We start from the raw sequence: 70,938 nt of genomic DNA on the forward strand, positions 1-70,938 counted from the left end.
ACGTGGTCATTCCCAGGAGGCAGGGCAGTCACGGTATGTTTGTTCACCGTTGTGTCCTCGTCACAAGCACAGCGGACACACAGTAGGCGCTCACAAATGTTTGTTGAGTAAATCAGTGACAAACGACAAAGACAAGCTGTGTTTTCTCCCGAAGGCACAGACATGCTCTCTGGCCTCTTCCTTCCAATGTGCCCAGACCTCTCTCCCTGACCACGCCACCAACGGTCATGTCTGACCGGCCGTGTCTTCAGCCTCTTCTCTTAAATGCTATCTTTTTATGTTGGTTTCTCTTTATTCTGGGAGGAGTAGAGAGTGGTTTATGATTTTTCTGACTCAAATGAAAATGCCAGTGTTAAAAAAAGCGTTTATGAGTAATCTATAAATTGAATAGGTAAATCAGCCACAAAATAGAAATCTTCACAGTTTCATTTATCCCTTCTTTCCTCATCCAAACAATGCACAGATGATTCAAAACGTTGTGGTCAAATCTTCTTGATGCAAAAGGCCAAGCATGGTCTTAGATAAATAAAGGAGGTCCCCCGTGAAGATACATCTATGCAATATATAAAAACCGCATTTAATGTCAGGCAGTATCTCACTGAAAAAATCTGGAATACAGACCACACAGTGTGATCTCCCATGGACCCACTTTCAGGATCAGGCAGGGTGATCAGCGAGGGAGTCCCTGGAAGTCTGCGGGCTGACACCCCCGACAGGAATGCACGCCTTTCTTCAAGAGCTCGTAGGAACATTACTCAGATAATGACTAATACTTTATACATGAACGACACTGAAGCCATTAAAACACTGTAATCTCTAGAGCTAGTAAATTATTTTATAATTTTATTATAGGTGTGCCATTATAAACATTTCCCCCTGTATGCCTAGCTGGTTTGGCTCAGTGGATAGAGCGTTGGCCTGTGGACTGAAGGGTCCTGGGTTTGATTCTGGTCAAGGGCACATGCCTGGGTTGCGGGCTCAATCCCCAGTAGGGATGTGCAGGAGACAGCCAGTCAATGATTTTCTCTCATCATTGATGTTTCTCTCTCTCTCTTCCTTCCTCTCTGAAATCAATAAAAATATATTTTAAAAAAATTGTCAAAATTGTAGTGTCTCCGATGTTCCACCAGAACATTCCACCACTGCAGGGAGGTTGCTCACAGACACAGGGCCATGTACAGTCACAGGGATCACCGGCCACTGGCCGCTCTCTGGAGCGTCGGCAGCATTGCTCCCAGCATCCTCTGATGGCACCCCAGCAGGCTGAGCGTGGCCTGCTTGGCTCCAGGCCTCGGGTCATTGCTGGCGCTAGTCTTACCTTAGTGTTAGCCCGTCACATGGGTCACCGGCCAGTGTCTATCCTGTGAGCTCCTTGAGGACCCAGATGTGCTTTGCACTTGAATTCCCAGCATCCCCATGGCAGGAATCAGCCAGTGGCCCCTGCGTGAATACACTCGCAGGACTGGCAGGGAATGCCCACAGCAGCCTGGCTTAAACTTGAACAGAGCTATTGTATGAAGCTCACCTCCTCTCATTGCTTCCTATATTCTTCTGACCCCTCGGTACGCAGGCACATGGACACTTTATGAGCAATGGCTGCCCAATGACCAGCACTTGCTCGCTTTCCCATAGCAACCTCGTTTTCATGCCTTGCCCAGGACTTCCGTTTTTCCTCACTTTCTGGTATTGTCATTGGTTTTTGTAAGTGCACATTTCGGATGTTACTAAAAACATTCCTTTCGAAAGCACTTTTATCAGTGAAGTTAACCAGTACCTTGCCTTTGTTCATTACCTTTTTGGGTAAAGCTAAGTTACTCAGTGCTTTACAGGTAAATTTATAAACTGCTACTTGGTTAATTTCTTTGTTCTCAGCAACACAGTCACGCGGCATGATGGTGAGTGGGCCCCGTTCATGCGGTGCAGACACGTAAGCCGAGTATTTAAGGAGAAACAGGAGTTTGTTAAGTAGGCAGATGGTGTGTCCGTGGCGGGGGTGGTTACAGGCAAGCAGGACAACAGGTGCACAAGCAGGGACGTCAAAAGAGGAAGTGAAGACCAGGACCCTGTCAGTGATTGATTTGGTGAGATCAAAGGGTGTGAGAGTCCTGGGCAACGAGCCGGGACAGACAGGAAGGGCCCCGGGCACGGAGGGCCCTCTGTCCTGAGAAGGTGCTTGGACTTTCTACTTCGTGCGTAATGGCAGGACGGCGTTTCCCGGGGCTCTCCGGGGTGAGTGGCACGGCCAGATCTAAGCTCGGATGGGCTGCTGTGGCAGAAGCGAGGCAGACAGCTGCAGCGATCAAGAGCAAAAGGATGAGGGGACCCTGCTGAGCTGATGACTGCACGTGGGATTATGCCAGAGACCCCAAAGCCACAGGATGGGGAGCCACAGACAGAGGAGCCTGGGTCCCTGACTTAGTATCTGGGAGGGAGCTGCTCGGGAGTCACCCTCAGGGACATCTGAACTGCGTTTTGCATAGAGTAATACAGAGTTCTCCAGTGTTTAAACCACTGAGACCTTTTGCTTTGTTTTTAAGTATTTCCCGTGTTTAGCCTATACTGTGGTACAGGGGTAAAGAGATCGATGGTGGTACTATGTGTCCAATATATCGGGGACAGAAAGGAATCGATTCAGCAGGCGATGACGCATTTGGTTCAACCACACGCTGAACTTAAGAGGCCAGTGGGATAGCAAAACCAACTTGTCGAGAAACAGTTCTCTTGAGTTTCTGCACGTCTTAAGAGCAAGCACTGACTGCCCTTCCTCTCAGACGGTCTTGCAGGGATGTCTGTGTAGCCAGCCACCTTCGAAGGAAATCCAAACAACGTTCGAAGAAAAAAGACAGCGCCTCCCTCTGGAGAAAGGACAGGCTTCTGCGCGCTGTGAGATTCGAGTTTGCTAAGCTCGGGGTCCCTCTTCCGTGGGGCACCCCACCGCACGGGCATGTTTCACCTGACCTTCGTTTGACCTTGTGGGAACTAGGGTTCAGGGAACCAGCATAAAACTGCTGATACTCTGGTGCTGTTATTGCTGTGAGTAATCCACTGCCTTTTATCTCCACTTAGAAGGCTTGTCTTGTACCAGCATCCTTGAAGCTCTGGCAGGGTAACTTGCTAACTTGGAGGCAGAGAAAAATCTCATATTCTTTACAGTCTGGCCAGAGCTGTCCAGAGATGGTTAGAGATACAGATTTGGGGCCCAGGATGGAGGTCTCATCAGAGTACAGGTGTGTTGAAGTCATAGGGTTGGTGAAGTAGTCATGCTAGGTGAGAGATGAGAAAGTAGAGAACCTTGAAGAACACAGAGAGAGGGAGGGAGGGAGGGAGGTGGAAGGGAAGGAGGGAGGGAGGGAGGGAGGGAGGGAGAGAGAGAGAGAGAGAGAGAGAGAGAGAGAGAGAGAGAGAGAGAGAGAGAGAAGAGCATATGGAGTCGACCAAGACAGAAAGACCTGAGAAATAAGAATCTGAGCTTCAAACAGGAGTGGTTAGGAATGTTAATTACTTGGAAGTCAACAAGATAAGCACGCTGGATTTGAAACTTGAGAAATCCCTGGAGACGTCAGTGTGACTAGCTTCCAGGGAATGAAGACAAAGTTCAGAGTGCCATGGACTAAAAACCCCGTAGGAGGTGAGAATGGGAGGACAGTGCAATCCATGTTTCAAGAAGTGGGTGGAAAGGAGAGAGGATTATAACTAGGGAGGGGTCTAGGGTTCTGGAAAGTGTTCTAGAATCATGCACACACAGCTATATCTCATCCTTGTCTACAAGCTTTCCCAATCGGACAACGATTTACTTTTCTAAACCAATTTCACACCAGTTTCCATCATGAAGTACTAATATACGTCTAATAGATTTACTAACTCCATGCTTCTTCTCCAGAACATTTTGCTTATTTCTACTTAATGCCCAGACGAACCCCCACCACCAGGCAAGGTCCTATGAAAACCGCCCTTGCTTCATTCAGGGTTTCCCTGCGGTCCACAGGCATCTCTCCTCCTGCTCACAATGTAGGCTCCTGTTGTCCCTCTCTCTTTCCTGGCACTTTTTAAGGTTTCCCAGCTGTGCTTTAGCTCTTACAGTCCAAACACACTGGCTCTGCCAGAGGCAGTGTAGTATGAGTGGCTGAGAGCCTGAGCTTGAGGAGCAGACAGGACTGGAACCAGGCACCGGCTCTGCTATGAATGACCAGAGCAGACACAGGCAAGTCCCCTAAGTCCGCAGTCTCCATTTCCTCTGATGCAGACGGAGAGTCTCACCTTACAGGACTAGTGGGATGTTTACATTGGTGCATACAAAAGGCTTGATATGGTGCCTGGCTCGAGTAGGTATGCAACTTTGTCCTCAAACATTTGCTGGGTAAATAAAACATTTAACTTTTGATTATCAAGAACAAGTTTTATAATTTTTTTGCTTTAAACAGCTTTATGACTTGGAAGAATTTAAAAGGAGAAAAAGCAGAGAGAAGAAAGCCATCTTTTGCATGTCTCCAGACATTTATCCTTTCTCATTCTCTTTATTAGTTTTTGGGGATCCGACTTTCTAGCTGGTGTCATTTACCTTCAGCCCAAAGAACTTTCTTTAGCATTTCTTGTAATGTGGGTTTCTTGATGGTAAATTCTTGTTTTTTCTTTTCTCAAAATGTCTTTGTTTCACCTTCCTTCTTGATGGACAGAATTCCAGGTCCATTGTTTCTTTCATACTTCCAAGATATTGGTCTGTTCTCTTTTGGCAGGAATAGTTTCTGATCTCAACTCATCTGTTAGTCAAATCATTGTTTCCCAGTGTGTAATCTGTCCTTTTTCTCTTACTGCCCTCAAGATTTGCTATATATATTGGGCTTTCCACAGATTGACTATGGCATGTCCTGCTGAGAGATTTTTTTCTGTTTACTCTGCTTCCTGTTCATTGATGATCGTACAGTTTTCACTTTTTCCTGTTCTTCACACTGGATAATTGTTACTGATTGCTCTTCAAGTATACTTACTTATTACTCTCATTTCCATTCACCTGATACATCTATCCAATAATTTAAAATTTTCAGATATATTTTTCAGTTCTGGAATTTTTTTTCTTCGATCATTTCTATTTCTCTCCTGAGATTTCTTAATTTTTACTTATTGAAAGCACATTTTATTTAACTTAATTGAGTGTTGTAATAGCTGTTTAATATCCTCCTCCGCTAGGCGCAGTATCTGGAACACTGGGGCAATGGACTTAGTGGATTTTCTTTTCTTTTGAGAATGTGTTCCATTTCCTTGGTTTGTTATGCGCTGGGTAGTTTATTATTATATCCTGGATATTATGAATGTTAAATTGTGGACATTATGGATTCTGTTATTTTTCTCTCATGATTATTATTCCTTTTGTTAAAGCAGGTAATTACCTTGTCTGTGCTTGAATTGCAAACTCTGTTTCTGGGTGACAGTCCACGCTCAGTTCAGATATCCTCTCTCTCTTTGCTCTCCTTATGGGACTCCCATTATGTTTCTGTTAGTCTGTTTGTGATACCCCACTTGTCTCTGAGGCTCTGTAAATTTATCTTCATTTTTCTTTCTGTTCCTCTGAGTGGATAATTTCCATTGACAACTTTAGTATCATAAATTCTTTCTTCTACCAGTTCAAATCTTGTTACTGAGGCCCTGAAGTAAAATTTTCATTTGTTATTATACTTTTATTTCTCTTTAGTTCTTTTTTATGATTTCTATCCCTTGATATTCACAATTTGGTGAGACATCATTCTCATACTTTAATTCTTTAGACATGTTTTTTTTTTTTTTTAGTTCTTTGGACATATTTATAATAGCTGATTAATGTCTTTAGTAAGGTCAGAATCTGGGTTTCCTCAGGAACAGTTTCTATTGACAGCTTTTTTTCTTTTGCATGGCCCATTCTTCCCGATTTTCACACGTGTTCCAGTGTTTTGGTTTAAATTTTAATACTTTAATGAGTTAAAATGTAGTAACTCTGACATAAGATTCTTGCTCCACCCCTCCAATCTGAGTGGTTGTTGCTGTTTTTCTGTGTAATGGCCTTCCTGACCAAATTCTGTGAATTCTGTATTTTTTGTTGTGTGCTGCCAGATTAAGTCTCCGCTCAGTTAGCTTAGTCACCAGCTAACGATTAGACAGATTTCCTTAAGTGCCCAGAACCGGTAAGCCTCTCCCCTTGGCTGATGGGCTCTAGATGTGTTGGGACATGCCTTCAGGATTTCAACAGTTTACAACTCTGACTTAGCTTTTAATTCTTGCTCACGCAGAACCTCAAGGTGAGCCAGAGGTGAGTCTTCTCGGGGCTTTCTGGGCATGCACACAGCCCGACAAGGCACCCTACACATGTACACATCCCCAGGAACGTAGTGAAGCCCTTCAAAGCGCCCAATGAACATCTCAGTTCCCAGATTTCTCAAGGTTTGTGGCCAGCCTCTTGTCTGCCTCAGGCAGCTGTGCTATTAAACAAGTGCTGCTCTTTTCTCTTTCTTTAAATTTTATAAATGCTCTAGTGTTAAAACTTTCCTCACTGAGCAAGCTCTGAGTCAGTCAAATAAAGATAAGCCCTGTGAATGCACTTTTCCAGGGAGCTGCCAGACAGGTCAAATAGTGACAAATTTCTAGGAATGTGGCTTTTGGGGGAATCTAAGCCTGTTCTGCTTCCTCCAGGCTGCTGGTTTTCTCGGTTCTGAGTCTGTTGGTTTTCAAAGTTAACATAGAGCTGGGAAGAACGAGGGCAAGTTAAAATGCCACAAAACTTACTGTTCTTACCAATTTTTAGCCATTTTTCTTGAATAAGTGCTCTTCATTGATGCAAATCTTTGATTAATTTCCTAAGTTCTGAAGATGTTGATTTTCTTTAAATGAGAGGGAGAGATAGAAACATCAATGATGAGAGAGAATCATCAATCGACTGCCTCCTGCACCCCCCACACTAACATCCCTACAGAGCTGGCAGATGACTGTTGGGCAAGATAAGGCATTCAGTGCTGCTTCTGAAAAAATTAAAAAATGAGCAATAAAATGGCAATAAATACATATGTATCAACAATTGAACCTAAAAACAAAATAAATGAACAAGCGGAACAGAAACAGACTCATTGATACGGAAAACATTTTGAAGGCTGCCAGATGGTAGGGGGGGTTGAGGGGGTAGGCAAAAAAAAAAAAAAAAAGAACGGATTAAGAAGTACAAATTGGTTGTTACAGAATAATCATGGGGATGTAAAGTACAACATAGGAAATATCACCAATAATATTCCAATAACAATATATGGTGTCAGATGGGTGCAAGATTGATTAGGATGACCACTTATAAGTTGTGCAATGTCTAATCACTGGGGTGTACACCTGAAACAATTATATAATGATGCATGTCAACTGTAATTGAAAATAAAAAATGATATTTAACAAAAGATATTCCATGTGAATCTAGAGACTCCAAGGAATACAATCTATTTTTGAACTCTGTCCACTAAGGTCTCTTGATGTTCATTAAATTATGTATGAAGTTGGAGGCAAGTTAATTTTATTTTAGGATTTTACTGACACCTAGTGGTAAGTATGGATGTCAATTTTATATATATAAAAGACCAGTAGGTATGATGCACATTGACCACCAGGGGGCAGACGCTCAATTCAGGATCTGCCGAGCAACAGCAACTTTGCAGAGTGCCCTCTCACATCGGGACCCCTCGGGGGATGTCGGACTGCCATTTCGGCCAGATCCCTGCAGGCCAGGCCGAGGGACCCCACCTGCAGGAGGGACCCCGCTCACTCCGCAGATGCCCTTTGAGCCCCGGCACCGCCCCAGGTGGGGCAGACCGGGGAGGGACTGTGGGAGGTTGGCTCCAGGGTGTGTCCGGCCTGTCTCACCCAGTCCCACCCCGCTGGCCACCTTCTAATTAATTTCCTTTCAATGTGCACGAATCCGTGCACCAGGCCTCTAGGATAATATAAAATCTTAGATGATAATATATACAACTATTACAAAAATAAAAATATTCAGTATTTATAAAAATTATAAGTGTACATAGTGATAAAAATATATTCATGTTTTTAAAAAAGATTTTTAAATGATTTTTTTTTAGAGAGAGAGGAAGGGATAGGGAGAAAGAGGAACATCAATGTGAGAGTAGAACATGCCCCCTGCCTGGGATTGAACTGCAATCCGAGCATGTGCCCTGACCAGGAATCGAACCTGCAACCTTTCAGTGCATGGAATAACACCCATCCAACTGAGCCACACCATGTTTTAAACTCTATTTCTGAATGGATTGAAAATTGCTTAAATGTTATCTTTAAGGTATTTTTATCCTAAACTTGTAAGTATCTTGATTGATTTTATTTATAAGTAACTTACAATACCATTACTGTATCTTTTAACTCATATATTTCAGTTAAAGTATTTTCATAATTAGGAAAAATAAAAAATATCATCTAAACTATCAATTTATTAAATTTTAATTTGTAAGTTAACTGCAATCACTAAAATGCAAAGGTAAATATGCCCTACTTCAAAGTGAGAATTATAGATACCAAACTAATACAATTAAGAATACTTTTTAGTGATCGTGACATGCTATTTGTAACATTCTTGTTTGTATTCCTGACTGTGAACAAGTTTGTCAAGATTGGTTTTGATCAGACCTAGGAACTATGACTAAGAAACAATAGGTGCTAATTGGTCTATGGGGCAATTCAACCCATGTGGAGCCTTTCAGAATGCCTTCATCCTAAATAAACTGAGGTAAATGGCTATGACTGCTGAGCTAGGGAATACAGACACAAGCCACGATGCCTACCTACACTAGAGAAAATTACTTCTACCTCACTGATCTATTTTAGTGATCTGAGAATTTATGTCAGGGATAACAATCTCTATAAATTTAACACATACCATCCATTTTATTACTATTTAGCTTCTGTTAGCTTAGTGTTAGTTGAAAGAACAGAAAGGAACAGAACTCATAAGAAGAGTATTAGCAAATGTGGGTAAAGCCAATGCAAATTTGAAGATTTTTATGCATTGAATCCATTTGCAGAGTTGCTTACAGTTACAAAAACCTAGACATATGGAACCTAAGCATATTGCCTTATGATTTACCATTAAATATTTCAGGTGTTTGAAGAATTTCTTCAAAAACTTTGAGGAAATTTAAAGTTTCCATTCAATATTTTTTTCTCCAGATAATATATAACATATTTCTCTGTTGTTTTTTTTTTTCCACAGGGACAATTCCCTAACATCTAAATTACTTTTGTTTCTCTCTAGGATCGAACAGGATGGCAGTTAGGGTTAACCAATTTCAGAGTGGGGTCTACAGATCTCTCTCTCTCTCTCTCTCTCTCTCTCTCTCTCTCTCTCTCTATATATATATATATATATATATATATATTTTTTTTTTTAAATCCTCACCTGAGGATATTTTTCCCATTGATCTCTTCAGAGTGTGTGGAGCAGAGGGAGGAGGGGAGAGAGAGAAACATTGATATGAGAGAGACCCAATGACTGACTGCCCCCTGCACGTACCCCAACAAGGGTCGGGGATTGATCCTGCAACCCGAGTACATGTCCTTGACTGGGAATCAAACCCGAGACCCTTTGGTCTGCAGGCCGATGCTCTAACCACTGACTAAAACGGGCTAGGGCAGATTTCTGTATATTTTAATAAACTTGAGTTAACTTATGGAATTATATAGCACAAGTCTGAATGTTTTAGCAAAGCGCCTGAGAAGTGCTTAGTGGACTGGATTATTGTAAAAAAGGAATGGAATTTGTAAAAGATCATCTCAGCTCCATTTTGAAAGCATTCTTAAGATTGTAGGTATTTTAAAGTCAATAATAATAATAATGATCAGCAACAACCCTAATTAAAAAATATTTTGGTCTTCTTGCCGAAATCAATCTTATACATTTTAGCGTGATTATGAAGACTGTTCAACAACATGGAACTAACCCAGCAATGGATAACAGGTGCAACTCTGATTTTAAAAATGCTGCTAATACAATAATTCACTTAAAGGTATTCTTTGTAACCCACAGGACTCAAGGCTGTTTAGAAGAAAGCCCACTAGATGAGAAGAAAGAAGATCTGGGTCCAGCTCTCATCCCCTCACCTAGTAGGCTTGTCACTTAAATCCCCGCGCTGGGGTTTCCTTACTCGCAGCCCTAATTCCATGTATCTCCACTGCTAGGCGGTGCCGCAGGCCCGCATGGAGCCTGGCACACAGCAGGCACGCAGTGAGTGTTCGCTGGCTTAACCGCACTAATGACGAGGCTGAAAATGACATGCTGTCATAGTGCTTTCAGAAGGGGCGCTAGGAGGTGTGAGTGACACAGCGATGGGTGGGAAAATGGGTGGAGAACCTTACACGGCTACGTAGTCATACAGTCAAGTCCTTTTTATAACTGGAGGAAGATATTCTTCCCCGTTGTTAAAATATGGGCACATTTTTGGTACCTAATTTAAGAAGAAATTGAGGTAAATGTGTCAATAACTGCAAGTTATTTCAAACCACTACAGCTTATATACCTATAAATATTCTGAGAGAAATAGGCTACATCTACCCAAAAGCTCAGAAGACTTCAGTGACTGCCGAAGAGTAACATGAGCCCTAGCCAGTTTGGCTCAGTGGATAGAGTGTTGGCCCAAAGACTGAAGGGTTCTGGGTTCAATTCTGGTCAAGGGCACATACCTTGGTTGCAGGTTTCTTGGCCTGGTCAGGGTGCATGCAGGCAGCAACCAATCGATGTATCGCTCTCACATCGATGTTTCTCTCTGTCTCTCCTGGTCCTTTCCATTCTCTCTAAAAATCAATGGAAACATATCCTTGAGTGAGGATTAACCCCCCCCCCCAAAAAAAAAAAGAGTAACTTGACTTTAGAGATAAAATATCTGACTTTCAATAGTGCCACTAAATCTCCAAACAAGTTCAGATTAAAAAGTTAATCTATACTGTAGCAGTCATAATTCATAATATCTTACCATATTTTAATAGGAGTTGAAAGGTCTGCCCTGGCCCGGTGGCTCAGTTGGTTGGAGCATCGTCCCGCACACCAAAAAAGGCTGCAGGTTTGATTCCTGGTCAGGGCACATACCTAGGTTTTAGGTTCAGTCCTCCGTCCCGGTACATACAAGAGGCAACCGATTGACGGTTCTCCTTCACATTGATGATTCTCCCTCTCCCGTACCCCTCTCTCTAAAATGAATTAAAAAGAAATCTTGCAGCACACTGGTGTGCCTCGGCATACCAGATGAAAATAGCTGCTACAGAGAAGGAAAGCTCGATGGCCGACATCACTGATGTCTAACATTACAGATCATATTTACTAAAAAGACCCCAAACCCACAAATTAGAAAGATTAAGGAAAAATATGTTAGTTATATATAGTGATAATGGGAAGCTTGTAAATAAGCATAATTCTCATTAGTTATCACGTCCTGATATTCTACTATTAAATAAATGAAGTATTTAAATTTTACTTATTATTAGTTTTATTTCAACATATTCTATTTGCGCAGTCCATCAGAGAAAAAGTCACGTTGACTAAATTCAACATAATTTGCATAGCCTGAGGGCCCCCCGTCATTACCTGGTTGCTTGCAATGCTGGTGGGCTGTAGGTTGGTTTCACCCCTCCCAGGATTCCCTGCCTTGTAACTGTTCTCCCCTCCCCAAGGACTTCCTCAGTCCTATCGGATCTTCTTCCTCCTCTTCTTCCTCCATTAGCTTATCATATGGGGCATCTGTGCTTGGGAGCGGCCTCTGCTCCTGGAAGTCATAACCCATCGTGGGGTCTCTCATGGATCCAGGACCACCAGGCCCCTCCTCGGGTTTCAGAAACGGATGCTTGTCCTCCTTTCGCTCATACGTGGTCAGCCTCCTCTCAACCACCTCACGAATCAACACTGAAAAATTGCATGGACAGAAGTCACTGTGGTTTTTTGTATTTTAGTGGTGATAATGCTGACTTGTGGATGCACATAAAACATTTACCAGACCTCATCCCTTCCCCATGTCAACGTCTTTTATAGTCAGTGCTCGTCCTTTCTGAGCCACTTAATGATCGAATATGAGTTATATTCAATGCCTTCTTAATAAGATATCACTTATAAAGTAACGACAAAAGAGATTAATTCTGATCAAAGTATAGAACAGTGGTTGGCAAACTGCAGCTCTCGAGCCACATGTGGCTCTTTGGCCCCTTGAGTTTTTAGCAAAGGCCAGCTTAGAAGTACCCTAATTAAGTTAATAACAATGTACCTACCTATATAGTTTAAGTTTAAAAAATTTGGCTCTCAAAAGAAATTTCAATCGTTGTACTGTTGATATTTGGCTCTGTTGACTAATGAGTTTGCCGACCACTGGTATAGAGGAATAAAAAATAATATTGAGGGTAAAAATTTGCATGTTGGTTAATTAATAGAACTAATGTACTGAAAAATTAAGAACTAAAACTGTAAAGTTAACATCTTTCTTCTATTTATTCTTTCTACTAAAAAATTTGAGAGATGACTTCTAAATAAAATAACTTACTGTCAAGAACTGTCCTTCCCACCATGCTGTGCTCCATGGTTTTGTCAACTTCGTTCATTAGCCATGGAAGGAATCCGAGCTCAATATCTATGATAAAAAAATTAATTATCATCATTAAGTAATTTTTATGAATCATTATAGGTAAGAAGAATCTGCTTTCCCCCCAAAGTTACGTCAATATTGTCAAAATTGTTTACTTAATACAAAATGTCAAATAGGCTCACACAACATTAGTTTTGCCATATTCTCGCTGTATATGCTGGCCCATTTCCTGTCTATTGCAGTAGAAATAGTATTTTCAAAACTATGAGGCCTTCCTTCAGAGTTGACTTTACAGGTGCATTGAGATGGAGTAAGGAGGTGGGGGTGGGGGTGTGGACTTGGGAGAAGAGCAATCTACATGCAGTGCCAACCTGGGATTGAGCAACGCCTGGAAAATCACGCCCCCACCTTAGCCTGGGGCCAATGGCAGCTGATCAAGGCTCGGAGGGTATAGGTCAGAGGGCATCTGAGAAGAAGGCCTCTAGACACTGGGGGTTTCCATAGTGATAAAGCTGTTCAAACTGAAACGGAACTCCACTACGGTGTAAGCCTTTTATTCATTTTTATTGTTTTAAATATATTTTTATTGATTTCAGATGGGAAGGGAGAGGGAGAGAGATAGAAACATTAATAATGAGAATCATTGATCAGTTGCCTCCTGCATGCCCCCCACTGGGGATGGAGCCCACAACCTGGGCATGTGCCCTTGACCAGAATCGAACCCGGGACCCTTCAGTCTGCAGGCTGATGCTCTATCCACTGAGCAAAACCAGCTAGGGCTGTGTAAGCCTTTTTAAAATATGGTCCAGCTCTAACCGGTTTGGCTCAGTGGATAGAGTGTTGGCCTAGGGACTGAAGGATCTCAGGTTCGATTCCAGTCAAGGGCATGTACCTTGGTTGTGGGAACATCCCCAATAGGGGGTGTGCAGGAGGCAGCTGATCAATGTTTCTCTCTCATTGATGTTTCTAACTCTCTATCCCTCTCCCTTCCTCTCTGTAAAAAATCAATAAAATATATTTAAAAAAATTGGTCCATTCTAATATACATTTTAATGTTCAAAAACAATTTTTTTTAGGGTAGGAATCAAATTTTTATTTTTCAATTGGATGACAACAGTGTGATAGAATATTATATTCACTACTATAAATAATTTCAAGCTAGGCATGAATCTCTGTATAAGCCTTTAAGGGACCTATATGGACTTTTTCAGAACCTCATGCTAACCCAGCAAGGTGGAGGCAGGCAGCGAGGAGAGCTCTGGGCCTGCAGTGGAGGGTCTGGCCGGTCTGAGCCTCCCGCCTCCTGGGGGAGTGGTCAGGAGCAAGGCCATGGGAATTAATGGGAATTAACTTGCCCTATCCACCCCACAGAGTTACTGGGAGGGTCACGTGGTATCATGTATGAAAAACACGGTATAAATTAGAAAGCACAATATAAATGTAAACTAATAATATTTGTGTGCAATCTGACCTCTGCGTATTGAATTGATATGGAATCAGTGAGAATGCACGTTACTAACATGCGCCCCCAAATACTACTAGCCATTTGAAACAGGACCTGTACACCCAGCATTGTGGATTTAAGCACTTCTGAGCCTGAGGAAGGAGGGTGGCAGTGAGAAATGGCAGCCCTGACACGCCATTGGCCAGATGAGCTGAGGGGAGGGGCTCCGGGGATGCTGACAGTTTGGGTCTTCAAGGCAGAGACGGGTCAGTCGCCTTTTTTTTTTTTTTTAAATTTCTTTATTGATTAAGGTGTCACATATTTGTCCTCATCCCCCCATTCCCATCCCACACCCCTCCCCACGGATGCCCCAACCCCCTGTTGAACTTAACCATTGGTTAGGCTCATATGCATGCACACAAGTCCTTCGGTTGATCTCTACCCCTCCCCCCACCCTCCCCCATCCACCCTCTGAGGCCCGATAGTATCGATGCCTCCTTGTTTCTGGTTCTGTTCCTGTTCTATGTTGTTCATCATTTCCCCTAGATGAGCGAGATCATATGTCACTAGAGATATACCTACAAGAACTGAATGTGAGACGAGCAATAATAGTTATGCTGACAGGCAAATGAATCAGTCTGCAGTGAGTTTCTTTCTGGACCAACAGTTCTTCTGAGACCCAATATCAATGTCTACCAGTTCCTTATGTGTACATGTCGGCACTGACCCCTCAGCTCTGGATGGTGGACAAATGGTGGTAATGCAGGTCCGACTCCCTCTGGTTTGGTCTCGGCCGGACCCAGGGGCACGGCTTCACCCGGACTCAGGAGCACGTGGCCTCACCTGGACCCAGGTGCGCGTGGCCTCTCCCAGGCCCGGGACCCAGCCTCACCCGGATCCAGGGGCACACGGCCTCACCCGGACACGGGATCTAGCTTCACCCGGACCCAGGGGCGCGTGACCTCGCCCGGACCCAGGGGCGCTTGGCCTCACCCGGACCTAGGTGCGCGCGGCCTCACCCGGACCCGGGACCCAGCCTCACCCGGATCCAGGGGCACACGGCCTCACCCGGACCCGGGATCCAGCTTCACCCGGACCCAGGGGTGCATGGCCTCTCCCAGACCCAGGGGCGCGTGGCCTCACCTGGACCTAGGTGCACGCGGCCTCACCCGGACCCGGGACCCAGCCTCACCCGGATGCCTTTTTATCTCTAATACCTAATACAGTGCCTGGGACGGTGCCGGCACCTAACTCAATAAATTAGTGACCTTACTCGCTGCCCTGAAAAGTTTTTTTTAAAATTGATTTCAGAGACAGGAAGGGAGAGGGATAGAAACATCAATGATGAGAGAATCATTGATCAGCTGTCTCTTGCTTGCCTCCTACTGGGGATGCAGCCCGCAATCCGGGCATGTGCACTTGACCAGAATCGAACTGGCTCCTGGGTTGACATTCAACCACTGAGCACACAGCTGGGCCAGGGGTTTTTGATTAGAATAGTAAGTCAGCTGAGAAAAAGTTAATAACAACAACTTACATACACAGTACTTGATAGCTTACAAAATTCTGTATGGATTATGACATTTAACTCCTAAGTAATCCTCATTTCACAGTAAGGAAACTGAAGGTCATAAAGCTATTTAAGGATGAGGCTGGGTCCCAAACCCAAACTTTTTCACATCAAGTCCATATTTCTTCCTACTATCCAATGCTGCTTCTGAATAAAGGCAAACTGGCACCCTAAAATCAAGAGCTTTATAATACACTCATTAGTAACACCTTTTACCTACAACAACTACAATTGACTTTTACATCTGCATCAGAGATAGGAAGATTCCATCTGCACTAATAAAAGAGAAACATGCAAATTAACCATCACTCTGCTACACCCACCAGCCAATCAGAGTGAGCATGCAAATCAACCCAACAAAGATGGCGGTTAATTTGCATAGGCAGATGGGGAGTGAAGACTAAAGACAGCAGAGAAGGAAGAGGGAGGGAAGCGGAAAGCGAGGCAGCAGTGGCGGAGGGAGGGAAAGCACGGAGGCGGGGAGTGCGGGGCGGTGGTGGCAGGAGGGAAGGGAAAGCACTGGGTGGCAGCGGGAGGGAAAGCGCGGGGGCGAGAGGGGTGGTGGTGGTGGGAGGGAAGCCCGCCGGAAGCCCTGTTCTTGCAGGAATCTTCCTGCAACAGGCCTTTAGTTTGGAAATAAAAGCGGGCAGGAGATAAATCTGAACTGTTAAGAAGACGCTTATTGTGACAGGGTTAAGCTAACAGAAACCCCCACAAACCTCTTTCAATGGGATCAAAGAAGTAGCCCCCGTCCTTGAGGCTGTCGAACACGGAGGGGAGCAGGTCGGACAGGTAGCGCTGCGAGAAGGCACGGGCGGCGATCTTCTGCGACGTCTCCTTGTGCTTGTGCATCACCTCCCACTGCTGCTGCTTCCGGCGCTCCTGCAGGACACACCCAGCATTCATGGCGACTCAGTGGCCACGGCCTCCCCGAAGCGAGTTCGAGGAAGAATTGGACTTATATTTGTATCAAAAGAATGGACAGCAAGATGTCTATTAACCTTTTGCACTTGGATGTCGAGTGTGACTCCACACGGTTAGCATCGGTAGCAGGAATTGAGAAAAAAGCAAGCGAGTGCAAAGGGTTAAAGGTTTCTAGTTTCCATCAAGATGGTAATGAATTTCAACAGCTAGTAGGTACGGAACTCAGAGATGGAGCTTAAGGTAAAATTCATCTCCTGGTCCATTTTCAAGTAAAATAACTTTAAGATATATATGTTTGTATGGATATCAAAGGGTTATAATAGTTATATGTATTTTTACATAGCAGTATAAGTATTGCTGATATGAAAATTATAGTTGCTTAGATGTCTTCAGTAAAGAACTTGGGCCAATGAATTGTCTCAGTTGTAATGATTTTTTGAAGTCATAAAGTTCCAAAAATGATAAAACCTCTTTTTTGTTGCTGCTGCTTCTTGTGGACCATACGATCCCTATAAAGGTAATGGGCCATATTCTCTACTCCCATGCACAAGTGGGTGCATGATATATTTTCTAATTACGTCTGTTTCAAGGTTTAAGCAAATGCAAATAGAGATGATTTGTATTTTTCATAATATATTTCCTAATTGTAAATAAACTAAAAAATAAGTACTCTGATAAATTTCACTGATTATTTCAACAAAGCTCATTCTGTCAGTGTTCATTGTATATTTGTAATCAAATAGCGTTGCGTTTGCACAGTCTTAACCATAAGCCGTATGCTCCTCCCACTGGGGAGGGAGCTGAAAGTCCACTTGATCAGGCACCGAGTAGACTATCCCAACAACTCAGGCTTTCTGCGCAGCACGGGGGGCTCTGTGGGAAGCTGTGTGAGCTGTGCTAGGTCCCGGCGCTCCTTCATCATTCCTCCCGCCGGTGTGAGCCAGGGCGGCAGGAACTGCCAGACACACCGAGCCCAGTGTCTCCTAGCTGGAGGTTAGTGGCATATTTTAGAAATTGGATTCTACAAGTTTCCTCATGAAAGGTTGTAAAGACCTGTAATTTTAAAGATGTTCTCTAAGGACCCAAGTGGTTCTGGTGTATCCCTAAGGATATGAGAGGGTCTAGCCGCTGAGAGAGACCAGAACTCTACACAGACGCTGTGTCCTATCGCCCACCCATTCAGATACACTTACCTTTCCCGTCCACCTTTCCTGCCGCTAACTGTCGGCAAATCGATCTGTTCTTTCACTGGGGCTCTTGCTAGTTAAGAGTGCCTTGCAGTTGGGACACATGTAACTTAAATAACTTAGGAGTTGTTGGTACTCCATTTAGGTACAGTTACATATGCTGGGATTTAAAAACATGACTCAGCTCTCAAAGGATCTGTGATCCGAGAACAGGAGAGACCTAAACAAATACTATTCGTCTTTTCTAGCACATTTCCGGAGACCTTTCGCTCTGTAACAGACCACGTGTCATTGTGAACACGCTTCGCTGCACAGCCAAGGGCTGTCTAAGAAGGAAACGGAACCCTACTTTTTCCTCTTGGTGTCGCCGCTCTTGCTCTTCCAGCCTCTGGACCTCAGCCAGCTCCACGTTGCGCAGCTCTTCATACGCGTACTGAGTGGCCCGCAGGTCGGCCAGCTCCTCCTCTTCCATCACCTCCAGCAGAGCCTGCTCAATGGTCTTTCCCACCAGGACTTCCAGCATCGGTTTCACTTCCAGATCAAAGTCAAAGAGCTTAAATGCACAGAACAAAGCAAACGTCACATTTTAATCATGAACCAAATGCTCAATGACAAAACACCCAGAACGGCAGCAGTAACCCCATCCTATGTCTGAGGGTCTCTGTGCGCCAGACCTGTGCCGGGGCTTTGTCTACGGTTCCGTCCTCACAGCAGCCCGGCAGGCACACAGAGGAGCATTCTGTTTACAGGCAAAATTAAGTCAGAGTTACAGAAAGATCCACGCAGTCTTCAAAATAAATCCCGATACTCAACAACTTTAAGGTCAGACTCTAAAACCCAAGAGAAATATCCTTTTCTTTCTTATTCCCTGCCTTTTCTACTAAGTTTTTACTGGTTGTTTTTGATAACAGTTGAAAAACCAAGGAACAAGAATAATGGGCATTATGGCGATTCATCTGTAGGATTTAAAGGCAAAATATACTCTTCTATGCAGATTATGAAGACTTATTTGATTTATCAATTTCAATGACGGTTCTTTCAAGTTCCTTCAAGTCTTAACCTCATTTAAGTCGTTATGCATAGAAGCATTGCCTTCTCTTCTTATATTTCAGAACATATTTCACATTGATGTGAAAATATAATTGTTTTAGAACTTTTTGACATAGATTATCTTCATAAAAGTTATGTAATTTATAAGCAACCAATAGAATTTTTTATCTCAGAGATATTATTTTTCCTTATTTGGTACAAGTCTACTTATACTCGTACATTAAGCAAGAATGCAGACACATAAAAGCAAAAAACATCGCTAACAATTTTTATCTCTGATCAGCAAAGAGGGGAAATCAGAACATGGCATTTAAAAATATTTCTGGGTACTTCAGCATAAAACTATTAGAGATAAATTTGGAAAGAAATCCAGTGAGTAGAATCTTTCTGATTGTGCAGTGGTTTGTACTCCTATTAAGATTTTAACTAAACCTAACTTTACCTATTTATAATGAAGACAGAAGGAAGTCTGAATAATGTACTATACCTCTCCTTCTTCGATTTGGGTGGCCACATCTTGGCCAGTTTTGGCAGGAATAAAGAGTGGTGTTGGTGGTTTGTCCAAAAACGCATCTGTCTGGCATTCCATATCAGCTTCTATTATGCGGTCAGCAATTTCTTCAAGGTATAATTCTAAGAGAATACCATATACATTGAGTTTGACATTCTGGTCTATTTCAAGCATATATCTGTATCTGAAACTTCAGCTCCTTCAAAATAGAATTAAATGGATAAGAAAATAAGTCTTAGAAAGTGCTCAAATGGGGTATTCAATTGACATGTTGTACTAAGCATTTTTATATATTTGGAAGACCAGAGAGTCACTCAGGCTAGAATATACTGAACGTCAAGAAAGCACTGAGCTTTATATTTGAAAATGAAACTAACACCAATAGACGTATATAAGATGCAAAGCATAATATGACATGGAAAGTTAATAATCCTATAAAATTGAGTCCTAAGATAGTAAACATATAAAGATTTGAAAATTCCTGTATATTTAAAAGTGTTATGCCCTATGTATAGTCTCTGAGATATAGAAAATACTCAACAAAAGGTAGCTACTGTTGTATCACCTAATATTCTGATGATATAAACGTTAAAATGAATCTGTCACAGAATGACAACTATATTGGCTAATCACATTTACTCATTCTAGACTTGGCCTCAAGGTAGGGAAAAAGCATAATGGTTCTCCTCCTTTTGCCCTTACCACCCGGAAACAGCTCTGACGAACACACTCACCATCGTGGCCGGGTGCAAGGTGCCCCTTGAGTGGTTACGTGGCCGTCCATGGAAGCACCAAGTACTGGCTGATTGTCAAGATTCTGTCAACCACACGGCTAGACCCATAGGCCCAGGAAGCCCTCCAGCTGAGAACAGTCAGACCGGCAGGAAAGGCCCGGCACTAGCCGGCGGAGGCCACGTGGCCCGGAGCAGGCGAGTGAAAGGAGAGCAGCGGGAGGACAGACCAGGCCGTGTGAGAGGCGGAGGGCTCAGCGCTGGAAGGGCTTACCCCTCTCAGGGGGCAAATAAAATGCCCAAACTGAACTACAACGTTCTCCTCTCCTGTGAGTCCAACAGTGATTCATGTTGGACTATAAAAAAAGTGAGAAATAATCCCAGTTTGAAAATATATACGTAAAAAGGGCTAAGAGAGAATTAATCTGGTCATAAAATTCTTTAAAAAAAATCTCACATTGCCATGTGTAGCCAACATAATAATAATATGTAATCGAGGAATTTTTTAAACGAATTGCTTTCTACTAAGTGGCTGGGGAAGTACTGGGGAGCATAACAGATACCTAAATAACAGGAAGGCCAAATAACAAGAACTGGCAGGAAACTGAGCACGCAAGGAGCCAGTGGCCACGGCCCCGCCACCCACCTGTCTGCACGTCCACGTGCTTCCTGCCCTCCACGGGCTCCGGCGTGCGCGGGCGGAGCTGCTCCTGGGCGCGTTTTTTGGCAGCCGCCCTCTTCTTCGTCTCCTGGAGCTTCTGAGCATGCTCGTCAATGGCCTGCCCGCGCTGAGAGTGACGGAAAAGGGCCTACAGTTTAGAAACCATTTCTCAAAGCAAACAGAAGCGCATTGCAAAAGTGACTCCTGGGGAGAAGCAAAGCGCCCGGCATCGTGGCTCCTGAGCGGCAGGACCTGGGGACGGAAATGTCATTTGCACTTGGCCAGGTGACTGCCAAGGCGTCTGACAAAGCACAAAAGCAGCTTGAAAGTACGGCTGTTAAGTGGAATAAATCGTGCAGAACCTTATCTAAGAAATCGTTTTCCTCATTCAAGTATTTGTAGCAGGATTTCCTCTCGTGCCTAGTAACCGAGTAGCCTATCTAATGAAAGAGTAATATGCAAATTGACCGTACCCCCGCTACACCCACCAGCCACACCCACCAGCCAATCAGGAGCAAATATGCAAATAAACCCAACCAAGATGGCTGTGGCCACAGAGAGCAGGAGGGAGGCTTGGGTTTCACCGGCAATGGAGGAAGCCAAGCTTTCCACCTGCCCTTACCGGCCTAGGCCTCCACTCAAGGCTACAAAGTTTCAATTATAGAAGGTAAACAAATCCAAACAGAAATGGCGGCAGCCACAGAGCTGGAAGAGTAGGAGGCTAGGGTTGCCCCCAGCGATGGAGGAAGCCAAGCTTCTGCAGCCCTGGCTGGCCTAGGCCTCCACTCCAGGCTACATAGTTTCAATTATAGAAGATACATCAATCCCAGATACCAGGGCCTCCGCTTGGGTCACCAGGGGGCGTGGCCGGCCTGCAAACCACCACAGGCCCCTCGCCCAGGCCACCCCATGCCCCAAGGGAACATCCACCCTGATCCAGGACACCCTTCAGGACAAACCAGCCGGCCCCCACCCATACACCAGGCCTCTAATTCTATCTAATAAAAGAGTAATATGCAGATTGACCATCACTCCAACACACAAGATGGCTGCCCCCATGTGGTCAAAGATCCTGACCCCATATGGACACAAGATGGCCACCACAAGATGGCCAGCAGGGGAGGGCAGTTGGGAGGGACCAGGCCTGCAAGGGAGGGCAGTTGTGGGCGATCAGGCCAGCAGGGGAGGACAGTTGGGAAGGACCAGGCCTGCAAGGGAGGGCAGTTGGGGGTGATCAAGCCCGCAGGGGAGGGCAGTTAGGGGTGAGCAGGCTGGCAGAGGAGGGAAGTTGGGGGTGACCGGGCCTGCAGGGAAGGGCAGTTGGGCGGGAGCCAGGCCTGCAGGGGAGGAAGAGCAGTTGGGAGGGACCAGGCCTGCAGGGGAGGGCAGTTAGGGGTGACCAGGCCTGAAGGGGAGTGCAGTTAGGGGCAATGAGACTGGCAGGGGAGCAGTTAGGCATCAATCAGGCTGGCAGGGGAGTGGTTAGGGGGTGATCGGGCTGGCAGGCAGAAGCAGTTAGGGGCAATCAGGGAGGCAGGCAGGCGAGCAGTTGGGAGCCAGCAGTCCTGGATTGTGAGAGGGCAGTTGGACATCCCTCGAGGGGTCCCAGATTGGAGAGGGTGCAGGCTGGGCTGAGGGACATCCTCCCCGCCCTGTGCACGAATTTCGTGCACTGGGCCTCTAGTACTGATATAACCATCCAGGCATAATAAATTTTAATATACAGTTAAGAAATTGAAAAGCACTACGATTATTTTTATTTTTCAATTACAGTTGACAATAATATTTTATATTAGTTCCAGGTGTACATCATAGTGGTTAGCTATTCATATCTTTGATTTGGGTATCAGGGCAACGTTGGCCTCATAAAATAAGTTGGGAAGTACTCCCTCCTCTTTTATTTTCCAGAAGAGACTGTGTAGAATTGATGAAAAATCTTTTTCACATGTTTGGTATAATTCTCCAGTGAAACCATCTGGGCCTGGAGATTTCTTTTGGAAAACGTTTAAATTAGAAATTCAATTTCCTTTATAGTTAATAGGACTATTCATTTTTCTAGTAATCCATTTTTATTTTATTTTATACATGTTTTAGTCTGCAACAGATTAGAAATGAAAACAAACAAACAAACTGGCCCTTCACTTTACTCGAATCTCCTCACCTGCAGTTCTGGATGTAGAGCGTAAGTGTTGCCGCGGACCACCCTTCTGTCATACATGATGTTTCCGAATGGCAGAGGCTCGTCAGTCCTGTGAGAGAGCAAATTCTGAATAACTGCTGGTACCTATGAGGCCAACTCGTCTTTTATAAGACTTAGACTAAGATGGGAATATTTCGAGGAAACAGGTTTTTGTTTGAGCACAGTCCAAAAAATAACGGACAAATGGCTGCCACTTAGGGAATGCTGATGATATGCCCTTCACAAGTATTATTTTATTTATTGCTCAAGATAAGCTTAACGTTGGGAAATGTAATCCTCATTGGAAAAAAGAGGAAGTAAACGCAGAAAGAAGCCTGCTGGTGAGTGGCAGAGCTGGATTTGGGCTGTAAAACTTTAAACTACTTACCACTAAAAACTGAAAAGGGGCCTGGCCGGTGTGGCTCAGTGGTTGAACATCAGCCTACGAGCCAGGAGGTCACAGTTCGATTCCCAGTCTGGGTGCATGCCTGGGTTGCAGGCTCCATCCCCAGTAAGGGGTATGATCAATGATTCTCTCTCATTATTGATGTTTCTCTCTTTCTCTCTCTCCTTCTCCCTTCCTCTCTCTGAAATCAATAAAAAAATATTTTTAAAAAACAAAACTGAAAAGGGGTCTGCCCTAAAGAACTGACAAAAGTTTGATTCAAGGACTAACAAATTACATTAATAGAAACAGGCTTAATAAAATAAAACAAGTTAAACTTCTCATTGTTCTTTAACTGCAAAGATCTTTTAAAATTATATTGTTTTAATTTGGAGTATAATGATCAACAGTGAAAAATACAGTTGATATTTTCATCCAAGGTTCTTTAAATGATATTCTATTTATGGTTATAAAACCAAATATGTAACTACACCAATAACAGTCTCTATCAGAAATGATGTTGAGGGGGTGCTATGCTGCTTATGTACCACAGATGGGAACCCCATTGGACAACCTGACTTCATACTACTGGAACCCGGCCGGGCTGGACTGCTCGTCCTCCGGCACGTTCAGCTCCGCCGGCCGCCCCTTCCCTGAACCCTCCCTCCAAGCCTCTGTGACGCACCGCGTCCCCCATCGCCCTTCTGCTCCTTCTCCCACGCTCTTTCTCACCCTGTGCTGACAGCGCCTCCCGTCCTGGAGGATTTCCTTAGGGCTCAGCCTTCCCGCGTCCTTGGTTAAGTTCATCCATTCTCAAGGCTTCACTTAGGACCCGTATGCTTAAACCTCCCAGTTTTATGTTTAGCTCAGAACTCTCCTCTGAGCTCTAACCATGTGCAGCCAACTGATCTGTTCGATGACATCTCACTAAGATGTCTCAAAGGCAACCTTACAGTTGAACTAACTAGGATTCCCCCACTCCACCTCGCCACTCCTTTAGTGTCCCTCTTTCATTTGGCTTAATCTAGAAGCCTGGGAGTCTCACAATTCTTTCCTATTCCCCACTCCCTACATCCAGCAAGTCCTATTGATTCTCACCAGCAATCTTTCTCACATCGTTCTGCCCATGCTCCACCCCACTATCTTCTACCTGGGCTATTGCAAAAGTCTCCTAACTGTCCGGAACAAAATGTCTCCCTCAATCTGGCCTATAAATTGTAGCCAGGCAGCTGTTAGAATGGAAAAATCCAAACATAACTCTTACTTGATTCAAGCCTCCCAGTGCTAATTAATGTAATAATGAGGACAAACTTTAGTTGAGTTTTATGCTATCAAAAGCCAAAAAGAGCCCTAGCTGGTTTGGCTCAGTGGATAGAGAGTCCTGGATTTGATTCCAGTCAAGGGCACATGCCCGGGTTGCGGGCTTGATCCCCAGTGGGGGATGTGCAAGAGGCAGCCAATCAATGAGTCTCTCTCATCACCGATGTTCCAATCTCTCTCTCTATCTCCCTTGTTAAGTTTGTTTACAACATGTAAGTGGGAGTAGAGGTGAGCAAGAGATAATCAACATGGCCTTTATTCATCCTTATTTTGCATTTTTCCTTTGTTTCAAAAAGCATATATTACTTTTGTAAATTGAAAGTTGCCAATGAGGATAATTGTAAACTGAAAAATAAAATAAAATGCACATACATATACCACACTCCTCCCAATGGCTTGAATCAACAGATTAGTTAATATAAGCAAGGTCCTGCAACTTATCAACTAATTCTATATAAAAAAATCATTCCGAATGAATTACCAATGATTCTTATTTCACCTGTTGGTCAGATTTAATAGTAATGACTTATAAGCAACCACTTAAAGGCACCAGAAAGTGTTTTTGTTGTTCGTTTTTTTCAAAGGAAAGGCAGGGTCCCTACCCTTTATTTTTACTTTTTAATTTAAAAATTTTTTTAAGTTGATTTCAGAGAGGAAGCAAGAGGGAGAGAGAGAGATAGAAACATCAATGATGAGAGAGACTCATTGATTGGCTGCCTCTTGCACGCCCCCACTGGGGATCGAGCTGGCAACCGGGCCTGTGCCCTTGACCAGAATCGAACCTGGGACCCTTCAGTCCACAGGCCGATGCTCTATCCACTGAGCCAAACCTGCTAGGGCCAGAAAGTGTTTTTGAAAGAAATGCCTTTTGAAACCGAATCCTTTTACAATATAAATAATCTCTCTCCAAGTTTAAAGTTTCTATTTTGGTTTTCTTAAAAGTGTTAAGTATTTATTAAAAATGCCTTTGTCAGAATAAGATAATTATGAATTTGGACTCAGTTTTTTAAATAAGCATCAAGAGTTACATTGCTGCCCTAGCTGACTGAAAGGTCCCAGGTTCGATTCTGGTCAGGGCATGTACCTTGATAGGGGGTGTGCAGGAGGCAGCTGGTGATGATTCTCTCTCATCGATGTTTCTACTCTCTATCCCTCTCCCTTCCTCTCTGTAAAAAAATCAATAAAATATATTAAAAAAAAGAGTTACATTGCTGCCCTAGCTGACTTGGCTCAGTGGATAGAGTGTGGGCCTGCGAACTGAAGGGTCTGGGTTGCTGGCTCCATCCCCAGTAGGGGGCGTGCAGGAGGCAGCCAATCAATGATTCTCTCTCATCTCTCCTTTCCTCTCTGAAATCAGTAAAGATATTAAAAAAAAAAAAAAGGTTCCATTGCCGATGCCCGACCATTAATTCAGCTGTTTGTACTGGGTGCTTATTGTGCCTCAGGCAGGGTCCTGGTGAGGCCACAGACGGAAAGGTTCCTGCTTCCGTGGAATCTGCATTCTTGGGAAGTTCTGTTGACTCCAAAAGTGGATGCTTATGGAAGGAACTTCAAGAGAACCATAATGATTACGGTCCTTTTAAAATATAGATATTTGGCCCTGGCTGGTTTGGCTCAGTGGATAGAGCGTCCACCTGCAGACTGAAGGGTCCTGGGTTCGATTCCAGTCAAGGGCACATGCCCCGGTTGTGGGCTCCATCCCCAGTAGGGGGCGTGCAGAAGGCAGCCAATCAATGATTCTCTCTCATCATTGATGTTTCTCTCTCTCTTCCTCTCTGAAATCAATAAAAATATATTTAAAAGATATATAGATATCTGAATATTAACAAATGCTCATCAGTGTAAAAATACCATTTGGGGTCCAGCATGAAAGGATCACCTGATTTTTGACCCCAGACTGGCGTGGCTCCCGTTTTGGACGTGCGGTTTCTGTGTGACACCTTTGTACCTGGTTTCCTATTTGCACCACAGAGTCACAAAAGCACCTTCACAGCCCTGTGGACTCGGTAAGAAACGTGCGTAAAGGACTGGAGGAAGGCGCTTGGCCCACAGCTACGTCAGCTGGGTCAAACTTTGTGAAATGGGTCAGCAACGCACGATCCCTAGCAGTGACCTACGGGGGGACCCCAGGCCCTCCGGCCCTCGCCCCCCGCGCGCCTGAGAACGGCCAGGGCAGAGCTTCGTTTGGACGGCGCCGAGGGACCGGAGAGCGCGGCGGCAGGTGTCCCGCGGGCGGCGGCCCGGGATGGGAGACGGGGGGCCCCCGGGGGCTGCGGCGCACTCACGGCTGCGACAGGCTGTCCCGGTAGCGCAGGCGGCAGGGGGGCGCCCGGGGCCGGCTGGTGTAGGTGTAGGTGCTCATGGCCCCGGGGGTGGCCACGCCGGGCATCGCAGCGCTGGGCTTTCAGTGGGACCTGGCTTCGGGGCAGGCGGCGCCAAGGCGTCGTGGGGCCGGGAGGTTCACGCGGTGCCAGGGCAGGGGTGCCAGGCGCCGGGAGAGGAGGAGGAGAGGCCGCGGCGGGGAGCGACGTTGCCGGGGCGAGAGGCGGGAGCCACACGCGGCAGGCTAGCGGAAGCACAGAGCCGCCGGCGGCGCCCGCACCGGTTGCCCAGCAACCCCGAGTTCCGCCAGGGGGCGGGACCTCCAGGCCGATTCGCGGGGCGGCTTTCGTGGGAAGGTCCCCAGGGCTGCGCGCTTCCGGCTCTTGACTCCGCCCACCGTGCCTCCCAGGCAGGTGCGCCTGCGCGTTAGCAGCTCTTTGGCCAGGAAGATGGGCGTGGCGCCCTCGGCAGTGTCCTCGGGGGATGCGCGGCGGTCCGGGCCCCACTTCCGGGGTGGCTTTGGGGGCGGGAGTTGGCGCCGTTCCCCCAGGCCCTCGTGCTCCCGCTCCGTCGGGGCCTCCCCGCTTGTTTCTCCCGCTGCTCCCCGCTGCCCGCTGCCCCGGGCTGCCCACGGGGGCGCCATCGCACACAAGGAGCGCCCAGGCTGCCCTGGGGTCTCCCAGCACCGCCACCTCGCCTCGCAGCCTTGCCTGCATTCCCGCCTTTCCTTCTTTCTTTGTAAAATAGGTTTTTATTGACTTCAGAGAGGAAGGGAGAGGGGGAGAGAGAGAGGAACATCAGTGATGAGAGAGAATCCTTGGTTAGCTGCCCTGGCAGCATCGGGCATTGGGCCTGCCCCCGGGCCTATGCCCTGGCCCGGAATCGGACGCTGGCCTCCTGGTTCTTGGGTCCGACTCCATCACGGAGTCCCCAGCCTGTCGCCTTCTTTTTTATTTATTTATTTTTTAAAATATATTTTATTGACTTTCTACAGAGAGGAAAGGAGAGGGACAGAGAGCCAGAAACATCGATGAGAGAGAAACATCGACCAGCTGCCCCCCGCACACCCCCCACCGGGGACGTGCCCGCAACTAATGCACATGCCCTCGACCGGAATCGAACCTGGGACCCCTCAGTCCGCAGACCGACGCTCTATGCACTGAGCCAAACCGATCTCGGCCTGCCGCCTTCTTTTCTTCTTCCTGCCCTGTTGCCGGCACCTCAGGACGCTCCGTCCACCCAGCGACAAGGGCCGCCCCGCAGGCATCAGTTTGGGAACGGGGTGGCGCTCTGCTGGGCCTTTCCGTGAGGCTCCGGTGCCGGCCCAGGCTCTGCAGAATCGCACACCGTGGGCTGGGCCTGCGCTTACATGCCCAGAAGCTTTGGGTCCGTGTTACAGTGTCAACAATGTTGTCTGTGTGTGAGGGAGTGTGTGCTTCCCTGAGAGACCTGTCCGAGGCGTGGACTCTGTAACCACAGATGACCCTCCGGAAGTGTGGCTGCTGTCTTCTCTCCTGAGGCCCGCGGACCAGCCTTTAACGGAAAGGGGTGGTAGCAGTAGCACAGGCATTTACAAGTATTTTGCCACAAGGTGTCACTAATACTTTGTTAGCTTTTAGCCGATAAAATAATTGCAGCACAAGTACACCTTGCAATTAAGGAAATACTATTTAAAAAAACTCACATTTACAAAGTAGGCCAACTAGAAGGCAGTCATTGACATGGCGGGAGGGTCGGGAATGGTTGGTGTGTGCACAGGGCCAGGGGGAGGGAGCCTGGGCACCAGGCAGGAATCGGCAGAGCAGGGTGTGGGTTGAGAGCACTGAATTTGGAGTTGGGGACTGGAGTTGAACCACAGGTTTGCACTTGCTGTGTGACCTCAGGCAAAATTTAAATGATTCTTTGTCTCCTTGACAAAGACAGCATGTTTGTTGTTATTTTAAAATAACAGATAATACACACGGCTTTCCTTGTGTTACACCATTATTTTTGCATATCAAAAGAGATAATGTGTATAAGAGTGTTTGGAAAATTGTGAAGTATTATGTAAACGAGATTTAAAACAATTTTTGTAAAATGTAGGCCTACCTTCATAGCTGTGTAGGTATTACATTAGACAGTTATGCGGTGAAGATTCTTGACTGCACATGGTAGAAACCCATCTGAACTTGCTTGGCAGGAAGAGAATTTTGAAGTTCACCAGGGTAGTTCCTGTGACCTCAGGAATGGCGGTGTTGTGGGGATGGGCTTCAGTCACCACTGCAGTCAGGATTTGAATGACACCAATGTGAGCACCCCCATCCTGCCCCCCATTAAAAATACTTGAAGATCTCTGCTACCCACGGCAGCAGTTAAAAACAAAAAATTCAGTCTGGCTGGCGGGGCTCAGTGGTTGAGCGACGACCTATGAACCAGGAGGTCACGGTTTGATTCCCAGTCAGGGCACAGGCCCAGGTTGCGGGCTCCATCCCCAGTAGGGGGCGTGCAGGAGGCAGCCCGATCAATGATTCTCTCTCATTATTGGTGTTTCTCTCTCTCTCCTCTCCCTTCCTCTCTGAAATCAATACAAATATATTTTTAAAAAAATGAAAATCTCAGTGATGAGGACTTTACGGTCCACTAGGATTTATAAGACCAACCTATTCATGTCGGACCAAAGTGCAGGCGTTCGATTGGCCTGCGGACACTGCTGCCATCCCACAGAAAACGCATTTCTCACATCACGTGCTCTACTCTGTGTTTCAGAAGAAATGTCGTGTTTGATGACCTTTGTTTTTAAAATTTCTTTATTGATTAAGGTATTACATATTTGTTCTCATCCCCCCATTACCTTCACAAACTCCCCCCCACTCATGCCCCCACCCCCCTGTTGTCTGTGTCCACTGGTTAGGCTTATATGCATGCATACAAGTCCTTTGGTTGATCTCTCCCCCTTATCCCCACCCTCCCCTACCTTCCCTCTGAAGTTTTATAGTCTGATCGATGCTTCCCTGTCTCTGGATCTGTTTTTGTTCATCAGTTTATGTTGTTCATCATTTCCCCTAGATGCGTGAGATCATGTGATATTTATCTTTCTCTGACTACTTATTTCACTTAGCATAATGCTCTCCAGTTCCATCCATGTTGTTGCAAATGGTAGAAATTCCTTCTTTTTTCGTGCAGCATAGTATTCCATTGTGTAGATGTACCACAGTGTTTTAATCCATGCATCTACTGATGGGCACTTAGGCTGTTTCCAAAGTTTGATGACCTTTTAAAACTGATTTGGTTCCAGTGTCTGTTCATACTGGCTTAACTCTTTACCTGGTGGAGATACGATGCTCAGAAGGAACCCCCTCCTGCCCCCCACCCTTTCTCCAAGTGAGAGCTGAAGGGGTCCGTGTATTGATCCTTTTCCTGGGCAGGGTGTCACATGTTCTTCTGCATCTTTTCTGACTTTTGCCTGACTGTGGTACTGTTAGCCGGGCAAGACTAGTGAACGGCGTTTCAGTTCTCAAGCTTCTCTTCATCTTCCTTCCCCCGGGACTTGTGACTGTCCCAGCATTGTCTCTGGGGGGAGGGGGCAGTATTTCGTTATGTACATAGGATAATAATGTCTAGAAATGTTGCTGACCTGTTGTTTTTCTGTTCCTTAAAGGAAATCTCAGAATCTCAGACACACTATCATTTCCTCTTGATCTAAGAAGTTAGTGACTCACTTCAGTAAGAAATATATCCTTAAAGGCACAGAAAAAAAAAATACTAAGAATCATAACATTTCTAGTTTCTATTTCTGGGTAACTAGTTGCCCCAGAAATGAGTGGTTCAATAATAATCGTTTTCTTATGCTCCCAGGTTCTGTGGGCCAGGAGTGTGGGAACAGGAAGCAGGGGCATGCTGGGTCTCTGCTCCAGGAGGCTTGGGAGTGACTCAACTATTAATGTTGAAGAGAACCTCAATTTTTAATCAAGCAAGCTAAAAAAAAAATTAACTTTTATTCTCTCGACAGAAAATATTACCAAATCATTTAACAATTTTTTAATTGATTTTTAGAGAGAGAGGGGGTGGTGGGGGATGGGGGAGAGAATGGTTGATTTGTTGTTCCACTTACTGATGCATTCATTGGTTGCTTCTCGTGTGTGCCCAGATCAGGGATTGATCCCAAAATCTTGGCGTATTGGGACTACACTCAAAGCAACTGAGCTAGCTGGCCGGGCTACAGAGTCTTCATTTCTAGGCAGACGTGACCAAAAGGGGCGTGCACCCCAAAACTGTACAAAAGGGAGCGTTACCGAACTGTCTCGGTCTGTAATGTCATTCCTGGGGGCAATGAATGAGAACATTATGTGATTTTGAGGGGGATTTTGTTTGTTATAAAAATACAGCTTCGTTAAATTTACACTTTATTTAATGTCAGCTCCATTAAACTGACGGCGTGTGATTTTGTTTCTCGCTCTGTGTAACATTAGTGCTCACTCTCGAATCTGTGCTGGTGACTTTACATTCTTTTTTCTTACAGGAGGTCCGGCCTGAAGGAGGGGAGCCGAGACCCCCGTTCTCTGCGAAGCTGTTGTGTGGATCTGAGGGGCATGTTCAGGGTCGGAGCTGCTGTGTTTCCTCCCCCCAGAGAGAGAGAGAGAGAGAGAGAGAGAGAGAGGGGAGGGAGGGAGAGAGGGAGAGAGAGAGGGAGGGAGGGAGAGAGGGAGAGAGAGCGCACGCTCAGAATGGGGTGTTTATGATCATTTCCTTCCATTTACGATCATTTCCTTCTGAAGGAAGAGCTTCTGGGCTCTCAGGTCGGAGGGAGAGGGTGCGCCCACCTCACAGGGCACACCGTGACTCAGAGCGTGAGAAAAGGGCGCTCAGATCCTGGGACGTTTCCAACACAAAGCCATGCTGGGCTTTTGAATGAAAAGTAAAATGTGAAGCCAGCGGATGGAAACTTCTTGTAAGGAGACATAAAAACCCCCGCCCTCTTCCTATTTTTAAAAATGAGAGTTGCTTTTGTGAAAGGCTCTGAGCCTCCCTCCAGTGGACTACTTCTTCTTCTTCTCCTTCTTCTCCTTCTTCTTCTTCTTCTTCTTCTTCTTCTTCTTCTTCTTCTTCTTCTTCTTCTTCTTCTTCTTCTTCTTTTTTTTAACAAATCTTTATTATTCAGATGATTACAGTTGTTCCTCTTTTTTACCCCCCATAGCTCCCCTCCACCCAGTTCCCACCCCACCCCATGCCCTTACCCCCCACCCACTGTCCTCGTCCATAGGTGTTCGATTTTTTTTTTTAGGTGTTCGATTTTTGTCCAGTCTCTTCCCGCTCCCCCCACACCCCTTCCCCCCTGAGAATTGTCAGTCCACTCCCCCTTTCTATGCCCCTGATTCTATTATATTCACCAGTTTATTCTGTTCATCAGATTTTTTATTCACTTGATTTTTAGATTTACTTGTTGATAGATATGTATTTGTTGTTCATAATTTTTATCTTTACCTTTTTCTTCTTCTTCCTCTTCTTACAGAATACCTTTCAGCATTTCATATAATACTGGTTTGGTGGTGATGAACTCCTTTAGCTTTTTCTTATCTGTGAAGCTCTTTATCTGCCCTTCAATTTTGAATGATAGCTTTGCTGGGTAGAGTAATCTTGGTTGTAGGTTCTTGCTATTCATCACTTTGAATATGTCTTGCCACTCCCGTCTGGCATGCATAGTTTCTGTTGAGAAATCAGCTGACAGTTGTATGGGTGCTCCCTTGTAGGTAACTAACTGTTTTTCTCTTGCTGCTTTTAATATTCTCTCTTTGTCTTTTGCTCTTGGCATTTTAATTATGATGTGTCTTGGTGTGGTCCTCTTTGGATTCCTCTTGTTTGGGTTCTGTGCACTTCCTGGACTTGTAAGTCTATTTCTTTACCAGGTGGGGGAAGTTTTCTGTTATTATTTCTTCATATAGGTTTTCAGTATCTTGCTCTCTCTCTTCTTCTGGCACCCCCATAATTCTGATGTTGGTACGCTTGAAGTTGTCCCAGAGGCTCCTTACACTATCTTCATATTTTTGGATTCTTTTTTCTTTTTGCTTTTCCAGTTGGGTGTTTTTTGCTTCTTTGTATTTCAGACCTTTGACTTGATTCTTGCGATCCTCTAGTCTGCTGTTGGATCTCTGTATATTATTCTTTATTTCAGTCAGTGTATGCTTAATTTCTAGTTGGTCCTTTTTCATATCCTTGAGGGTCTCACTAAATTTATCGGCGGTTTCTAGAAGATTCTTGAAAAACCTTATAACCATGGTTTTGAACTCTATATCCAGTAGTTTGCTTTCCTCCATTTCTTTCATTTGTGACCTGTTTATTTGTCTCTGCATTTTGGCTGCTTCCCTGAGTTGATAGAGTGGCCTTGTGTGCTAGGTGTCCTATAGGGCCCAGTGGCTCAGCCTCCCCAGTTACCTGAGGTGGACGCTCTTGGTGCACACCTTTGTGAGCTGTGTGCACAGTCTTGTTGTAGTTAAGCCTTGATTGTTGTTGGTATCCCTGGGAGGAATTGACCTCCAGGCCAATTGGCTGTGAGGATCAGCTGTGTCTACAATGGGAGAACTTATGTGCTGGAGACACCCTTATGGGGCAGGACTTGCTTCAGTGGGGCTTTGGTGCTCACTGAGTCTGCCCCCTGAGTGTGTCCCTTATGGGTCTGAGGAGTTGTAATCTGGATGGTCCCACTCTGACCACTGGGTACACTGGCTCTTGGATTTCCAAGGAGGTGCTAATTTAGCCTCTGCCTGAGGCCACCCAGCAGGAGCTACGGAGAGATCTGCAAATTCCTCTTCTTTTTTGGGGTTTGGAGGTGCCCAGATGAGGCCCAGCTGTGAAGCAATGCAAGCTGCTGTGGGATCTTGGGCCTTCTTTTGGATGTTCTGGGTCTCTCTGACCCAGCTGTAGTTTGTTAGGTAATTTTAGATTGCAAAAGGCCAGGCCATTCATATGCAAAAGCCTCTGCGCACAGCTTGGGTGGGGCGGGGTCACAGGGATCAACAGGGCAGAGCAAACAGCAATGGCTTCCCGTCAGCCCTTCCCTAAGAGGCCCCTGGGTCTCAGTGTCTTGCAGTAATCGCTGCAAGCACCTCTGAGAGAAAGCCGCCCTCGAGTTCCGCCCGATGCCAGACAGTCCAGTTTCTCCCCGTATGAGTCTGGGTCCCCAGAGTCTCGCCCAGAACTGGAGTTCAGAGCAGTCGGGAGCTTGTGTCTCCCTCTGGCTTGAAAAAGCCAGCCGCATACTCAGTTGCCAGCCCTCTCTGCGCGCACCTCTGTACCTCTGCAATTTACTTCCACAGCTTCTGTGAGTCTCAGTGTGCTTTTCTCTTTCCTTCTAGTTGTAGAATTTCCACTCAGCCAGCCTTCCTGTGGTTCTGGATGATGTCCGTTTGGTCTTTTAGTTGTAGTTTTGAAGTGGTTGTGCGAGGCAGCAATTTCAGGTGTTTACCTATGCCGCCATCTTGGTTTCTCTCTCGAGTGGACTTCTTTGAGATTAATCTGGCAGAAGCGATCAGACTGGGGGTCAATGATGTCATTCCAGCTCCTCAGCTCACTCCTCGGCATGTGCTGCCCCGGGTTCAGTTTCACCAGAAAAACGAACGCAGGGAACCAAATGGGGTTAGAACCCACGTGGTTTTAGATTTAGAGCCCGCAGTTTCTTTGCCTTTATTTCTGATCAAAAGTAAACTTCACCCATTTTGATGGAACTTCTCTGCGGTTTTAAAAGTTTCTCAGGTCTATGGAATAGAACAGATTCATTACAGAGAAAAGCCCTACAACCAGCCTTGAATACATGGCCCTCATCCCACAGGCTGGGATGGAGAAAAAGAGCCGTGGTCAGCATGTGGCCATCAAATGCCCACTTCCTCTCGCATCAGCGTGTGGCCAGGGGCAAGTTCCATCCTTTTCTCACGTAGAAAAACATGGATATGAGCATCACCTCATGACGTCGTGACAATTAAATGAAATGGCAGTGAACTTCAAACAAAATAAAGAAATCCCCATCTAGTTTCAGGCCCTGGCACCCACGCGGAAGCTCAGAAAATGCTTCAAGTGAAAAAGGAAAGAAAGGAGAAGGCCTGAAATCTCTTCCTGGAGTCTGAATCTAGCCCAGAGCAGAAGAGAGGACCAAGGGGAAGGGGGAGAGCCAGGGCCTTCGGGGTGGGCGCTGAAGGAAGGGCAGGCAGCAGCAGCCTGGAGAAATCCTAACTCAGAGTTTTCTACGAGGCCGAGGTGGGAGCAGGTGAATGGCTATAACTGTCATATATATATTTTTAAATATATTTTATTGATTTTTTTACAGAGAGAAAGGGAGAGGGATAGAGAGTTAGAAACATCGATGAGAGAGAAGCATCGATCAGCTGCTTCGTGCACACCCCCTACTGGGTATGTGCTCGCAACCAAGGTACATGCCCTTGACCGGAATCGAACCTGGGACCCTTGAGTCCGCAGGCCGACGCTCTATCCACTGAGCCAAACCGGTTAGGGCCCACTGTCATATTTTTGGGGTTGAATTCTTTAATTCCAAAACTGATGTGGTGCTAGGATTTCCCCCATTTCATGGGTGAAGAAACCGCGGCTCCGACTGCTGGGCGCCCGGCTCACGGTGGCATATGTAGGGTGTGGGCTCAGGGGCTGTGAATTCGGGTCTCATCTCCTCCAGAGATGCTGTCGCTCCAACTTTCCTCTCTGCTTTTTGCGGCCATGGCTCGCCGGGCCTCCTCTCTGCCTCCTGTAATAGGAGGGGGGCCGCCCTCACCCCTGGATCTTTCTCCCTGACGTGGAATTTGTACCCGGGAGTGGACACACGCAGGGTCTGAGTCTGTAGATAAAATAGTGCCAGAAAGTGATTTGTTTCTACCTCTAGAAAAATGTTTGTACGCTGATTCCTCAGCAATTTGGCCTCTGCGGATTGAGAGTTAAGATCTTACATAATTCAATTAAAACTCTCCAAGTATGTGAGACCCAGCTCATGTGGGTTTCTGTCTACTTGACCTTCAGGGGGAGGGCGGTACTGGCGCTGCCTCAGGGAGATCGCAATCAGGAAAATCCAGCAGGATTTATGTTTCTCACGGTGCGTGAGCACGACAGCGTGGGCCGTGCGTGGGCCGTTCTCGCCTCTGGCCGTGGAAGCACGAGGCCTTCATGGTGGTTTGCTTTATTAGCACGATGAGCCGTGGCTGCCACACCGACTGCCCAGGGACCCCGCGTCGCCTCTGTGTTGTTTGCTGAGCAGTTTTGCTCAGCTCTGGCGCGAACACCCCTCCTTGGTTACATCTGCAAGTCACCGTTTCTGGACCAGGTCGTGGGTGGTGCTGGGGGGCGGAGTGGGGGGGCGCTCAGTGTGTCATTGCAGGTGGTCACAGTGCATCCCGTGTAGCCTGTGGGATGCTGGCCATGGCATGGGCAACCCCCGCTCCCCCCTCCCCCGACGCCCCTCTGTATAGGAGGAGAGAAAATTCCCTACCTTCCCCAGGGGAAGAAATTCCAGTCTGTTCTGCCAGATTCCAGGGCACTGAGTGCTGAAGTTTTCCCGTCTCTCGTCTCTCGCTTGGTAAGAGGGCCGGGTCCTCCTGAGCCAGGCAGGCCCAGCCGATGATGCAGGGGTGCTGGGGCGGCCCAGAGGCTCGGACACTGGCGATCAGACGTGGATTTAGGTTGAAGCCCCTGCGTAGGCCTCGACTTCCAACCCGGTTTTACCAGACCCCCGGCCCTGGGAGTCAGGTCCCTTTGTGATGGTCCCACATGGGACTATGGGGCCCCGAGGCGGTCCGTGGAGGACAGAATGCTGGTTTCCTGGCTCCTTGCCTGAAGCACATGCTGGTATCACCCACATCTCACTGTAAGCGTGAGCCCTCTGTCTCTGTGTTAAAAGCTGTCCGTGTCATCGAGGTATCGGTAAGTATTATGTGTGAAACTTGGTGTAGAGGGTTGAATAGTGTTGCCCCCCACAAATTTATTTGTTAAAGTCCTAACTCCTCGTATCTCAGAATGTGACTTTAAAGAGGAAAATGAGGTCATTCGAGTGGGCCCTAATCCAGTATGACTGGTGTCCTCACAAGAAAGGGGAATTTGGGGACAGATACACATAAGAGGGAAGACAGTGTGGAGGACACAGACAACCATCTATGGCCAGGGAGAGAGGCCTGGGACAGCTCCTTCCCTCACGGTCCTTCAGCCCTGCCCACACCTCCATCTCCGTTCCAGCCTCTAACACGGGAGACGACACATTTCTGTTGTCTGAGCCACTTGTTTGTGGCGGCCTCGGCAGACTCCTGGGCGTGGCAGCCAGGCCGGGCCACCCTCTTGTAAAGGAGAAGTGCGCACAGCACCCTGCGGTGTTGGGATCCACCCGGCCTTGTCGCCACCGCTCGAAGACTGTCCTGGGGATGCCATTTGCTTGACTGCAAGAAACTCCTCAATGTCTGTCAGCAAACTGTCCTACTGGCCACAGGGAGAAGGCTTCAGTCTACTCCTGCCTTTTTACAGGGAGGAAATTGGGGTAGGGTTTTTGTGATCTGAGTTGGGTCACGGGAGGTCAGATCAGTGGTAGAGTGGAGTAGGTTGGAGGCTGCCTACCTTATAGTCTTATCCATCGATTGCTGAGAATCCTCTGATTCTTAGTAAGAAGTGGCTAAAAACATGATGGGAAACATTTTTTCAGTCCTGAAATACGTAGCACAGCGCTGGCCACGCGGTAGAAGCTAAAAATTGTAACTATTTCTAGTAGTGTCCAATTTTGGAAAAGGATTGCTTATCTTAGGTTAGCAGTCGGGAGGGGGGTGTCTGTCCTTAAAATCTATACATTATCGGTGGTGCTTAATAAAAGTATTTTTAATGATATTGTTGGGCCTCAATGTGCTGCCTTTAGCAATCCAAGTTATAGCAGTTTTAACTTTGTGTTACATTACTAGGAAACCACCTCTGAAAAAATAGGTCTTCACCATCTGGTAGTCAGTCTATACAGAAATATTTCTTTAACCAATATAACTTTCAGTATTTTATGAGAGAAGGTGATAAGGCAAATTTCCAAGTATCTCTAATAAACTATCATATTTGCTAATCAATAAAAATAAGGTTTAATTCACTAAAATGACGGGAAATATGGTATTTTCTATCGTCCTCTGTTTTGCAGACTAAATTTTCTGGCCTGTGAGTGACCATCTGCTGAAAAATGGCTCAAAGTAGGTACATTTTTATGGTTTTGCAAACATCAGAAGAACAGGGATTCTCTTTTCCCAAACACAAGATCCCCAGCGTTGCTATTAGTCTAGAATAATAAATACATATTATTCAGTAGGTGCTTGTTGAGTGAATCAATGTGTGAATGAGTTTCTTGGTGGGGTTCTGTGAACAGAGGGAAAGGAAGTAACATGTCAGTGAAGAATGAACATTTTTAGCCCTGGCCGGTTTGGTTCAGCGGATAGAGTGTCGGCCCTCGGACTGAAGGGTCCCGGGTTCGATTCTGGTCAAGGGCATGTTCTCCGGCTTTGGTCGGGGTACGTGCAGGAGGCAACCAATTGATGTGTTTCTCTCACATCGATGTTTCTCTCTGTCTTTCCCTCTCCCTTCCTCTCTCTCTAAAAAGCAATGGGAAAACATCCTCAGGTGAGGATGAACAAAACAAAAAACAAACAAAAAAAGAATGAACATTTTCACTTTGGAAAAGGCAGGCATTTATTGTAGTGAGATTACACTGAAGTTTCTATGCGACCTGACGCATATAAAGTAACAGCCTCCGCGCGCCTAGGGAGACACCCCTGAACCGCAAGGTAACTCAAAGTGCTATCGATGGAATGCGTTTTCACCCATCGATCCCAGTTAGAAGGCAGGTGATTAGAAGGACACATGGAAGTATTTTCACGACGGCCTTCTCTTTCCCCGGCGTTCGTGGTGCCCTGACACCCCACAGGGGCCCCTGCGGGTCAGTCTGCCGCCCCCCTGCTGCTTAGAGAGCTGCTGACGGAGTTAGACATCCCCTTAAACGGAGCTCGTGGAAACTATGAAACTGGCATGACATTAGAAGCAACATAAACAAAAGAAAACAATAGTTTTAAACACCAGCCAGTAGAAAGTGCCCCAGGAGGTGGAGAAGAGCAGGGCAGTGTACCCCAAGTTCACAAACAAACAGACACGTGTTTATGTGGACATCTTTGCACCCGACGCCTTGTCTGGAACACACTATACGTGAGCTGTGTGTGCACGGATAGGTGCACGCAGCCAGCACCGAGGGCCGTGCAGCTGTCCTCGCTGAGGGCTACACGACTCTCGAAGGAGCTTATTCTGACTTCTAGAAAACAGTCTGGAAGCAGTTCACGCGACCACCGCATCTGCCACGCCTGGCGCCTCCTAGATGTAGGACTCCTTGGCGTAGAGGAGCTGCTCAGCCTCGAAGGCCGGCTGGCAGCAGCGCCCCGCCAGGCAGTCCCACGGGCTCCGCTGCGTGGACTCGGACACAGCTCTGAGCCGGTGCAGCTCGGGCCTCCCCATGACGGCCACTTGTCCGACCGTCTCCACAGAAGCACAGCCAGTCCTGCTCCGGCTCCAGCTCGCAGTCCTGGGCGAGAGCCTGTGCCCGTCGAGTGGCTCTTGGCCGCATGTGTTCCCCGAGTCCCCTCCGTGGTGCCCGGGCAGGCGAGGCGCCAGCCCCGAGTCCAGGCTGAGCATCCTGGCCCGCAGGCTGCCAACCGTCTGGCTCCCATGGGCAGCGAGCGCCGGGGCCTGGCCCCGCACGGCCTCTTCGTAGGAGGGGGGGCTGCCGGGCCTCGTCCTGTCCACCAGCCGGAACACGTCCTCCCCAGACAGGGCACAGGATCTTGGGCTGAAGTCCAGAGCTGCTTGACTGTGGGTTTCAGACAAGTTCTCCTGGACGATTCGCCCGGCGAGCTGGCTCTCCCTTCTGAAGTCCTTCCTGCCGGGGTCTCTGGCCAGGCCTTTGGCTCTCACCGACAGGCTGGGGGGCTTGGGCAGCGTCCTTTTGTGCGAGGCGAAGGAGAAGGACATGGAGTGTTTTTTTATTTCTCTGTTGGGCTTACTTTTATCTGTCTTCGTAAAAGACTGATGTCTGCTGAAGAAGTTTCTCCTGGGGCTGGAGGGGGAAGCCGGGGGCGAGCTGTCAGAGGAGGCATCCAGGGAGCCGCTGGAGCAGGCCGTGGGCGCCCGTCCCTGCGGGGACACTGCGCCCTGCGTGGAGCTCTGCCCCCACAGGTCCTGCGGCCTCTGGCTCCCACCTTCCACCGCGGGAAACACCTCCTCTGGGAAGGGGTCCTCGGCCTCCTCACTTCCCGAGCCGGAGGCCGGCCGGGCCGCGGGAGCGTCCTCGCTGCGTGTCAGTTTTGGGTTAGCTTGCCGGCTCCCCAGGCGCTCTGGTGAGGGCGACACGCTGGGCTCCGAGTGCCTCCTGTCTGGGTCGCCGAGGGAGCGTTTCAGCCTGGCCACAGTGCTGGCCACGGGCTCCACGCGGGCAGCTGTGTCCCAGGGCCCCGGGGGCAGCCTGGCCGGGGAGCCGAGGGCGCTGCCGCAGTCCCCGTCAGGGTCGTTGCTGTCATAGGCCGAGTCATTCTGCAGGGTCGACGCGTCTGCAGACATGAAAGGGAGGTTGAGCTTTTGCTCAGATTCTTTAAGAGGAGCTTTCGTACAGCTCACTCACCCTATCGAGTGTGGCAGTGGGTAATTTGGTGAAGCTACTTTGGGGTTTGAAAGGAAAGGTATTTGCCACATTAAATATTTGCTTCTTTCAAAATTGACTCTGTCAATGGGGACAGGGAGGGAGGGAGGGAGGAAACAGCATTTCACTGAATATGGACTGATCTTTACTTTAAAAACGATCCTTTGAATGGCCTTCTTGGGTCCATTTCCATTTTAAAGGCCCGTATTCCAATAGTGGAAATAGAAGGTTATGACCCGGCCCCTGGCTCAGGTTCATCAGCAAGACTAGCAGTTTCTGATTGGGAACAGGCAGGGCCCAGGCGCAGCCCGTGAGTGCCTCCAGCCTGCGGAGACGCTGCAGGGAGAGCCCTGTGCGCAGTTAACCTCCTCCCCACGGTGAGTCCACACTCAGCCCGGGCCCTGTCACAGCGGCTCCTGCTTCATAACCAGGGACACTGGACACTGCGATGCAATGCGAGGCCGAGAGCGCGCCCTACCTGAGCCGTCCGTGTGCTCCAGAGAGTCATCGGAGATAGAACTGGAATGCACTGGAATGTTCTCCCCGAAGATTTCCAAGCAGTTGTCGATGAGGAATTCCACCAAAGTCTTCACCTGGGAGGACACGTGAGCAGATGGTCAGCTTAAAGGCATCTTTATTTCTTAAAGGGAGGGGGACAGGACAGGGTCAGCTGTCAGGGCGGTGCCACAAGGAGCCTAAGAGAGGTTCTGTGTCTGGAAAGAGCTGACAGAAAACCTGGTACCCATCATCTGTATTAAAGTTATTTTTTTTTTTTTAAATATATTTTATTGATTTTTTACAGAGAGGAAGAGAGAGGGACAGAGAGTTAGAAACATCAATGAGAGAGAAACATCGATCAGCTGCCTCCTGCACACCCCCCACTGGGGATGTGCCCGCAACCAAGGCACATGCCCTTGACCGGAATCGAACCTGGGACCCTTGAGTCCGCAGGCCGACGCTCCATCCACTGAGCCAAACCGGCTTCGGCTAAAGTTATTTTTGAGACATGCACGTTTTTATTGAGAATCTGAATGTTTCCTTTAAGTAAGGAGTGTCTCAAACCCGTAGCTGGACTGAGTGTGATGCACAGAGGACAGAGTGAAGGCGTTCTGCCCTGGGAAACGGGTGTGAACATCGGAAGCACTAAACTCTGTCTCTGGGAGGTCGAAGGCCGCGGCCTAGGCTTAGTCAGGTTCATGAAACGCATGCGGCTAAGAGTGGAGCTGTGACCAAGACACCCTGCGTTTCCCATCTTCGCTGTGATGGCGGACAGTCAGAGAGACGCAGAGGCATTGCATCACTTCGATGTGCAGGCGGGCGGGCAGTGAGAACAGAAACTGAGTTTCCCAGAAATAGGCTGGAACAAACCTGATTGTTCAAGTCTTTCTGGGCTTCCAATGAGAGGTTCTGGTCATTCTCCCGGGTCAGCATGTTGGGCCCCACGCAGATGGCGAGGTTGCTGGCGTCCATCTTGCTGACCTCGGCGTTCTTGCTGACCAGGTAGAGCACGGAGAGCAGGTGCTTGAGCAGCAGCAGGTTGGGCCGCGGCAGTTTCTCTGCGACCCTGCAATGAGGTTCCGGGGAGGGGGCGCGGTTCAGAGGCGCCAGTGGCTTTGCTGGCTGCAGTGTAGCAGCCGAAACCCCCTCAGCCAGACTTCCTTTAAAATGAGGAAGGTGCTGCCTTCACAAGGAACATTGTGAAATGCTCATTCACACTCCTCCAAGGGCAACTGACACGGGATGAAACTGGCTAACCAGGCATGTGACAGCCTAAGACACCGACACCAATGACACGTCCTGTTATTTACATAGATCCTAGGTTTGGAAGCATTAACTCCTGCAATACACACCAGAGCTTAATATTTTGGAAACTATTTTTGTAGAAGAATCATTTAGCCATGTAGAATGCCTTTTTGTTCCTAACACTGCAAGACTGTGTGTTGTGTGTGTGTTTTTAACACAATCATTTGCCTTTTTCTGACCTGTGACCATGGAACAAAGATGAGACATTTCTGCACCATTCTGAGAAATCTTTACGGAGAAGAAATCAGTGTATTAGGCATCTTCGTAACTATGGTCAAGGCAGCATTTCAACGGCAACATTATTACTAACAAATAATAAATTAGGTTCTTAAAGCCTCTCTTTTTCAAAAAAATGAAATGGTGACTCTAATATATGGATCATTTTCATTTTTCATAAGATGTATTGTTCTGAAAGAGCTTTATGTCTTTAAGTAGAAAGTAATTTTCATTTTGGGGCAAACACTCTAATGTCTTCAATTCTATAAATATATTTCATTGAAAATATTTAGCCATGTGGGCAATCATAATATATAGGCACACTCTCATAGGATTTGGCAAAAGTGTTGATATTTTAAAGTTAGGCATTTAAGATTCTCTAGTTACCAAGAGGCCATATTTCACTCACATATGTAATTACTTTCCCTATCACTGGAGTTTGTTTTTATATAGTTCTCATGTTGGTTAATTAGAAGAAGATGAAGTATATTATGGTATTTAATGAACAAAATAATCCCTTTTGATTGTTCTCTGTGCTTTCAGGGATGCTTTCTGGGAGAATGGTTGTCTTGCAGGACACCAGCCAATGTAGGTTAAGGAAAACCCCAAATTCCTACACCTGGCTGGCTAGCCGTTTTGAAGCTTTCATCTATGATTCTGCCTCATTCCTTCTCAAACGACTTCTCTTTTTAGACTCCCCCACCTCTTGTGATTTGTACTGAAGTTCATGTTCTACTTTTTGAAAAAGTATCTACTTTCCTTTGGCCGAAACGGTGTTTGTAAATGTCCAGGGTAATTCCTGATTTTTATTCTGGGAATAGATGAGCAGTTCCACTCGGATCCCCTAATCATTACAATGTGCGTGAAGCACTCTGCTACGCGATGAATGAAGAGATGGAGTCCATGTGGGAGGACCTGACAACTTACTGTTTCAGGGCCTCGATCCTGTCCTCCTCATTCTGTCTCTCCAGGGCACCCATCCAGTCCTCAAACAGGTCACAGGAGAGCAGCTTCCGGGGGATACTTCGGAGGAAGTCCTGGAGGATGAAGAAAGGGTACCGTTTGGTCTGTTTGTGCTGCGTAACGTGCTGGTGTCTTTGTCTCAACTTTGTTCCATCTCAGGGAACCTATGCTCATCTTGCCACAGGCTGTGCCCCCTCCTTCCTGCATTTGATTAGTTTGAAGGAGATCTCTCTCTTGAGTTGTCTCTCAGCATCTTCCTACAACAGGCACAGTAAGGGCACCATCCAAGGGGCCACAAGATTTAGGGGTATGGACTTGGCCATGGGACAACCCAAGTGCCTTTCTCCTCAAAATGCTGGAGAACTTTAAAGCCTCACTTTCTGTTGGAATATGGGATCATAGAAACACAGATGTTTATATAATAAACAAAAAGCTCAACTTAAGCAAACTGTAAGATCAGTGTACTTTGATTTGTAGAGAGAAGAACCCATTTCTTTTATCTGAGCATTAACGTATCAGAGCCCATTGGCAGGTTCTTTGGCGCCAATGCTGTGAACTCACCTTAAAGACCACCGCCAGGAGGTGCACGGGGAGACTTTTCAGATCCACCATGACTCCCGAGTTGAGCTCCTCCTTGAGCTCTTTGCGGGCTTTCTCGTTGGCTGCTTTCCTAAATATCCCTTCAGTGGAAGGGCCTTTCAGGCACAGAACAGTGAGGATGTCCTAGAGGAAAGAGGCACAGGAATAGGAAACGGTTACCCTTGGTTTGAAGACATACTTTGCTACTAATACACTAGAAACCTATATTTAGGTAGGAGAAAGAGAATTAAAATAGTGCATATGCACAGTAGCTAACTTTATCTATCATAAAGTATCCTCTCCATTAAAGTTAGTTCCCCATGACCCTAAGTTAGTCTTAACAAGTGACCACTGATGCCAGTTGTTCCTTTCAGTCCAGTTGCTATCAACTCTTCCTCCACCCTCCATTTTTCTGAGAGGAGGTGCATTGTGAAAGCTCTCATTTGCACATACTAAAACTGCTTCAGGCCTCCTTCCTGTGACCCATTCCACACACACTTTGGATTTCTGGTCAGATATGCTACACCACATCTCTGTCTGTTGATATTTCAGAAGCCACACATTTTCAACATTCTTAACTCTATGAAGTCAAGGACAGAGCGACCGTCAATCTGAGCTCATTGGCAAATACAAGAAATTTCTAGAATGTAAGGGACTGGCCTGCCTGCATCCCTGGCGGAAACCATTTCTAAGGGGGGAACACACGAAAGATCGGCCTCGACAAGGTTAGATGAGGCTGACATTCCGGCTGCCCAAGGACTTTTCACATCTGGCAGAAAGCTGAAGTAGGGTGACAAGTAAACGCGCTCCTACCTGGATGGGTCTGGGGAGGGTGTCATCGTCACCACAGATAATCGACAAGGGCTGATCAAACAAGGACGCTTTCAATTCTGGCTCTGAAGCCCCAGAAAAATCTGATGGAGGAGAAAGCCTTCTCATGGGAAAGGGCCAGGACAGCACCTTCTTTCTCTTCTTAATTTCTACCGCCAAGAAAACAAGGCAAGGTGAAAATTTAGATTAAAATATTAACAAACAGAGATCCATGTCAGACAGTGGGTATCGTCAGCCACATAATGTCACCTCTGGTATGCCATATGGGGGAAAAACTTTTGCAAAAACTGAGAAAGCAAAGGGCATGAATCTTAATCTCTAAACATAAACCCAGAAAACCACCACAATGTTACCAGGGCAACCAGCCCCTAAACATCAACACCAGGGTTCTTCAAAGTCTCCACCTTTCCTGTTTTTACCCTTCACCCGCTGTTGGCTGCAGAAAACTGGCAACACCTAACTGTGCGGGTCATAAACCACCATCTTAACCTATTGACCTTAGTAGCTTAGTGGACATCTTTCATGTGAAATACATTATTTTAATTTGCTCCTTTGAAGAAAATAAAACTTACAAAGAGAGGAACTGACTTGCTCAAGAGGGCGGGCTGCAGCCTCGCTCGCACCACCGGCCACTAGAGGGAGCTACATCACTCAGCCTGTCTGCAGTTCCCCTTCCCTCCAGGGTTGCCGCGGGCGGCTGCCTTAGGACCGGGAGAGCACAAACTGCTGCAGAAAGGCCCGAGCTTAGACACGGCAATTGGGAATTATCAGAGAACATCACCAAGATATTCTATCTTTGCAAAGTCCTGAAGACGTGTGTGCAATGGGCACTGCCTTTCACAAGTTTCCTTCCTTTTCTCCTTTCTCTCTGCTCCCTTCTCCTTTTTTTCCTAATTAGGAAAGCTGTGTTTTCTAAATGCACTGGCGTATGTTTCTATACAATTTATACTGGCATGTGGAAGAGGCTGGGTGGAGAAGTGACCTTTTCCCATGGTTCAAGAGAACTGGGTCTGGGTTATGTTATAAGGTAATGCACTGTGAAAAGAGTGAAAAGTGAACCGTGTGCCCTAGCCTGTTTGGCTCAGTGGATAGAGCGTTGGCCTGCGGACTGAAGGATCCTCGGCTGATTCCGGTCAAGGGCACATGCCTGGGTTGCAGGCTCGATCCCCAGTGGGGACATGCAGGAGGCAGCCAATCAATGATTCTCTCTCATCATTGATGTTTCTATCTCTTTCCCTTCCTTTCTGAAATCAATAAAAATATATTAAAAAAAAAATAGTGGGTTCTTTGGAATTGGATGTCCGCAAGGATTGAGCTCTTAGATTCACTTTCCATCACCAAAGTAAGAAAGGGGAAAAGGCATTGTGTGTTTTTCATGTGTCCGTATGCTTTCATTGTCAAAACAGGGTGGCCAGGAGACCTGTCGCCCACTAGGAGCCCCTTGGAGAGCAGGGGTGGTTCCGAGGGGTCTTTTCTGTCTGATGCTCAGGGGGCTGGGGCCTCCACTTGAGTGTGGATGTTCTGCGGTCTTTAAGAACACATCATACAAATAATTCCTAGTAGAGAAACGTCCTGTGGTTTTGCAAACCAAGAACATTTGCTGTTAGCACTTACATAAAAGATCAGTATGTTTTCAAAACTCACCAATTAGCTGGCAAATGCTATCTTCACTCTCACATGATGCCAACAGAGGATGTTGCTTGATATCACCCTAAAAGCATGTTTACTTTGGTTAAACACAATGACTGAAGAAACCTACCCAGGCTTCCCCCACAAAATGCTCATATAACATTTTATTCATATTAAAAATTAGCCATAGAGTCCACTGATTTCTTTCTAGCTTCTAGAATCAACAGTAAAGCAGTGATTGTTTCGTATAAGAGTTTAACACACTGCACTTAGGATACTAATTTTCTACTCTAATAATTAAATAAGCCAAACAATATTCAATTAAAGCAGAAAGTTTTCCCTCTTCTCACAATGCAGATAAAAACTTTAAAAAATTGCTTTCTTACCTCTGATTGACATTCAATTAATGTCTCCATATTATTGACATTTAGTGTTTTCGACTAAAAGAGAAAAAAATTAGGTTAGGTAAACATTTGGCTCAAGCCTCTGAAATTATGAAGGAGTAAAGACGAGAGGGGCACATACAGCATTGCAGCTGCTTGTCAGCTTCATCAGAAGTTTGGCCGACTGTCCTGATGAAGTCGCCTCCCGTGCGGCCTCGCTCTGCCTACAGAGAAATCAAATGGGAGAGGGTTAGGAGGGACACACAGGGTCAGCCGGCCAATTTCAGTGCCACTTCGCCAGGACACTAAGCCTGAAACTATTGGGTAGGAAAGTTGTCATTTAAAGTACAGACGTCTGTTACCAGATGTCTTATGCTATTTGGAACAGCATCTGAATTCACATTTCTAAATGAGTTAAGCCTGATAGCATCACCAGGCCAAATTCTATTATGCATTTATTACATTCCCATCAAGAGAGAATGTGATGACAAGTCCAGTAACAACTAACTTTTGGGGGAGAGCTCACTCTGCGTAAGGTATCATAGTAAGAGCTTTGCATGAATTTGCTCATCCGACCCGAAAAGAGGAAAGCTCAGACATAAGACAAAGGGAACATTTACAGAATTCCGAAGAACAGGCTTCTCCCGAAGCAGAGCTGCCGTGCTCAGAATCTGTACAGCACTGTTGCACCCTCCACCGTGTCCTTAGGATCGATCTGAAAGCCCAGCGACCTGCTAGCAGCCTGCTTCCCGGCGCCGGTGAACTGATGGCACTTACCCTGGGGGTGGAGGGGAATCCCAGCCAGAGCTCCGCTACGTCCGTCCGGGGAGCTGTGGGGACCTTGGGGACCAGGAGAGGCAGTGCGACACCCGTTAATCCGCTGGCAGGAGACAGACTGCGCTGCCTTCACGTGTTCTGCATTATAAGCGAGGGGCGGGCAGGTGGAAATTCACCACATGCTGGGACCGGAAAGAACATCATGGGCCGTCACCCTGCACAGCCAGACGCCGGAGAGCACCCGCTTCCTCATTCCTTTTAGGGCAGCTCTGGGTCTTTTTATTTTTTATTCCTTCCACTTGAGAGGAAAAGAAAATCTGTAAACTGCTGGGTGGAAAAGATGACACATGGCCATAGGTGAAGGCTCTGATTAATGTCACAGGTGGGATGTGTGACTAGAGAATGGGTTATTCTGTACGTAAACATCATTTTCTTTTCTAAAGTGGTCATTTCTGGTGCCCTGACCCCTTTTTTTGGTATACTGTTTGCGGGCTGTCTCTTCTCCCACCCACCATATACTATTTTCATCTGTCACCATACTTATAAAAAATTTTAAAAACTATATATTTATTGACTTCAGAGAGGAAGGGAGAGGGAGAGAGAGAAACATCAATGATGAGAGAGAATCATTGATCGGCTGCCTCCTGCACACCTCCTGTTGGGGATCAAGCCCACAACCCGGCATGTGTCCTTGACTGGAATTGAACCCCAAACCCTTTAGTCCACAGGCCGACACTCTATCCACTGAGCCAAACTGGCTAGGGCAGTACTTTGATTAGCATCCTCTGGGTGCACGATGTTGGCCCTCCAAGAAACCCAAGCTGTGCGGCGGAGAAACGGTCACCACCAAAGCCAGGTCCGTTTCCGCTGGAACTAGGAAGAGGCAGGGTCCAGCAGAGCAGCTGTCATCCTGGTAAACTCATCTCTTTCCCGTACTAGTCAGAACCACTAACACTTAATTCATATCAGCCTAATCCTGACGTGGAAGGAAAGCAGAAACTTCCTGTGATGAGACCAGCTTCCAGGAGCGAGGAGATGGTGAGTTTCGCCCGAGGCGCCCTCCTCCTGGCTGACAGAGGGCCTCTGGAGTTTCCTAGGCTGCGGGGCTAGGTCCGAAGTGACTCAGATACATAAATCGTGACGTATCCACACAGTAGCACTGAGGATGTGCAGTCTAAAAGGACATTCAACCATATGGTTGGACCTCACAAAATAATATCGAGCAAAAGAAGTCAGACCCAAAAGAGCACATCTTGCACAAAAATGTGAAAGCAACCTATGCTGGACCTAGCCTGGGACCAGGCACACAGTAGGTATTCAACAAATGAATTCTGAATAAATACATTTACTTATACATATTACTATACAGTATATATCACTATCCTAACTAATAAAGAGGGAATATGCAAATTGACCGTTACACCGTAACAAAGATGGCTGCGCCCACAGCGGAGGCCGAGTTCCCTTAACAAGCCTGAACTAGCAATCAGCAGGGACCTGAGGCTGTGCCCCCTGCCTAGTGGGGCTTGACAGGGGATCTGAGGCTGCGCCCCCACCCTGGCACCAGGCCGGGGGACCTCAGGCTGTGCCCCCCCACCCGGGGGGCTTGATGGGGGACCTCAAGGCATGCCCCTTGCCCTGGCCCAGGCTGGGAGACCTCAGGCCATGCACCCCACTCTGGCGCTGGGCTGGGGGACCTGAGGCTGCACCCCCTGCCCGGTGGGGCTTGATGGGGATGGGGCCAGCCGGATCTGAGTCTTGCGTGATTTCAAGGCATGTGGGTGGGCGGGGACTTGACTCTGGGTCCCACAGCGTGGCCCAGACTCTGACAGGAGGAAGGTTTTCATATACATTTTACTAATTTTCTTTCATCTCTGAGACTTCTATTATAGAGAAAGGGCAAATAGCAATATTAAAATATTTCCTCTAATTAATTCCCTTTTAATGTGCATGAATTTTGTGTACCGGGTCACTAGTAACATATATTCTTTGCTAATATGTATTTCATGAACTTTTTTCATTTGACATGTTTCTTCTAAGAAACAATGTTTATGCTACTCTTACAACTAAAGCATCAATCCCCAATTGAAATATTTCCCTTTTAAAAAAATGAAGACTATTTTCTCTAATCCTTAGGGATTTTTCTCTCTGTCATCATCTAGCCCCCACAATACACATTCTACCAGTGATTTAAAAACTGTTTTTTCTTTCCCCATGGAATTCTATATTCAAAGGAAGGTGAAGTATATAGAATCCTGATAAAACATGAAAAAATATTTTAATGTTCCCTAGTGGGTGTGGGGTGGGGAGATCATGGCCTACCTGTCCGTTTTGCCTCTTCTGAGAAGATCAAGCTGGGGGGCCCTTGAAGAAACTCTTGAAACCTCATAGGTTGGATCTACATTAGCAGTTCCCAAAGTGCATTCTGGGAACTGCTAATGTAATGGGAGCCTGGGAGTACCGAGACCCTTCTGGGAGGGTCCGCAGGGTCCACGCTACGTTAGTAACACTGCTGAGCTGCTATTGGCCGTTGTAAACTACTTTCACCAGCGCGGAGACAGTGGAGTTTCCAGAGCCACCGCTGGGGGATGTTCTGAAGCGCTGGGCATGCAGGCTTGTGTATTCTTTTGTGTTAAAATGTTCTCACTTCTAATTTCTATAAGGTACACATTGGTAGCTATAACTTACATAAATTAAAGCTCGTAAGAGTTGCCAATAATTTTGTGGAAAGTATTCTTGAAACCAAAACGTTGGAGAACTCCTGATCAACACCACACCTTTGCCTGTGAGGAAATTCTACCCACGTGGCATGTATCTTTGTCCTCTTATTTTCACCCTATCTCGCCAGAGCCATTTTTAATGCACATTTTTTCAAGGTGTATGGCCTGGCCATCCACCCTTCACACTGCTTGCTGTTTGTGAACAGCTTGATGAGCCTGGGAGTGCAGGAAGGAGTCTTTCCCGCTCACTCGAGCCCCTGCCCTGGGATTTGCCCCTTTCCTAGGACAGCTGTGCCTGCAGCTGGGCCCACGGGTCCTCAGTCCTCGGCTCGCTCCTGAGTCTCATTTCTTCATGATGGTCACTCCACTTCTCAGTTCCTATAAGGAGCACGTCCCTTACTATAAACTCAGCCAGCAATGTGAGGCAATGGGGAGAATGAGGAAGTTAGTCAGCTATAAGAAAAGCACCATTTCCCTCTGGATATGTAATTCTAAAATTTTTTGAGCCTTTAAATGAGATTTGGTCATTGTTAAGGGTTCTATTTTTCTCATGTAGAGGATCATGTCTCTAAATTTATTATTAAATAGGATATGAAATAGACATATAAACATATTCATCCCAGTAACAACTCTTCTGAAAAGTAGCGTAATGGGTTATATGTTTGTTAATGATGTGGTAACTCTAGACATCTTAAAAAATAAATAAAATGCAAATGCTATGAGTTACACTGAAATAAAAATTCTCTCTAATCTAGTCTCCACCCCCCCCCCCTTCTTTTTGACACTAAGAGTCAGATTTAGGGCATAGTCTTGAAACTTCCAAATCTCCTGTCAGTTTCATTAATAACAACAAATACAATTTATATCACTTTAAACAAATACAGAGCTTGTGACCTGCAAGAATGGCTGCGCTGCATTTCCCACCGTGTACCTCCTCATCGGCCCACCATGCCCCCTGCAGGGAGGAAGGGCGGGCTGAGCTGGGGGAGTGGAGGTTATTAGCAAACACAACAGGAAGAGTGAGTTAGGGCTCCCGCGTCTTTTGAAGCAGGAATGTCTGGGCTGTTCTTATAGAGCGGTGTATGGGAGGTTGTGACAGTCATCAGATAATTAACAGGTAAGTTTGTAACGGACAGAAAGCACCGCCAGCAGCTGTCCTGGTGGCTGGCGGGGAGCGGGTGCCCATCCTCAGTGCTGCGTGCCGGCACGTGGCCTCCTCCGTGGGGCGGAGCGGTGGGGACAGGTCCTGCTTCTGCAAACCGCCGAGTAGCTCCAGTGCAGTTTCCCGAACAGCAGCAGAGACACCTGTAACCCAGTGCGGAGCTGCAGGCAGGCATACGGGTGCTCACTGGGATGAGAGAGATGGAGGACCCGTCCCTGCAAGCCTTGCCCACGTGGCCAGCAGACGCACGTTCATGCCAGTGCTTTAGAATCAGGCCCTTGGACTCTCGTTTTGCCAAAGTAAGGAGGCCTCACCTGAGACAGACGAGAGACCACAGGTCTCAGCATCATGAGTCCTGGACAGCGACTGCTGTCAGTGACCGGGGCGCAACCACGACCGTCTCCCCACCCCCCATTCCAGGGCCTGAGGCCTCACCTTCGTTAGGGAGGGGAAATCCCTGCTGGTCCCATCCCGGGTCCTCTAGTTCCATCCGCCCCCCGGGGGTGGGGACGTCAGACTGTGCCATGTCCATGCTGTGCACAGGCTGAGGCCTGCAAACCAGGCAGGGGAGTCAACAGGGGAGTCTCGCTGGCTCACCTCGCTGGCTCTCCCTCTGCCAGGAACTCGCTGCTGTCCTGCCCAGTCTTCCAGCCAGATGGGCCCTACTTCTCTCTTTAAATGGGGACAGGGGATTCATTAACTTGCCAAGTCCTTTTCATACACTGACGCTGTTATAATGAATTAGCAGTAAGCTCCCCGCCTGCTCTTCTCTTAGAAACTTCAAGGGAAATCTGTGGGTGTGTGGGAGGGCGGGAGAGACATTCCTGCTCCCCCAGCCCAGGGTCACGGAGGCTGCCTGCGGAGAGGGCAGGTAGGGGCTTGGCCCGGGCTGCAGTACATCCAGCCCACGTCCTCTCAGGTCATTTCTTTTTTCCTGGCAGGAGCAGGGCTGTCTTCCAGCCAAATTCTAGCCCCGTGGCATGAGGCTTACCTGACTTTCCCCCACGTTCGCTGGGACCACAGCACCCCTGAAACGCGGCAGTGTCATTGCATCTCACGGGATTATTATTCCCCGTAGCACCCACAAATGCCCGCATTTCTGCAGTGGACGCACATATTAAATTCGCCTCTCAGAGATAATTAATTTATCTTTGTCCTGGCAGACAAAAGAGCCCCCACATACAATAATATGTGAAGAACTCTGTGTTTGCAGAAAGCTGGCTTGAAAACTAGGGAGGTTAGAACAAAATGTTCTTTTTCAACTACCTTCTCCACTTGCTGAGATCAAGACAAATAATTAGAAATAAAACATCCTCAGATTAGGTGATTAGAACCTGAAAACTGATGATAAAACTACCAGTGTCATGGGCAATGCACCAACTCACATATATCACCTTAAGAACTAAAGAATCCTTCCTTTCTAATGACACACACACACACACACACACACACACACACACACTATAATGTCAGATGCAACCCCAACCATCAGTTAACTTCAACATCATCCAGCAGGTTGTCTTTAAAAGAGGAAATTATGAAAGCTGAGGCTCTTAGTTAGCAGTCTGCAAAATTCATGTGCGACATTTATAAAAAACTTGAACAAAAAAAGTAGAAACTGTGGAAAAATATTTAGTTAGCCTCATGCTTTTTAAATGCCTTTTAAAGAGGTATTTTCTCCATTTTACTTTGATTTTTTTTTATTTTACTTAGTGCTTTTCTCATTTGTCATATGAAAAAAATTATGGAGGCTTTCACCTCCCGGTTTAAATTTTAGAAGAGAAAAGTATTTGTCATTTTGAATGTGTGTGGTCCCTTTCGCAGATACTGCGCCTTATTTGGTGTCTCCTGAGAAACTCTCCTGGGCATGGCCTCGGAGGGGCCCTGGCTCCCGGGCACAGCTGCTGCGGTGTGGCCTTAGATGGGCCGTGTGGCCAGCATCCACGCAGCTCCCATAGGAAGAAGGGGCAGGGGGTCTTCATCAAAATCGCAGCCTGGCCTGACCGAGCTCACCAGTGACTGGGAACTATGCTCATTGGGTGGCTTGGTCTCATTTACACTTTAAAAAAACATCTTTTTATTGATTTGAGAGAGGAAGGGAGACGGAGCAAGAGATAGAAACATCAATGATGAGAGAATCATTGATCGGCTGCCTCCTGTACGCCCCCTACTAGGGATCGAGCCTACAGCCTAGGCATGTGCCCTGACCAGGAATCGAACCGTGACCTCGTGGCTCATAGGTCCACACTCAACCATTGAGCCACGCCGGCCAGGCTCATTTGCACACTTTAGTTCGGTTCAGCTGCCAACCACAGCATGCTTCTCACCCTTAGTGGCTGACACTGGGCAGTGATTTCTTCTCTTGGTTATGAGAGCTTTTCTGATGCACCAGCCCTGACGGTTTTGACTGAGACCCAGGATGATCCGGGCTGCGGGTTAAAGCTCCGTAATCTCCCAGGTGAAAGGGCTTTGGATGAGAGAGGGCAAGGTCAAGAGGTGATTCTGGAAGCCTGACACGGCCTCCTACAGAGAAAATGAATGAGCGGAATGAGCTGAGGGAGTGAGGACAAGGGTATGCTGGATGGACAGGGTGTGCAGGAACGGAACTGACATGCACAGGGGCTCAGCCCTCCCCTTCCGGGTTGGATGGAAGGGCTGGGCCTTGTGGTGCTCTTCACACTGCACTCCCGGGCTCTTCCTGCAGAAAAGAGAACCACAAGCTTCCTCCTGCCTTTGGCTCGAAAGACCTCATGCAACATGCCAGGAACTCGGAGACACACACGTTAGAAAGTCTGTACCTTTCCTACATTTTACACCTGTTGATCGCACAAGTGGGCCCAGATGCCATCTCCCTGAGAAGCATCCTTTGTGACTGCAGTAACTCTCAGAGGGCAGCCACGTTTCCCACAGGTCATCCAGTGGTGATCGGCAGCCTCCCCTGAGGCCCACGGAACCCAGACGCGGGCCTCGCCCCCAGCTCTGGGCCAGCAGGTCTGGGCACAGGCCTGCGAGTGCGCAGTCCTGACAAGCGCACAGCCCACGCTGACACAGCTGGTCTGGGACTGCGTGGGAAAGACTGCGGAAGAGCCGGAGGAGTGAAAAGCAAGCGCGTTTTCCTCCGGCATCCTGGGCACTGGAGGTGCCCTCCGGGGCATTTTCAGAATCACCAGGCTATTCCACGGCCCCAGCACCTCGCTGGCTCTCCTGCGTGTCTGGCCCTAGGAATGGGCCTGCAGCCCTGACGACGTGGAAGTTCACACTGACACGGGGACGAGCTGGAGCCGCAGCAGGAAGTTCACAAATGCTCCATTTTAAGAATGAGCACAATGACCGGCCTCCAGGCAGAGGTTCTGCTTCCGCTTTGACCAGACCCCTGGGTGCACCTGCTTCTGGTTGCTACGCTCGGCGCCGTTTCCCAGACAGAAAGCTGCCGGCTGCTCCGGGGGACGTGTGCAAACGTCCGTGTGCCAGAGAATCCCGCACCTTTCCTAGGTGGCCCCAGAGATAGGGCAGGCGCTGCTCGACTCAGAGCCCCAGCATCTAAGGCGGTAGATCTCTGCTCGTTTTTATTTTACCTTTTTTCAAGTGCTGCGGTGTTCCCCTGTGGGTGACTCACTTCCAGTGGCCGCGGGCTGAGGAAACCAAATGGACCACAGGGTACACGAGCGCGTTCTGAACTGTGCAGCTGGCTCTTTGCCTGCAGGGTGTCTAGTCCTCATTAAGAATTTGTTCCCCACAAACGACACTTCTGCAAATCCCTGAGCACTGATGGCAAGGCTTCTTTATCATCATCTACCGGAATGTGCCGTGTGTGTGTGTGTGTGTGTGTGTGTGTGTGTGTGTGTGTGAGAGAGAGAGAGAGAGAGAGAGAGAGAGAGAGAGATCATGAGACTCTCTCTTTTCACTTGGACATCACAAATGACGGGTAAATCAGTGCTGGTGGAATCTCTCTCGCCTAGTGAGAAGAGGCAGTTTCGAGTGTAAACACCAGTCCTTTGCACACTTTGCTGCACATCAGAACCCCCTGGGGAGCTTTTAAAAAGTCCCAACACCCAGGCCACATCCTATGCCAGAGAAGCTGTGATTTCTGGAGACGGAGTGTGCTTTAAAACTCCACAGAGAACGTCAATATGCAGTCAGATTTGCGAACCAGTGGTCTCAGCAATCAACCGTAGGCACCAGACAATCTTAGAAGCAGCAGGAGCATTCCTGCCCAGGGTGGGAGGTGGGGCTCAGTTTCCCTCCACAGATGAGCGCCAGCTCAGGAGGACTTCCCTGACTCACACAGAAAGTGAGAAAGTTGGGGTGACTTTGGATCTGTTGCAATCCTGTGGTTGATTAAATGGGGCCAGAAATTCTTTGTTTCTATCAGGAGATGGATTCCACTTCCCCACTCTTTGAAGCTGGGCTGGTTTCATAACTTGCTTTGACCAGTAGAACGTAGCAAAAGGGCTGTGGGGTGAGTGCTGGAGCCCAATAGGACAGGTGCTTCACTGGGTGTGGAGAGACAGGAAAAGGACATGGTTCCCAAGCCCCAGGAGCCAGGGTCGTGTTCCTATCGTGTCCTTTCAGTTTCCCAAGCCATTAGCTGCTGACAGCACGCAATCTCTGTCCCTACGTGGGAAGTCATACCTGGCTCTTGTGGAGGGTCCCGCGGTTCTCCAGTGCAAAGGAGGGCGCAGTGCTCCCCTCAAGTTCTAGGGATTGGAGACTGGATCAGGAATGAGTGGGACCTTTCACCCACAGCCTTGAGGGGCTTCTTCTGGGCAATTCATTGATGTAATTCAGCATCGAGAATTAATTAAATGCGAAGGCTTTGCCTTCCACTAACCACTCCAATTGTATCACCTTCTCATGTAGATCACACACACACACACACACACACACACACACACACACTCACTCACTCACTAAGGCTCCCATAACACAATACCACCAGCTGGTGGCTTAACCAATAGACATTTTTCTTGCAGCTCCAGAGGCTACAAGTCCAGGGTCAAGGTGTCTGCAGGTTTGGTTTCTCCTGCGGCCTCTCCCCTTGGCTTGCAGATAGCCGCCTTTTCACTGTGTCCCCACGTGGCCCTTCCTCTGTGCGTGAGTATCCCTTGTTCTCTGTGTGGCCTCATCTACTCTTCTTAGGAGGACACCAGTCCTACTGGCTTAGAGCCCTTCCTAATGGCCTTCGTTTCAACTTAATCACCTGTGAAAGCCCTCTCAAAATACAGTCACCTTGTAAGGTGCTCTGAAAAAATTAGATGTGCATATATACTTTGATTTTTCATTGACAGTAAGTGTGCCTGCATATGTTTCTCTGGCAAGGGGTTAGCATTGCTGTGTCTTATGTCAAAACCTTCGGATATAGCCCAGCCAGCATGGCTCAGTGATTGAGCATCAACCTATGAACCAGGAGGTCACGATTTGATTCCCGGTCAGGGTTGTGGGCTCGATCCACAGTGTGGGGCGTATAGGAGGCATCCCATGGATGATTCTCTCCATCAATGATGTTTCTATCTCTCCCGCTCACTTCCTCTCTGAATAAAAGCAATAAAAAACCCACAGAGACAGACAAATGGGAGAGGGAAGCAGGTGGCTTGAAGCAGCTCATGCTCATGCCTGAATCACTGAAGGTGAAGGCCAGGAAACTGCAGGAAGTCTGGAGGCCACACAGCCCAGCGCATCCCACACACACTGGGCTTCTCCAGCCTGCACGCCAGGCCAGGCATCTTCACACCCCTCACCCCTCGGAGCATGTTCCCTGGGACACAAACCCATCTCCTTCCGCGAGTTTGCTCAAGTTCCTATTCAGAAATAATAATCAAAGAGGAAATTACAAATTTGGCGGTTCTTTTCTCCCTCCTCATTTTAAAACTCTCCTTTCTGTGATAGGCAGACGGGACTTCCTTAAGCCAGTCGCTTAGTTCCCATTTTCTCTAGCCGGAGGCATTTCAGATAAAAGGCCAGGTTGTGAGACACACAAGTCAAACGTTTCTTAACTGAAGGGGAATTCCACAGATAACAGGAAACCTGGGAACAGGAGGGAGGGTGTTTGCGAGAATCCAACATTGTGTATTCATGCACAAACTCAACAGATTGTGTTAGAGAATCTGTCCAATACTCGTGTCTGAGGAACCTCCTCCCAAATGAGTCCACAGACCTTTGCTCCTCTTCCTCGGTGGAGCCTTTGGGAGGTGCCAGGAGAGACCTCCCAGACTTCCCCCATGAGGGGCTGGAGACATGGCAGTGGGAGGTGCAACCTCCTGTGGCCAGGGAGGGGAAGACAGGGTTCCATAGGGAAAATAGGAAAAGCCTACACAGGAACACAGTGACACAACGCTGCATCGCAATCCTCAAACTGGAATTGTCAACAAAAGCGGCCAGATGAAAACCTCAGACGCTGCGGGCACTGAGCCCGGGGCCAGAGGTCGCGGCAAGAAGACTGGTACATGCTGCCATGTCCCTCCCAAGTCCCAAACGTGGTTTTAATTCTGTGGTTTGTTTGCCATCCTGCACCCAGTTATCAAGGTGGAAGGAATGGGTCCCTGTAGGGACCACTGGTGAGCATAAAGCACGCAGCCATGACTGCAGCTAATGGTGATGGGAGGCGGTCAGATGGCAGGCACTCACTAGCTGGGCCCATCCAGGGGGTAGCCCAGTCAGGAGGAAGGAGGAGCCGGTCATGCTCCAGCTTGGGGGGCTGAGTGGGAGGGGAGAGGGCATTTCCTATGCCTGGTTTTCTCTGTGCTCCATCCGGGAAGTGACTCGGACAGTGTGACCAGAGGGCAGAAGCCTCTCCCAGCTGCCCCTCAGAGGAGCTTTTATGAGAGCTCAGGAAGAGAGCCTCAGCCGTGGGAGCAGGCGGCTGCAGAGCAAGAAAACGCCTGGTCTCTGGGTCTGAGCTGGACGGGGGCTTCCTCACTATTGGTGACTGCGAGAAGCCAGTCTCCCCCCAGCAACAGGAAGTGATGTGCTGTGACCACTAGTGACACTTGACTGGTTGAAGGGGATATAAAAGCTTTAGAGTTCAAGTTCCTTCACATTTTTCTCAGAGCTGGGTGTTTCTCACAGCAATAAGCCTACTTTTCTCTTAAGAGGAAGAAAACTATCCCTAAGTAAGAACTGATTTCCCCTTCTGCCGTGTCCAGTACTCTGCGTCCTTTTGAGTCTGGAGACGGGGTGGCTGTGTCCTAGGACAGTGGGGCACGGCTGCCCGACATCAGAGCACTCCAGGCTGTCGGAGCACCCCTGTCCCCGCAGGACCAGGCCGGTTTCTCTGGAATTCTTCGATTCAGCATCCGTATTTTTCAAAACCCTCAAAGTTTAGAGTAAATCATAGTCCTCAAATGCAAAGGTTATGATTAAAAAATAAATAAGGCCAAAGATTTAATTGGAAAAGTATACTTTGTTCATATTCACATAACATAAAAGCTACCAAGGGATTCCACCCCCAGAACTTTCCATTAATAAAAAACAAAACATATACTGAAAACAGTGATGAGAAAATTCAGCCAAAAGTAGAATTTTCCAGAAAGTTAAGGGCAAGTGACAAAAAAAGCCTATCATTGAAAAAGCTGCTTTTCCAGGAATTTCCTCTTAAATCTGTTTGCAGTGACTGTCTCATTTCAAAGATGGATAAACAGCATTTGCCAAAAAGCCCCACCTCCGGCTGCTGCTGAGAAGCTTGGTGGAAATGCCCACGACAGAGTTAACTCAGGCTGACTCAATGCGGGCTTTAAAGAAAAAACGAACAAATGCTTAACAGTAAGAGCACACGTGGGTAACAAAATGAGTAGCAGCAAAGTGACTAGCTGAAAAGGCCTGTCTTGATAGCAAGGTCTGAGGGCTCATCCTGCAAACACAACTTTCAAATCAACCTTCCTTGTGATGGCAAGGAAGCGGGTCTCCCATGAGATGATACTACGTTCCGCATGGTCCTGAGCATCTCTCATTACATGATACTACGTTCTGCATGGTCCTGACCGTCTCCCTTAGATGATACTACGTTCTGCATGGTCCTGAGCATCTCTCATTACATGATACTACGTTCTGCATGGTCCTGACCGTCTCCCTTAGATGATACTACGTTCTGCATGGTCCTGACCGTCTCCCTTAGATGATACTACGTTCTGCATGGTCCTGACCGTCTCCCTTAGATGATACTATGTTCTGCATGGTCCTGACCGTCTCCCTTAGATGATACTACGTTCTGCATGGTCCTGACCGTCTCCCTTGGATGATACTACGTTCCGCATGGTCCTGACCGTCTCCCTTGGATGATACTACGTTCCGCATGGTCCTGACCGTCTCCCTTAGATGATACTACGTTCCGCATGGTCCTGACCGTCTCCCTTAGATGATACTACGTTCCGGATGGTCCTGACCGTCTCCCTTAGATGATACTACGTTCTGCATGGTCCTGACCGTCTCCCTTAGATGATACTACGTTCCGCATGGTCCTGAGCATCTCTCATTACATGATACTATGTTCTGCATGGTCCTGACCGTCTCCCTTAGATGATACTACGTTCCGCATGGTCCTGACCGTCTCCCTTAGATGATACTACGTTCCGCATGGTCCTGACCGTCTCCCTTAGATGATACTATGTTCTGCATGGTCCTGACCGTCTCCCTTAGATGATACTATGTTCTGCATGGTCCTGAGCATCTCTCATTACATGATACTATGTTCTGCATGGTCCTGACCGTCTCCCTTACATGATACTACGTTCTGCATGGTCCTGAGCATCTCTCATTACATGATACTATGTTCTGCATGGTCCTGACCGTCTCCCTTAGATGATACTATGTTCTGCATGGTCCTGACCGTCTCCCTTAGATGATACTATGTTCTGCATGGTCCTGACCGTCTCCCTTAGATGATACTATGTTCTGCATGGTCCTGACCGTCTCCCTTAGATGATACTATGTTCTGCATGGTCCTGACCGTCTCCCTTGGATGATACTACGTTCCGCATGGTCCTGACCGTCTCCCTTGGATGATACTACGTTCCGCATGGTCCTGACCGTCTCCCTTAGATGATACTACGTTCCGCATGGTCCTGACCGTCTCCCTTAGATGATACTACGTTCCGCATGGTCCTGACCGTCTCCCTTAGATGATACTATGTTCTGCATGGTCCTGACCGTCTCCCTTAGATGATACTATGTTCTGCATGGTCCTGACCGTCTCCCTTAGATGATACTATGTTCTGCATGGTCCTGACCGTCTCCCTTAGATGATACTATGTTCTGCATGGTCCTGACCGTCTCCCTTAGATGATACTACGTTCCAGATGGTCCTGACCGTCTCCCTTAGATGATACTACGTTCCGGATGGTCCTGACCGTCTCCCTTAGATGATACTATGTTCTGGATGGTCCTGACCGTCTCCCTTAGATGATACTACGTTCCGCATGGTCCTGACCGTCTCCCTTAGATGATACTACGTTCCGGATGGTCCTGACCGTCTCCCTTAGATGATACTACGTTCTGCATGGTCCTGACCGTCTCCCTTAGATGATACTACGTTCCGCATGGTCCTGAGCATCTCTCATTACATGATACTATGTTCTGCATGGTCCTGACCGTCTCCCTTACATGATACTACGTTCTGCATGGTCCTGACCGTCTCCCTTACATGATACTATGTTCTGCATGGTCCTGAGCATCTCTCATTAGATGATACTATGTTCTGCATGGTCCTGACCGTCTCCCTTAGATGATACTATGGTCTGCATGGTCCTGATCAACTGTGAAAGGAGTGGGAACAGTGTCAGGGGACCTATCAGTTACTGACCCAGCCTGAATGCGTCAAGTAATTGTTACTCCTTTGCTGTACTTTAATGAGGCACAAAACACTGACCTCACCCACAGCTTCACATCAGCCCTGCGATAAAGCAGAAATCCCTCAGGCCGCCATGCAAGCCCTTTCCTGATGAGGTCACACGTGTCTTCCCAGCCTCACATGTCATGTGTCTTCTACTGGGCCGGTGTTCTTACGCCTCCAGAGAAGAGGCTCAATCACAAAGGAGAGCCCAAGAGTCTCCCAAACTCTTCCGGGTTTTGCTTCTCTTCCACTGATGGGCTTTTCCTATAGGCTGAGCTCTCTTAAGCATTTACAGACTTTATCAGACAAGCTCCTTACCCCTAACCTGGGAGGTGGGAGTTAGTACCCCGTCTCCCTCAGAACCTCCTGGCGCAGCTGCAGGCTCCTCCTGAAGACACCAGGGTTTGCGCTCTAAACGTGGACAATCCCTATGCTCTCAGGTACACGTGGAGCGGAGGTGCAGGCAGATGCCTACTCCTGGGTCACGCCGTTTCTTGGATATTTTTACTGAGCACAATGTCTGTGAGGGCCTGGAGCAAAGCCACTCAGGGAAAGGCCGAGCTGGAACAGCTCCGCAGGAATGGGGGAGAGGGCGTTCCTCCTCCAACATTTCTGTCTCACGGCTGAATCAGAATTGGGTCTTGGTGGTGACGGGGTCATGATGGGGTAACTTATGGAACAGCAAGGAAGGACCCTCAGATGCAAAGTGCAGCCCACCCCTCCGATGCCATGGCTGGCCCGTCTGTATGTGCGTGGCTTTTGTGCCTCGTCCCTCTGCTGGAATGCCCTTCCCACTCCTCTCCCATGATCCAGTCTAGTCCTGCCTGAAAGGCCCTCAGATACCACCTACTCCCCACCCCCAAGTCCTCCCCTACTTCTCCATCGTGAGGTTAACTGCCTGTACTGGGTTGAATTGCCACCCGTCCCCCCCACCCCCACCCCACCACCCCATATATCTAAATTCTAACTACTGGTACCTGTGAGGGTGACCTTATTTGCAAACAGTCTTTGCAAATGTAATTAACTAAGGATTCTGAGATGAGATCATCCCAGGGTAGGGTGTGTTCATGAGAAGGGTGTCCTTATGAAAGCTAGGAGACACAGAGGTACGAGGGAAAGCCATGTGGAGATGGAGGCAGAGGCTGCTGCATCGACAAGCCAGCAGCACCAGGAACTCCCGGGACCACTGAAAGTGAGGAAGTGGCCTGGCAGACTCTCGCTCAGAGCCTCCGAGGGCACTGACCCTGCCAACACCCCACTCTGGACCTCCGGAACAGTGAGAGAATATCCATCTGTGGCTTTAAGCCACCAGGTCTGTGGTGATTGGCTACTGTAGCCTCAGGAAACTACTACCCTACCTTTCTCTGGGCTCTCCATCATCCCACCTGACTTCCTCTTGAGTCCCATCAAATGTGACTCCGAGTTTTACTTCTCACGTCCACGTCCACCTTCTCCTGGCAGATCCAGTGTTACCCTCGGGTCTCTCACAAGGCCTTCTGCAGCGCTGGTGCTCTGACAGTGTCTGCAGGGCGTGCACGGGGAGTTGGAGCAAAGACAGGTTCATGCTCTGAAAGTGGCTGGAATAACTCAGAAGAAGGCTTGGCCTCCAGGTGGCTCTTCTCCTCCATGGAGGGAGCCAGCCCAGTTCTGACGCCCCTTTGTCACGTCAGGACTTTGGGGTGCCCTCGTCGCGCTAGTGCACTGCAGGCAGCCCTGACCAAGGGGCTCCGTCCCGTGCTTCCCACTGTCCTCATTGGCAGCTTCGCCCATTTTCCAAATGATCTCCCCAAGCCCTGCCTTCACCAGATGCACAGCTGGCTGAGGCCAGGGGCCACGACTTCCTCTTCTTTGAATTTCCATAGCTCGGTACTAAGGGCATAACAATGTCCAGTGAACATCACTTAAAGCCCTTCAGGACTTGGTCTCCAATTAGCTTTTTAGGATCCTTTTGTCTTATCTGTTCATTCTGGCTGCCCCTCCCCTGGCCTAAACTCTCCCACTGCCAGTCAGTGATGCCAACCTCCTGTTTATGTGTTGAATTCCTCCCCCTCCCTGTCCCCTCAGATTTATGGCCTTTCTTGGAGAGAATATACTAGTATTTACACAGATAATCAAGTTACAGTGAGGTCATCAGGGTGGGCCCTAGACTGCTAGGACTGGTGTCTTTGAGGGAAGATGATGTGAAGACACAGGGAAGACAGCTGCCTACAAACCAAAAAGAGCGGCCTGGAGCAGGCTTCCTCAGCCCTCCGCAGGAAGCAGTCCTGTTGACACCTTGATCTTGAACTTCAAGTCTCCAGAACTGTGAGCCAACCAAGCTCTGCTGTTTCAACTCCCCCGCTCCCTGACCAGTCTGTGTACTTTATTATGGTGGCCAGAGCTGAGGAATACACTGAGTTCTCAGACTACCAGCCCTCCCTCCAGCCTTTGCATGTGCTGGATCCTGTCCATGCAACGCATGTAAAAGCTCAACTCTTGCTGAGCAGTTACGTGGGAGGCTCTGTGCTGGGAGGTTTACGTGCATGACCTCATTTAATTCTCATAACAACACGGTACCTGGGATTTCCTCTCCATAAAAAGAAGTGTTGCATGTGCTGGTTGGCCTGTACTGACTTTATCAATGGAATTCGTCTGGCTGAACCAAGAAGAGCAGTTACATGCTTTCCTGATGCCCTAGTGACCACGTGGAAGGAGCTGGTCAAAGGGCACGGCTGGCCATCCTTGGGTGCCCCAGCCTGGTCCAGCATGACACCGGGGCATCTCTTGGTCACCTGATATTGGATGGGTGGGACTTCAAAGATCAGTAAGAGAAACCATTTTTGTGATTTAGAGGAAGCTGTTAATGGAAAAAGGAAATCTGTGAGATGCCCAGTTTGAAAGCCTCTTACTCCACATGACACTGGGGTGTCTCCAAGAAAAGGGAAGTGGATGGCTTGTAGGTCAAGTGTTGAGAACAGTGCTAGGCACGTGCTAAGCCTATGTACCTGCTGGCTGACATTATTACTATTGCTCTGAGAATTCTCTGCCAGGGGAGACTTCTCTGCCATAAACATTAGGTTTAGCTCCTCCCTTGCGTATGCGAGCTGATCCTATAAAGTTTATAGGATCACAGTTATCTATTGCAAGGGTAAAGTGTAAACCGTTTTTGAAGAATAGTGTAGCAAGCAAAGGAAGGTGACACAATGCCGGCCGCTTCCTCCCAAGCCCGAATCTGCGGCTACACACTCTGCAGGCCCTAGTTCCGTACAGTGAGCTCAGTGAGCACCTAGGTTCTTATGTGTGACCCCAAACCTCTCAGGTACACGCTGGACCTCCTCATGGCCGCAGAGGGAACCCCCTTTTTGGCCCCCTCCTCTGCAGGTGCATGTGTGTGCTCTACACAACAAAACCTGTGTCCACGCTTTGCCATTAAGTGGTTCTCCAGAACAGCTTGAAGTAAGCTGGGAGTTGTTGGGAAGTTTCTGAAGAGACCGAGATCAGAAACTTTGAGAGACAATTCCAACCTTATCAATCATCTAGGCCAGGAAGCCCATCTTCCCTGACCTGGAGTTCTCTTCAAGAAAAAACACGTAGCAAGTGCCATTTGTGTCAGGCACCTGCTAAGCTCCCAGAATCTCACCAAAGCTGCCTCACTCCTCCATCCTCAACTACATGCGCCGGCAACTTGTTTATTCTGCCTCACAACTCTGTGCAGCAGATACAGCTATTTCCTCAGCAGAGGAGGACTGACTAGGATAATGCTTGTGCACATGGACATCAGGGTTTTGACATACACAGGCCTGCGATCCGTAAGCGGGCTTTTTGCGGCGTGACTGTAGCACCCCATTTCAACTCGGTGGGCAGAAGCCTTGGTCGCTCTGACCTTCTTCTGCAGGAGGGGAGAGGGCAGCCAATCTTCCTGAGTGACAGACTTCCTCACTGGGCTGAGTGCTCACACCTGGGCTGTAAGGAACAGAAATGCTCCTATTTGTCTAACAAACACCTTATAGGGAAAGAAAACTCAGGCCTGAGTCCTAGAATCAGTAGTGAACTACCAAAAATCAACAGTGTCTCCTCCTTTCTTATCTTTGCTCACAATCTGCGTTTTATTCCTTTAAAAGTAACTAATTGGTAGGAAATGCAGGAAAAAGCAACAACAGACTCAGAGGTAGCCCTCGGCTAACAGTGCAGACCCTCCTCTGATTCTCGAGGGGAGACATCTTCACATTCTACTGTGGGGACAGGACAGTCCTGAGTAATTAAGGGGCGGGGATCTTGGTGCTGTAAACCCGCCACTGAACGTGGATGCCCTCACGGAAACTCGCTGACACAAGGCTAGAGGCCACCGTGCAGAAGACAGCGTTTCCTCGGCTGGTGACGAGGTTGTGTCCTCATCCGCTCTCCCCCTTTGTCATGGGAGACCCCTTCGGTTTGAATCCGCAGCTCTTAGGAGACCTGATAAAACCCCGGAACACTCATGAAAGAATACATGCACCCCTATTTCACCGCAGCGTTATTTACAACAGCCAACATTTGGAAGCAGCCCTAACCCTAACCCTAACCGTGTAGTCCCTGTTCAGCAGAAAAGCTCCAAGGAAAGCCAGCCACCTCGTGAAACTCCCGAGAACCCCATTCAGAAGCTCGGTCGCTGCTTCTTTTCCACCCACAGCTGTCATCTGAGCAGTCATCACTGCAGAGTCCAGACAGTGCCAGGGAGAAAGGGCAGCACCGGCGAACACGGCAGGGTCTGCAGGTGTGCGCCTGGGGAAGAAGCCATCCCCCACGGGCTCACCCGCCCCGAGATTCCCGCCAGGTGCCCAGTTCAGTGAACGGACAGTGCTTGAGATTTGGCACCAGGGACACCTCTCCTCGACAGGGCTGAGGAGGGAACGTCCCTACCCAGCCCCATCTTATGCAATGACTGACCCAGTGGCCAAGTGTTTGATAATGAAAGCAATCGTAATAATGAGGGTGATTATTGTCCTCTCCATTACTTTTCTTTGAAAGCATCAAAAGTAAAAAAAAAAAAAAAAAGTCAGCCAAAGGCCATTGGCCCCCACCTCTTAATGAAGAGACGCCTAGCTATGTTGTAGGTGTAAACAAAAAGCATGATATGATAGAGCAAAAGAAAAGCACAAGAGGATCGCAGGCACTTACTAATGAAAAGTTACGGAAGAATTGGAGCTTATTAGGCACTTTGAAGGATGAATTCCTCCAGAAATTAAAAATGGAATTGCCTTATGCTCCAGCAATTCCACTTCTGGGAATATATCCCCAAGCCCCAAAACACCATTCGAAAGAATATATGCACCCCTATGTTCACTGCAGCGTTATTTATAATAACCGAGATTTGGAAGCAGCCCTATACCCATTAGTTGACAAGTGGATAAAGAAGCGGTGGCACACTTACACAGTGGAATAATAGCCATAAAAAGAAGGAAATCTTAACTTTTGTGGCTGCATGGGCCTGGAGAGCATTATGCTAAGTGAAATAAGCCAGCCAGAGAAAGACAAATACCCTATGATTTCACTTATATGTGGAATCTAATGAACAAAATAAACTAACAAAATAGAAACAGACTCACAGATACAGAGGACAGACTGACAACTGTCAGAGGGGAGGGGAGTTGGGGGGCTGGGTGAAAAAGGTGAAGGGATTAAGCAAAAAAAAAAACAACAACCAAAAAACCCCACAAAAAACAGACACAGCCAACAGGAGGGTGACTGCCAGAAGGAAAAAGGGTGGGGGAGGTGGAAGAGGGCAAAGCGGGGATAAATGGTGGTGGAGATACTTGACTTTGGGTAGTGAGCGCAGGTTGCAGTATGCAAATGATGTATCATGGAGTTGTTCACCTGAAACCTGTATGGCTTTATTAACTAATGTCACCCCAATAAATTCAATTAAAAGGAGAGAGAGAAAAACAACTTGAGTATAAAAGTGTGTTGAACATGTCTTCTTGACAAGGGCAACCTTGAAAGTTCCCCTTTCGAACTGAGTGGCCACCGCCATGTACCATGTCATAATTATTATAAGGCAGGGAAACAAATTCTGAAAATGCAAGAAATATTCACCCTAGAAGCAAGATAGCTCTTGACTTCTGGACTCCCAGTTCTTTCAACTCAACATGAGAATTGTTGGCAGAAAAACAACTGTGGCTTTGGCACAAAGTAAAATGCTGAGAGCCAGGCTGGGGGTGGCCTCCTCATCCCCAGATTTAGGAAAGAATCACTTTATCTTCACTAGTAGATCTTAGCTGGAGAAGAGGAGTGGAATAAATAGCAAGTGCAAAACAAGGGACCCATAAATATCACGTAGCTTCAGCATATTTTGAAAACATCCCAGCCACCCCAGAAGTACATGGCTGCTCCAACACATAACGGCAAACCTTGATGATACCCAGGGCATCAGAAAGACTTCTGCTTGGCGTGGAGGAGAGGTTGAGGGCGGAGAGAGGACAGTGGCAAATCTTCGTAGCAATTCCCTCATTTCCCCAAAGATTAACGGAAGGGATTCTATTGGACATCTGGAAAAAAATCCAGCTATCTGTAGGGCAGGCTGACCTGTCAGTCCTAAACATACATATTTGCAACAACATTTTTTTGCTTAAAATAATAAACAAGGACTATGGCTGCATTTAGTTTTTCTCTCACATTTGTGCTACCTAGGCCCCTTAGGTTATTAAGACAGCGGAGATTGAGGACAAACGGCCAATGGCATCCCCAAGTTAGGTACCAAGGACAAGTTACCATGCATTTTTCTATGGTTCTCATCACTGTGCAAATTCATTCTCCTTCAGGTCAGACTCGCAGCCATCAGACTATTCTTTGGAGCTAAACAGCTATCTACGTCTTCCTCCTGAGAACTGGAGAGCCTCAAGGACCCAGACTTGGTGAGAACAGCTGTCTTCAGCCTGCGCCGCCCCCCCCCCCCATTTTTGTTCCCAAGAGAGCTGTGTCTTGGCGCGGGCACCCTTTGCAAGTAACACATCCCTCCCTCACTGCCTGCGGCCTGTCAAGAGCAATGAGAGATGCCGGGTGTTTTTAAACTCAACTCCACATCCTTCTACAATTTGAAATTTAAAAAATATGCTCTTGATACTCAACAGTGGCTCTCCCTTCTTCCACTCCACGCCCCCACCATACCAGCCGCTGTGTTTTATGACCTTCATGATGGGTTTTTGCCAACCACCTTCTCCAGGGGCTGGCTTATTTTGTGTTTGTTTGTGTTATTTTGGTTTGTCTCTAGGTGGCTCTCCAAAGGACAAGCCAAATCCATGATTTCTCCCTTTTCTACAAACTTAGCTGACAGAAAGACAAAAGGCTACTTCAACCCAGCAAGATGCCATGCTTTTTGTTCACGTACAAAGAAAATCAAGAAATGGTCAATGGTTTCTCTTCTGGGAGGCAGTGTGGGGTGCTCATCCCCCCAAATCAGCTCTTGGCTTTTTATGGGGGGTGGGAGGCTTTGTTTTTATCTGCATCAAGACAGAAGATGAAAACACAAGCTATGGAAAAACAAAACGAAGAACACACAAGCTGTGACATACGATTATAAAGTAGTGACATGGGTGCCAGAAATGACACAACAAGCCGTTTCCTTGCTCTGTAGCTACCCTTCACGTGTGGTCATTAAAGCATGAAGTCAAATGGGGGAACTTCGATGGCCTGGGGCAGGTAGGGGAAGGCACAGGACGGGCCTTTCCCTGGAGAGGGTCCCCAGGATGTGTGGGGTGGTGACGTTGCACTCTCTGAAGTGCCTGCCACCTTGCCTCACTCCTAGAAGGTGATGAAACCACGTGGAGTTGACTCAATCCATGTGTCCTCAGCTGAGAGACAGCTCAGAACATCCCAGGGACTCTCACATGCCCGTGGACAGCACTGCATTGCTATTCTGGGGAGACACCTTTCTTGCCCCCAGGAGTCAGGGACTGTGCAACAGGGATGTCCTCCCTCTGCTAAGAGAAGGTGGCAGCGGCATAGCTGTGCTGTCTTGGAAGAGGTTAGAAATGCAGAGGCCAAGGCTGCATTCCCTCAGGCTAGGGAGACATCGCTGAAAAGGGAGATTATTTGTAAGCTTTCACTAGCGATGTTGACTAAACAGCTGGGTGGGAGTTGCCTATGTATCTGGGGGAAGGAGGAGGTAGGTAAAGTCAACTGGGCTCCCCAGGTAATGTGATCTTGCTAGTTCACTGGGTTTCATCAAATACTGCGGTTTCTGCCTTAGCCAGTATTCATGGGTCAGGAATCTCATGATTATATCTAATATCACACTTCTAGAACTTTTGCCCCAAATTTAAGCTCTTCTTGGAAATCTTGGCTTATAAGGGAGGAATGCTTCGCCAGGGGGCCCAGCAGTGGCCCCACTGAATCAGCAGCTGAGGCGGCCATCTGATCAGTTGAGGCTCCTCATGTCACAAAAGGAAAAAAGGGGATTACCTGTGAAATCACAAAACATATACGTCTTTGTCTCTGCCCCAGTTCCTGGCACAGAGTTCCTAAATCCTTGCAATGTCCTGAGTGATAAGAGCACTTAGGAGCATCTTTGATGCTAATATCTGGCCTTTGACTCTGGTTCCTGACACAGCTGCTAAATCCCTTGGCCTTTCCTGGGTGATAGGGCTGTCTTTTGCTCTAATAGGGTGACTTCGTGGGCTCCAAGAAAGCTTCAGGATGGGGACTGGTCATCAGAAAGACCAGTCCACGAATAGAAACATAGCATTTCCAGCCTCTTAGCCCTGCCCCCCCGCCCCCCCCCCCCATCATCCTCTGGGAAGGGGAGAAGAGCTGGAGAGTTAACCCTTTGCACTCGCTTGCTTTTTTCTTGATTCCTTTATTCTACTCGGGATTTAATTTTTTAAATACCCCAGATTTTACAAAGCGCGGCAGTAGAATGAAAAACTGGAGTTTCTTTTCATATAAACTGGATTTTTTTATATTTCAAATTATTGATACATTCAAAGAGTAATTTTAATCTCGATGCTAACCGTGTCGAGTCACACTCGACATCCGAGTGCAAAAGGTTAACAACCCAGTAGAGAAAAGCTTCAGTGGCTGTGCAAGGGGGAGAGAGAGAGAGAGGATAATTTAAAACAACAAACAGGGTAAGGGCAAATTTTGGTGAGGCATATTTTGACGGACTATCATTTATCATGTTTTCCAGAAATGCCTCACATTTTTATGCAAGGAAACTTTGGTTTTTGTTGCTGATTACAGAGCAGCACTATACATCCACTGTGTGCTTCTCTTTTGTCTTTTTCCCTCCTCTTTACTAGGTGTACCAGTTAATAATGTGGATTTTTCAATAGATGGAGTTACACATATGTTGATATATATGTGATTTGATATGTATGCTATTTTGTTGTATTGACAAGCTTCAAAACTTCATATGTCAAATTTGCTGAAGGTGTTAACATCATAGATATTTTTACACTTAAAAATGTCGAATTTCGTGCCAAAAAAAGAGCATTTGCGGGAAGTTATAATTCATTACTTTATTTTGAAGAAAAGTGCTGCTGAATACTTCAAGAAGCTTATGGTGAACATGCTCCATCTCAAGATATTGT

At 47.4% G+C, this 70,938-nt stretch overlaps 2 protein-coding genes across 3 annotated transcripts; both read right to left on the minus strand.

Annotated features, from left to right (window-relative positions):
- Nucleotides 1-11,494: 11,494 nt before the first annotated feature.
- RSPH3 (radial spoke head 3) lies at nt 11,495-27,134 on the minus strand. 2 transcript variants are annotated; one of them, XM_028129857.2, is made up of 8 exons: nt 26,817-27,134; nt 22,809-22,896; nt 20,633-20,774; nt 19,232-19,377; nt 18,044-18,247; nt 16,303-16,465; nt 12,528-12,614; nt 11,495-11,899 (listed from the first exon to the last, which is right to left on the minus strand). In XM_028129857.2, the coding sequence occupies exons 1-8, from the start codon at nt 26,918-26,920 to the stop codon at nt 11,622-11,624; spliced, it is 1,212 nt and encodes a 403-aa protein (XP_027985658.2). In that variant the 5' UTR covers nt 26,921-27,134; the 3' UTR covers nt 11,495-11,621. The 2 variants fall into 2 exon arrangements, with proteins under 2 accessions (XP_027985658.2, XP_054578004.1); XM_054722029.1 differs by lacking the exon at nt 26,817-27,134 and adding an exon at nt 23,215-23,286.
- An 11,367-nt stretch (nt 27,135-38,501) lies between these two features.
- On the minus strand, nt 38,502-47,923 carry TAGAP (T cell activation RhoGTPase activating protein). Its single transcript, XM_008154659.3, has 10 exons — nt 47,692-47,923; nt 47,057-47,138; nt 46,918-46,971; nt 46,547-46,613; nt 44,885-45,051; nt 44,054-44,215; nt 43,457-43,566; nt 41,879-42,074; nt 40,989-41,103; nt 38,502-40,421 (listed from the first exon to the last, which is right to left on the minus strand). The coding sequence occupies exons 2-10, from the start codon at nt 47,081-47,083 to the stop codon at nt 39,193-39,195; spliced, it is 2,127 nt and encodes a 708-aa protein (XP_008152881.2). The 5' UTR covers nt 47,084-47,138; nt 47,692-47,923; the 3' UTR covers nt 38,502-39,192.
- Nucleotides 47,924-70,938: the final 23,015 nt, after the last annotated feature.

The sequence above is a fragment of the Eptesicus fuscus genome, chromosome 10 (assembly GCF_027574615.1).
Source record: "Eptesicus fuscus isolate TK198812 chromosome 10, DD_ASM_mEF_20220401, whole genome shotgun sequence".
In the NCBI taxonomy this organism is placed as follows: domain Eukaryota; kingdom Metazoa; phylum Chordata; class Mammalia; order Chiroptera; family Vespertilionidae; genus Eptesicus; species Eptesicus fuscus.

What these genes read in the sequence shown, in the direction of transcription:
- RSPH3 (XM_028129857.2), bottom strand. Translation starts at nt 26,920, where the DNA reads ATGCCCGGCGTGGCCACCCCCGGGGCCATGAGCACCTACACCTACACC. An exon ending in GGCGACACCAAGAGGAAAAA is followed by an intron (nt 16,466 to 18,043) that starts GTAGGGTTCCGT and finishes TGTGTCCTGCAG; the next exon opens with GAGCGCCGGAAGCAGCAGCA. An exon ending in GGGAAGGACAGTTCTTGACA is followed by an intron (nt 11,900 to 12,527) that starts GTAAGTTATTTT and finishes GCAATTTTTCAG; the next exon opens with TGTTGATTCGTGAGGTGGTT.
- TAGAP (XM_008154659.3), bottom strand. Translation starts at nt 47,083, where the DNA reads ATGAAGCTGACAAGCAGCTGCAATGCT. An exon ending in TAGCATTTGCCAGCTAATTG is followed by an intron (nt 45,052 to 46,546) that starts GTGAGTTTTGAA and finishes TCTTGGCGGTAG; the next exon opens with AAATTAAGAAGAGAAAGAAG. An exon ending in CCCTCCCCAGACCCATCCAG is followed by an intron (nt 44,216 to 44,884) that starts GTAGGAGCGCGT and finishes TCTTTCCTCTAG; the next exon opens with GACATCCTCACTGTTCTGTG.